At 48.0% G+C, this 69,944-nt stretch overlaps 1 protein-coding gene, 1 non-coding gene and 24 pseudogenes across 4 annotated transcripts; all 26 read left to right on the forward strand.

Moving 5' to 3' along the window:
• Positions 1-16,433: 16,433 nt before the first annotated feature.
• On the forward strand, positions 16,434-22,427 carry LOC143959326 (uncharacterized). Of its 3 annotated transcripts, XM_077468013.1 has the most exons (3): positions 16,434-17,450; positions 20,007-20,112; positions 21,188-22,417. In XM_077468013.1, exons 1-3 carry the CDS (start codon positions 16,670-16,672, stop codon positions 21,360-21,362), a joined length of 1,062 nt encoding a protein of 353 aa, XP_077324139.1. In that variant the 5' UTR covers positions 16,434-16,669; the 3' UTR covers positions 21,363-22,417. The 3 variants fall into 3 exon arrangements, with proteins under 3 accessions (XP_077324139.1, XP_077324137.1, XP_077324136.1); XM_077468011.1 differs by lacking the exon at positions 20,007-20,112 and having other exon boundaries at positions 16,437-17,450; positions 21,188-22,309; XM_077468010.1 differs by lacking the exon at positions 16,434-17,450 and having other exon boundaries at positions 17,471-20,112; positions 21,188-22,427.
• A 6,234-nt stretch (positions 22,428-28,661) lies between these two features.
• Positions 28,662-28,780, forward strand: LOC143959352 (5S ribosomal RNA; annotated as a pseudogene).
• A 109-nt stretch (positions 28,781-28,889) lies between these two features.
• Positions 28,890-29,008, forward strand: LOC143959342 (5S ribosomal RNA; annotated as a pseudogene).
• Positions 29,009-29,116: 108 nt separating this feature from the next.
• On the forward strand, positions 29,117-29,235 carry LOC143959350 (5S ribosomal RNA; annotated as a pseudogene).
• An 86-nt stretch (positions 29,236-29,321) lies between these two features.
• LOC143959337 (5S ribosomal RNA) lies at positions 29,322-29,439 on the forward strand (annotated as a pseudogene).
• Positions 29,440-29,548: 109 nt separating this feature from the next.
• Positions 29,549-29,667, forward strand: LOC143959340 (5S ribosomal RNA; annotated as a pseudogene).
• Positions 29,668-30,184: 517 nt separating this feature from the next.
• Positions 30,185-30,303, forward strand: LOC143959327 (5S ribosomal RNA). The gene has a single exon (XR_013270208.1). It is a non-coding gene; the product is annotated as a 5S ribosomal RNA (ribosomal RNA).
• A 108-nt stretch (positions 30,304-30,411) lies between these two features.
• Positions 30,412-30,530, forward strand: LOC143959347 (5S ribosomal RNA; annotated as a pseudogene).
• A 109-nt stretch (positions 30,531-30,639) lies between these two features.
• LOC143959328 (5S ribosomal RNA) lies at positions 30,640-30,758 on the forward strand (annotated as a pseudogene).
• Positions 30,759-30,866: 108 nt separating this feature from the next.
• Positions 30,867-30,984, forward strand: LOC143959334 (5S ribosomal RNA; annotated as a pseudogene).
• Positions 30,985-31,543: 559 nt separating this feature from the next.
• Positions 31,544-31,662, forward strand: LOC143959348 (5S ribosomal RNA; annotated as a pseudogene).
• Positions 31,663-31,770: 108 nt separating this feature from the next.
• On the forward strand, positions 31,771-31,889 carry LOC143959335 (5S ribosomal RNA; annotated as a pseudogene).
• Positions 31,890-32,176: 287 nt separating this feature from the next.
• Positions 32,177-32,295, forward strand: LOC143959329 (5S ribosomal RNA; annotated as a pseudogene).
• Positions 32,296-32,408: 113 nt separating this feature from the next.
• On the forward strand, positions 32,409-32,527 carry LOC143959331 (5S ribosomal RNA; annotated as a pseudogene).
• A 108-nt stretch (positions 32,528-32,635) lies between these two features.
• LOC143959344 (5S ribosomal RNA) lies at positions 32,636-32,754 on the forward strand (annotated as a pseudogene).
• Positions 32,755-32,862: 108 nt separating this feature from the next.
• On the forward strand, positions 32,863-32,981 carry LOC143959351 (5S ribosomal RNA; annotated as a pseudogene).
• A 107-nt stretch (positions 32,982-33,088) lies between these two features.
• On the forward strand, positions 33,089-33,207 carry LOC143959349 (5S ribosomal RNA; annotated as a pseudogene).
• Positions 33,208-40,328: 7,121 nt separating this feature from the next.
• Positions 40,329-40,447, forward strand: LOC143959336 (5S ribosomal RNA; annotated as a pseudogene).
• Positions 40,448-40,555: 108 nt separating this feature from the next.
• On the forward strand, positions 40,556-40,673 carry LOC143959341 (5S ribosomal RNA; annotated as a pseudogene).
• Positions 40,674-41,308: 635 nt separating this feature from the next.
• On the forward strand, positions 41,309-41,428 carry LOC143959332 (5S ribosomal RNA; annotated as a pseudogene).
• Positions 41,429-41,535: 107 nt separating this feature from the next.
• On the forward strand, positions 41,536-41,654 carry LOC143959345 (5S ribosomal RNA; annotated as a pseudogene).
• Positions 41,655-41,763: 109 nt separating this feature from the next.
• Positions 41,764-41,882, forward strand: LOC143959333 (5S ribosomal RNA; annotated as a pseudogene).
• A 108-nt stretch (positions 41,883-41,990) lies between these two features.
• On the forward strand, positions 41,991-42,109 carry LOC143959330 (5S ribosomal RNA; annotated as a pseudogene).
• Positions 42,110-42,217: 108 nt separating this feature from the next.
• On the forward strand, positions 42,218-42,326 carry LOC143959343 (5S ribosomal RNA; annotated as a pseudogene).
• Positions 42,327-42,433: 107 nt separating this feature from the next.
• LOC143959339 (5S ribosomal RNA) lies at positions 42,434-42,553 on the forward strand (annotated as a pseudogene).
• A 721-nt stretch (positions 42,554-43,274) lies between these two features.
• Positions 43,275-43,393, forward strand: LOC143959338 (5S ribosomal RNA; annotated as a pseudogene).
• Positions 43,394-69,944: the final 26,551 nt, after the last annotated feature.

The raw sequence follows: 69,944 nt of genomic DNA on the forward strand, positions 1-69,944 counted from the left end.
TCATCCCCACAACTTAAACAATTGCAAACACATAGTCATCCCTCCTCAGGAGGTAGTGACCACGGATGCCAGTCTAGAAGGTTGGGGAGCCCACTACCAGTCCCATGCAGCGCAGGGCCATTGGCCTTTCGAAGTACGGGACTCGGTATCGAACGTGCTGGCTCCAGGCTCTCCTGGCCTTCAGCTCCCTTTTAAGGAGGAAGCAGGTCCTCTTAAGGATGGACAACAAGGTTGCTGTCGCCTACATAAACAGATAGGGGGGGACCAGGAGTCCCTCCATGATGCGGGAAGTTCTCCCTGTGTTGGAATGGGCACAGTTGAACCTGTCAGACCTGAGGGCGACTTACATCCCGGGGGTTGAGAACATCTTAGCCGACACGCTCAGCAGGGAGTTTGCCTCCAACAACAAGTGGTTCCTGAGCCCTCAGGTCTTCTCCCAAATCTGCCAGACCTGGGGTCAACCAGACGTAGACCTTGCTGCGACTCCGGCAAACTCCAAGTGCTGAAGGTTCCTGTCGAGGTTTCCCTTTCACTCAGCGGAGGGGACAGATTGCCTCCAGCATCCCTGGAATTTTCATCTCGGGTATATGTTCCCTCCGACTCCCCTGATAGCGAAATTTCTCTGAAGGCTCAAGAGATCAACAGCATTGGTGATAGCAGTGATTCCTTTTTCGCCCAGGAGGCCATGGTTCACCACCCTCCTACAACTGAGCACGGCAGACCCTCTTGCTCTTCCCCTGTCAGCCGACTTGCTCTCCCAGGGCCAGCTACTACATCCAGATCCGGGGAGGCTGCACTTGATGGCTTGGAGGCTGAGAGGGCTAGGTATCTTGGTCAGGGCTGCTCCCAGAAGGTAGTTGATACCCTGCTCCAGGCCAGAAAACCTACCACCAACTGCACCTACCGTAGTGTCTGGGAGAAGTTTGTTACCTTCTCTCAGGACCTTGGCCGGGAACTGTCCTCCTTTTCGGCTCCTCTGATCCTAGAGTTCCTGCAATCAGGCTTAGACAAAGCTCTAGTACTCTGAAAGTTCAGGTGTCAGCTCTATCCGCCCTGACAGGGGTTAAATGGGCTCACGATCCCCTTGTTATGCAATTTAAGAAGGCCTGTCTTAAACTAAGACCACCTAGGAAGCCCTCCTTTCCAACATGAGACCTATCAGTCGTCTTAGAGGTACTATCCAAAGAACCATTTTTTCCGCTGGAAAACATCTCCCTCTGGCACCTGACATTAAAAGTCGCCTTCCTGGTCACAATCACATCAGCTAAGAGAGTTTCAGAGATGCAAGCATTACTGATTAAGGAGCCGTATCTGATCATCCATCCGGACAGGGTAGTTCTAAGACCCTCGGATCGCTTTATCCCAAAGGTGGCATCCTCTTTTCACTTCAACCAGTAAATCAACTTGCCAGCTCCTAACACAGACCAGGGCGACCCTCATCCTCTGGATGTAAGGGGCAACATCATAAAATATCTTTCCGTGTCTGAATCCTTTAGAAGATCGGAGAACCTCTTCATCATTCCCTACGGCCTTAGGAGAGGTCAAGCAGCATCGGCCCGAACCATTGCCTCCTGGTTGGTGAAGACCATTAAAAAGGCCTACTTGCTGAGTGAGCTGCAAATTCCTGAAGCCCTGAGGGCTCATTCCACCAGAGCAGTGGCCACCTCCTGGGCAGCGTATTGTAGGGTCTCAGCGGAAACCATCTGCAGAGCGGCCACTTGGTCCTCCAGGAACACCTTTATCTCTCACTTCAAGGTGGACTCGGCTCGGCTATCAACAGTAGAATTTGGAAAGTCCATTATTCAAGCAAACTCTTCTATTCCTTGCTAATAAACGTTTACCTTTGCATCTCCCACCCAGTCTGCGAGTTAATCCCCAGAGTGTATGCTGCCATGATGCGACAGGAAACTGGAAAATTGTATACTTACCTTTCTGTAATTTTCCTTTCCTGTCGCATCTTCATGGCAGCATACAATATCCCACCCACAAAGGTGATTCATATATACAGAGAATACTGGGGCGGGGGGCGTATCTTCATCTTATAGCTATGTGGTCCTATCAGGTTGTGGGGGCAGAGTCACAACCCAGAGTGTATGCTGCCATGAAGATGCGACAGGAAAGGAAAATGACGGAAAGGTAAGTATACAAAGGACTTTTGTGGACCTAATAGCTAGCGATTTGTGTCACTACAGTCTGTCCCTGCTCCACACAGCAACCTCTCCCTACACTGACAAAAGACAGAATGTAAAATGGCCGCCAGATCAGGTCTATTTATAAGGTAGGGGGAATGTCCAAATGTCCATGTGCTGAAATGTCTCAATTGGCTGTCCTGTACCCAATGATGGATGTGTCATGGGTCAAAGTTCTTCACAATGTAAACAAACATGGCCACCGTGAACAGCGGCAGAAGTCCACCAGTTTGGCGAATCGTGAACGAGCAAAATTCGCCACGAACCAACCGCCAGGCGAACCGCAAGGCCATCTCTAGTAATTACATGCCCCTGTTAAACAAGGGCTTAAAAATTGGGCCCTAGGCACTGCTTGCTGGTGCCACGACCTCTCCCAGATACTCTAGTTGGAGTGCAGGAATGAGCCCTGCTGCAAAGCATTGCATCAAAAATTGTATTACATGCCCCTGTTAAACAAGGGCAGAAAAATCGGGCCTTAGGCACTGGTGCTGGTGCCACGACACTGCAACCTCTCCCATATACTCTAGTTGTAGTGCAGGAATGAGCCCTGCTGCAAAGCATTGCATCAAAAATTGTAATTGCACGCCCCTGTTAAACAGGGGCTTAAAAATTGGGCCTTAGGCACTGGGGCTGGTGCCACGACACTGCAACCTCTCCCATATACTCTAGTTAGAGTCTAGGAATGAGCCTTGCTGCAAAGCATTGCATCAAAAATTGTATTACTTGCCCCTGTTAAACAGGGGCTGAAAAATTGGGCCTTAGGCACTGGTGCTGGTGCCATGACACTGCAACCTCTCCCATATACTCTAGTTGGAGTGCAGGAATGAGCCCTGCTGCAAAGCATTGCATCAAAAATTTTAATTGCATGCCCCTGTTGAACAAGGGCTGACAAATTGGGCCTTAGGCACTGGTACTGGTGCCACGACACTGCAACCTCTCCAATGTACACTATTTGGAGTGCAGGAATGAGCCCTGATGCAAAGCATTGCATCAAAAATTGTAATTACATGCCCCTGTTAAACAGGGGCTGAAAAATTGGGCTGGCGGCATCACCCAGAACCAAAAATGTTCTTACAAGTTCTCAAGTCTGACCTTGCCCCTAGGTATTCCTGCACCATGTAAATCAGACGCTGGCGATGGTTGCTGGAACCGATCATACCTTGGGGCTGCAGACTAAAAAATTGTCTGAACGCATCGGTCAGGCGGCCACATTCTCCATCACTCCTTCTGTGACTGACCGAAGCCTCAGTAACACGTTGTTCAGGACCAGGAGTTTGTCCCAGTCTCTGGGAACGCGTTGCACAGACCTTTCTGCAAGGCCTCCCGGAGATGTCTCATCCTCTGCTCCCTCTGCGACGGCAAGATAAGGTCCGCAACCTTACCCTTGTACCATGGATCAAGGAGAACTGGCCAGCCAGTAATGGTCCCTCTCCTTGATCCGAATAATACGAGGATCCTTCCGCAGGCTTTGCAGGATCAGGGAGGCCATGCAGCATAGGCTATCTGAGGCATTCGGTCCGGAGTCCTCTGGGTAACTAAGGACAACATGATCCGCAGGCACCTCCTCAGAGCCACGTACAAGTCCACGTGTTTCTTGGGACAGTAAATCATTCCTAAAAGACTGCTGATGCTGAGTGCCAGGCTCCACCTCCATGCTGACACAAGCATCCTCCTCCTCCTCTTCCTGTGTAATGGGTGGGAGAGCAGGAACACTGTCTGGATAAAGGGGGGCCTTGAGAGGTAAGGAAGTCCTCCTCTTCCTGGCTCTGTTCTGCCTCAAGTGCCCTCTCCATTATTCCACACAGCGTATGCTCCAAGAGGTGGACAAGAGGTACAGTGTCACTGATGCATGCACTGTCACTGCTCACCATTCTCGTGGCCTCCTCAAATGGTGACAGGACAGTGCATGCATCCCTGATCATGCCCCACTGGCGTGGTGAAAAAAACCCGAGCTCCTCTGATCCTGTGCTGGTGCCGTAGTCGCACAGGTACTCATTGCTGGCCCTCTGCTGCGTGTGCCACCTGGTGGGCATGCCACATACAAGGCGGTTCTTGGGCAGGTTCAACTCCTTTTGGAGCTCAGCCAGCCGAGCACTGGCATTAAAGGATTGGTGGAAATGCACACAGACTTTCCTGGCCTGCCTCAGGACATCCTGTAAGCCCGGGTACCTGTCCAAGAACTGCTGCACCACCAAGTTAAGGACATGAGCCACACAGGCCTTCTACAATCAGACGTGGGTGTACTGCTAGCAGAGTGCCCGCAAGTACTTGGCTGTGACACACCTAATTCTACACCTTCATTCCTCTCAGTGCAGGTTTCAGAGAGGACTGAAGGCCTAGTGGGGTTGGAGATCCCAGCTAAAGCGGAGCAAGGAGAGGTCTGCTTTGTTCTTTGGTGCGGGTCTTTCAGGTACGCTTGCCAAAAATCTGCATGGCAGGTCGACATATGTCTGGTCAAGCATGTGGTGCCCAAGCGGGTGATGTTTTGGCCACGCGATATACGTATGTATAGACATATGTTGCAAATAGCAGTGGTGCGATCCGATGTACTCATCTCAAAAAAGGTCCACACCAAAGAACTTTTGGAGACAGCATTGCCCTGCACATGCGGAGCTCTGCGGTGTGATGCAGTCGGTGTGCTGCCCTTAAGCTGGCCCCTGGAAGGCATCCTGCCTCATTGGAGATGTGCCTTCTCTTCCTCCTCCTCCTCCTCTCTCCTATCAGGCACCCATGTGGAGTCAGTGACCTCATCATCCCCTCCCTCCTCATCACTGGAGCAAATCTGGCAGTATGCTGCAGCTGGAGGAACATGACTGCCAGATTTCTGTCCTTCTTGGGCAACCCCTCTCTCTGGGCTCACGTTACTGCCTTCCTCTAGCTGGGTACCAACATCGGAGCCTTCAATACGCTGGGCCTCCTCCTGGAGCATGAACCCAACACTGTGGTCAAACCGTTTGGGGGACTCCTCAGGAGGACATGGTGGGGCTAGGGAAGGAGGGACTGATGCCATTGAGACGAGGGAAGAGGCCGTGTTGGCAGCTGCTTTGCCAGACAAAGTACCCTGAGCCTGGGTGAGAGAGGATGAGGAGAATGAGGATGGCTTGGTCATCCACTCTACCAAGTCTTCGACATGTTTCAACACGGCCAGCTGCCAACAAAAGGACAAGCTTGTCCCACGGCCACGTGCTGATGAGGATGCACCATGTCCACGACCAGCACTGTTGCCTCTAGACACAGAGCCTGCTTGCTCTCTTTTATTGGCCCGTGACTGTCTGCCTCTCCTTGTTAGCCTTCCAGACATACTAATGGCCTGCAGGGAGATGAGAACACCAGCAATTGGGGTAGCTTTAGGTGCACACTGAGCAGATGACACAGTACACCTACTGTAATTACTGCAGCTACCAGCAATTGGGGTAGCTTTAGGTGCACACTGTGCTGATGACACAGTACACTGACTGTAATTACTGCAGCTGCCTGCCTGTGGTATAGAATCTGAAGAACACCAGCAATTGGGGTAGCTTTAGGTGCACACTGTGCAGATGACACAGTACACCAACTGTAATTACTGCAGCTGCCTGCCTGTGGTATAGGATCAGCAGAACACCAGCAATTGGGGTAGCTTTAGGTGCACACTGTTCAGAGGACATAATACACCAACTGTAATTACTGAAGCTGCCTGCGGTATATGATCAGCAGAACACCTGCAATTGGGGTAGCTTTAGGTGCACACTGTGCAGCTGACACAGTACACCAACTGTAATTACTGGAACTGCCTGCGGTATAGGATCAGCAGAACACCAGCAATTGGGTTAGCTTTAGGTGCACACTGTGCAGATGGCACAATACACCAACTGTAATTACTGGAGCTGCCTGCGGTATAGGATCAGTAGAACACCAGCAATTGGGGTAGCTTTAGCTGCACACTGTGCAGATGACACAATACACCAACTGTAATTACTGGAGCTGCCTGCGGTATAGGATCAGCAGAACACCAGCAATTGGGGTAGCTTTAGGTGCACACTGTGCAGATGACACGATACACCAACTGTAATTACTGGCGCTGCTTGCCGTATAGAATCAGCAGAACACCAGCAATTGGGGTAGATTTAGTTTCACACTGTGCAGATGACACAATACACCAACTGCAATTACTGGAGCTGCCTGCCTGTGGTATAGGATCTGAAAAACACCAGCAATTGGGGTAGCTTTAGGTGCGCACTGTGCAGGTGACACAGTACACCAACTGTAATTACTGGAGCTGCCTGCAGTATTGGATCAGCAGAAGACCAGCAATTGGGGTAGCTTTAAGTGCACACTGTGCAGATGACATAGTACACTGTAATTACTGGGCTGCCTGCCTGTGGTATAGGATCTGAAGAACACCAGCAATTGGGGTAGCTTTAGGTGCACACTGTGCACATGACACAATACACCAACTGTAATTACTGGAGCTGCTTGTGGTATAGGATCAGCAGAACACCAGCATTTGGGGTAGCTTTAGGTGCACACTGTGGGGATGACACAGTACACCGACTGTAATTATTGCAGCTGCCTGCCTGTGGTATGGGATCTGAAGAACACCAGCAATTGGGTTAGCTTTAGGAGCACACTGTGCAGGTGGCACAATACACCAACTGTAACTGCTGCAGCTGCCTGTGGTATAGGACCAGAACAACACCAGCAATTTGGGCAGCTTCAGGTGTACACTGTGCAGGTGGCACAATACACCGACTGTAACTGCTGCAGCACCCAAGGATATCTACACATGGAAGTATGTGCAGCATCTAGCCAATGTGTTTTGGCATCGCTGGAGGAAGGATTATCTTCATCACCTTCAAGATCGTAACAAATGGCAAACATCTAAGCCTAATCTTAAGGTTGGAGATCTCGTCCTTCTAAAAGACAAGTAAGTTTGTCAGAATGAGTGGCCTTATTACTAAAGTTATGCCCAGTGACGATAACAGGGTCCGGAAGGTAGAAGTCAAGGTAACCAAGGGAGGATCGACACAAACCTTTACTTGACCAATTACAGAGTTAGTACTCCTTTTGCTAGGTGAGTGACTTACACAAGGACTAGCCATGCTGTTGGCACGGCGGGGAATACATTGCTGCTATCTACAGGTTCTACTCTGAACTTTGGAATTCTTGAAGATGTCATACGTTGGACTATATGTTCTTCAATCCTGTTGGACTTACGTTTATTCTTGCTTGTTGCATATTTTTCATTACAGGTTACAGGACATTTACAGTATTGGACTTATAGAATATATATAATTGTTTATGGTTATGAAATCTAAAGATTTCAGGTGGGGAGTGTTGTGAATTAATGTGTAATGTGAATTATTATGCTCTGTGTCTTTAAGATTTGTTCCTTCTGTCTATCTGAACTCTCTCTCCCACCGTAGTTCTGTATATTCTACTCCCCTTCCTCTCTCTGAGTCATTGTGCACCATATAACCCATGCTGTAACATCTTTACATGTGGCTTACAATGTTTTTTCTACCTATAAATATCCATCATTAAACGGAACATTCAAGAGGATTGATCGTCTGCCTTTCCATACAGTGAGTTTATTCATTGAGTTAAGCTGTCTGAATTGATGCCACGGCTAGTAAAAGAGCTGGAAGAAGGAGCGGAGGCTCGGCAAGAAGAACCAAAGAGGGGGACAAGACCCCCGAAGTCAGAAGAAGTGGCGGCGGCGACAGAAGACCGGGCCACCGCTAGTAAAAGAGCTAAAGGAAGAAAGCAGAGGCCCGGCAAGAAGAACCGAAGAGCGGGACAAGACCCCCGACGAGGGGGACAAGACCCCCGAAGTCGTAAAAAGACCCCCAAGGCGGTGATGAAGAAGATAGCGGAGGAGTCCAGCGGGAAGACCCCCCAAGACGGAAGAAGACCCCTGGAGCCCGTGCAATACATTTTTTGAAACCCTGTGTTGTGTTTTATTTACATTTTTTTCACCAGGTGAATGGGTAGGGGTAGGCCCTTGTCCTCATCAACATGGGGACAAGGTGCTTTGGGGTGGGGGGGCGCACGGCCAAAGCACCCCCCCATGTTGAGGGCACGCGGCCTGGTACGGCTCAGGAGGGGGGCACTCGCTCATTCCCACCCCCTTTCCCGACCAGCCGGGCTGCATGCTCGGATAAGGGTCTGATATGGATATCGGGGGGACCCCCACACCGTTTTTTCAGCGTAGGGCTTCCCCTTTAAGTCCATACCAGGTCGTGTCAATCTCGCCCATGGAGGCAGCGACATTGACCTCCTGCGCTAGTCCTGTCTACCTGGAGCCTCGTTCAAAATGAAAGAACTCTCCGTCCATTCATTTCAAAAGTCCAGCGGACTCCCGCCATAGTCCGGCGGACCTAGTCCACCAGAAAAGTCTGGTTGTGTGTGGACAGGTACGCTCGTTCGGAAAGTCCAGCAGACTAAGTCCGCTGGATAATCTGATTGTGTGTACACGGCATAAGAGGGAATCCTGCAGACTCTGATGTAAGGGGTTACTCTGCGCTGGCGGGGTTATAGTAACCTGACCTTCTGTAAATTGAGAAATATGTTTTTGACTTTTGTTTAACTTAAACACATAGCTGATAACATTAGCTATGTGTTTATAGCTCAAATATTGATATTTGCTCTGTTTAGCACTAAAAACAGTTATTTTAGGTACTTTTTTGTAGTGCCGGCAAAGAATGTGGATCTGCCAGTAAATTTCATGATTTTTTGCCAGTAAAAAATTGGTGCCGTTTGTAAATTTTGTCCTTCTGCCATTAAATTTCACTTCTAGGGATTAGCAACACTAGTCAAGTCCCAGCACTGAGCTCCGGTAACTAGGCTGACAGGGGTTTGCTAGTGTCATGCAGTGAGTCAGGATATCTTCTGTACCTGGGCTCCCTCCCGCAGTGATTCCCCTCTGACTGTAGCAGCTGAGCCGACATCTCTCCCTCCTGAGCCTGAACACAGCCCACTGAGGATCCTCCTCCTCAGCTCCACAGTACACAGACAGGAGGCGGAGGAGCCGGGGAGAAGAGATCTTACACTGCAGGAGCTGTGCTGATTCTGAGGTCTGTGTATAGTTTGTGGATAGGGGAGGGGGTTGGGGCAGGTAATGCATGGAGAAGGGGAATATAGGAAAAAATGTGCTGGGGGGGGTCTTTGAGGGAAGAGGACACGTGCTAGTAGAGGGGATTTCAAAACAAACCCCCCCTTTCCCAAAGCAATGAGTTGCTACTTTCCCCTCTCTGCCCCCACCCCAGGGGGCCCCTCTGTGCCCCCATCCTAGGGGTCCAGGGGTGTACACATTTTTTAGCCTCAGCAGAAATTATACACCCTGTCACGCTTGGCATGGGGCTTGCTCTGCAAAGGTTGTGCAACCTTATGCAGTACAGCGACCAAGTGGCTAAAGCAGGCTATAAGGAGGCGTTGTATTGCCTCATCACTTCACCTGCTTTAACCCCTTGGATCCCACACTAGCATGCTGCTACTGCGTGCATTACACATGGTTGCTAGGTGTTTGCAGAGTGGCCCTATTCATAGTCACTTTATTGGGTCACAATCACCCAACAAAAGCATCAGGGAGTATAATTCCTGCCGCAGCATGTGTACATCCTCAGCTGCTGCCTCTGCAGCTAAAGGGGGATAGAGACCAATGTATGTAATGTGGGCAGTGTAGCAGGGACATGGGGGGGCCATGATCTCCTATTGCCCGGGGGCCCCATGAGTTATCAGTCTGCCCCTGCCACTGACCATTATTTTGCTTCAAAGTGGTTTATTTTAAAAAAAAATCCTAAACTTCCCTCTTAAATTGGGGTGCATGTTATACACCAACGTCTGTTATACTCTGATAAATACGGTAATTACCCCCTTTGATGCTGATCTCATTCCTATCACTTCTTATATATCTTTGACATTTTTTTTTTTTTACCCAAATCTTTCAATGCATTACAAAGAACAGAGAAGAGTTTCTAAACCCAATAAATTAACCAGTTCCTGACCAGCGCACACCGATGTATGTCGGCAGAATGGCACAGGCAGGCATATTGGCGTACAGGTACATCCAATCTTTAATGCCGCTCTGCCATTGCAAGTGCGGCGCCGGCTTGTCGGGACCCCATGAGTCCGGTCGCGGGTCCCGCGGACTCGATCGCCTCACGGGGTGGCTGAATGGAGAGATGCCATTGTAAATAGCATCTCCCCGTTCTGCCTAGCATCAAGTGACGTTGATCTCTGCTCCATGTGATTACAGCAGAGATCAGTGTTCACTAAATGAAACCCCAGCCCCCAACAGTTAGTAACACACCCCTGGGACCACTTAACCCCTACACTGCCACCCACTGGTTAACCTCTTCACTGCCAGTGTCATTTACACAGGAATCACTGCAACGGTCCCAAAAATGTGTCAAAAATGTCCGATGTGTCCACCATAATGTCGCAGTCACAATAAAAATCGCTGATCGCCGCCATTACTAATAAAAAAATAAATTATTAATAAAAAATGCCATAAAACTATCCCCTATTTTGTAAACGCTATAACTTTTGTGCAAACCAATCAATAATCACTTATTGTGTTTTTTTTACCAAAAATATGTAGAAGAATACGTATCAGCCTAAACTGAGGGAAAAAAAATGTTTTTTTATATATTTTTGGGGGATATTTATTATAAGAAAAAGTAAAAAATAATGCGTTTTTTTCTAAATTGTCGCTCTATTTTTGTTTATAGCGCAAAAAATAAAAACCGCAGAGGTGATCAAATACCACCAAAAGAAAGCTCTATTTGTGGGAAAAAAAGAACGTCAATTTTGTTTGGGAACCACGCCGCATGACTGCGCAATTGTCAGTTAAAGCGACGCAGTGCCGAATCGCAAAAAGTGGTCTGGTCTTTGGCCAGCAAAATGGTCCGGGGCTGAAGTGGTTAATATTTTCAAATATTGATCTTTAAAGGTGACCATACACTGCAATCAGTTAGATCTTAAATAAAGTTGATTTAGTGAAACAGCCTGTTTGATTTCCTATAATTTGAATTAATTGTTCAAGTGCATCTTCCCATTACCTATTTTGCCTAAATATCAAGTTGTACAGAGATTTGCTAATCAGATTGCATAGTGCATGACCATCTTAAGTGCCAAATTTGGAATGTAGATGTGCCATGACCTACTTGTATTTTCCAAACAGTATTTTGTACACACGGTCGGACATTCGGATGGACAATGTCCTATATTTTGTGGTGGTTTGCCCTTTTCCACAGACTCCTTATTTCTTTTTCCTTTTCTTCCCAATTTGGTCACATTTCTTTGGTAATGTTTTGCTTGCTTAGGACACCTTAGGATGCACAATTAAGCACTTCCTTTTTATAGGCTCTTTTTACAGCCCCTATACACAGTCTATTTTCCATCCCTCTTCACCTATATATCGCTCTTTAGGTGTGTATAGGTTAATGTCTCATCTCACTTTAACTCTCATATCATATATATCTGTTTAAATTTGAAGAGTCCTTTACAACCCCCCGCATCTGCCGTGGGAGGAAACCGATGGGTCCTGTGATCTACTGCTTCCTCCTTTGTGGGTGAGCTGATCCCCTCGCTATTTAAATTATTGTAACTCTTCTGTTATGTCATTATATGATTAGCTGCTATTTGATTATTTGCAAATATTTTTATTTACTCTGTAGACTATCCTCCTGAAGAAGCGGTTCGCCGCGAAACCGGTAGAGGAAACGTTTCTGTACCCCTCTTCAATAGAAACCTTACGGGGTTACCCGTCGGTAGTTTATTAAATTGTGGTGTATATGATTTTAGCAATATGAAAGTTTTGATGGATTTCATTTTTTTGTCCTTATTAAATTACTTGTAATTTTTTTATAACAAAGTCTTTTATGATTTATTTAGTACCGCAATAGTCCCCTCAACAAACATTTTTGGGTGTGGATATCAAGGGAGCAGCCTCAGCAACTGCCCCAATATCCTTAGAATTCCCAATTCTTGACAATTATCAATTGGGATGATGGTACTGTTATATGTATTACGTATATTTTGTATTTGAGGCTATACTCAGTCTATGGCTATATTCATGGGGTGGATAATACACCCAGGGTGGATAACACACCCGTTTTTAAGAGGCACCAACCTCTGAACAGCAACAGTGGTGGGTGTCTCTTTTGAGTGCCTCTATTTTTTGTATCTAGATATACATTACTTTACTTATTTTTTCACCACGATAGCTAGTGGGATTGTCATTCCTTATGCCGTCGGTGACACTGAAGTATGGTTGTTCCCATGCTTTGTTTATTACATTATTACCTTGATTATACGATGTTTGTAGTATTATTGTTTATATATTATTTTTGTATTTTGTGAATAGTGTTGCTGTAAAGGAGATCCGCTCCCCCCAGGGGGAAGCTTGGGTCTTTTCTTGGATCCTTTGTTGTGTTCTCCTGTCTGGCAGATGTGCGCTCGCCCTGGTGGGTCCCTTATTTTGGGTCCTTCTTGTGCTGGATGCGCCCGGACCTTTGGTCCATGGGCCCCTCCGGCACGCACATGCGCTGTGCGCACATCCATGCACAGTGCGTCCGCATCAGCGTGCGCGATGGTTGCATGGCCGTGCGAGTGCGCGGTGTGGGTGGGCGGACCCCCGTGACATCAGACGCCGCCGTTTAGCGGCGTGCGCTGATGCCGGAAGGGTTGGGGGCTTAAATAGTGGTCTGTGTTAGACCACTGTTGAGCAGTTTTCAGGACTCCACATGCCGGGTTGCGCTGTTGGACATGTCTATACAGGTTAGAGTATTGCTGTTTTTGTACCCGATGACTAGGACCTCTAGTACCCTAGGTCTCCTGGTCTTATCTTACTTTATGCCTTTTTTCATATGTGCTTAAAGTGATTGCTCTGTGTGTACCCCCACAGATGGCGATCAATACCCAGGTTCATGTTTGTTTCCTGGCTAATGAATTACCATATTAATTATCATGATTACCTGGTGTGCTAACCTGCAATACACCTGTGGTGTCCATCTACAACAGCAACCTGTGCATACATGCTTACCAGTTCCTCCCTTTGGGGAGTGTATTATATATATAGTAGGTGATACCTGCCCTGCACACTATACATTTGCATTCCTTGGCTACTATGGTGTTGCCCTGTTCGATCTCCCTCTATGAACATGGGTGGTGTGCACTGGATAATATAGCACAAACGGTATGTTTGGCTTTTACTTTCACACTTGTTTCACTTATATCCTTTTTACCCTATATTTTGTGGTGGTTTGCCCTTTTCCACAGACTCCTTATTTATTTTTCCTTTTCTTCCCAATTTGGTCACATTTCTTTGGTAATGTTTTGCTTGCTTAGGACACCTTAGGATGCACAATTAAGCACTTCCTTTTTATAGGCTCTTTTTACAGCCCCTATACACAGTCTATTTTCCATCCCTCTTCACCTATATATCGCTCTTTAGGTGTGTATAGGTTAATGTCTCATCTCACTTTAACTCTCATATCATATATATCTGTTTAAATTTGAAGAGTCCTTTACAACCCCCCGCATCTGCCGTGGGAGGAAACCGATGGGTCCTGTGATCTACTGCTTCCTCCTTTGTGGGTGAGCTGATCCCCTCGCTATTTAAATTATTGTAACTCTTCTGTTATGTCATTATATGATTCGCTGCTATTTGATTATTTGCAAATATTTTTATTTACTCTGTAGACTATCCTCCTGAAGAAGCGGTTCGCCGCGAAACCGGTAGAGGAAACGTTTCTGTACCCCTCTTCAATAGAAACCTTACGGGGTTACCCGTCGGTAGTTTATTAAATTGTGGTGTATATGATTTTAGCAATATGAAAGTTTTGATGGATTTCATTTTTTTGTCCTTATTAAATTACTTGTAATTTTTTTATAACAAAGTCTTTTATGATTTATTTAGTACCGCAATAGTCCCCTCAACAAACATTTTTGGGTGTGGATATCAAGGGAGCAGCCTCAGCAACTGCCCCAATATCCTTAGAATTCCCAATTCTTGACAATTATCAATTGGGATGATGGTACTGTTATATGTATTACGTATATTTTGTATTTGAGGCTATACTCAGTCTATGGCTAGGACCGTGTTGTCGGATAATCCGACTGTGTGTGGTCTCCATCGGACTGTTTCCGTCGGAGTATCCAACGGACCAAGTTTTCCAACTTGTCTATAAAATTTTCTGACAACATGCTCCGATCGGACATAGTCCGATCATGTGTAGCCTACTCCGACAGACAAGGTGCCACGCATGCTCACAATCAAATTCGGAAGCGCTCGCTCAGGTAAAACTACTGCTCGTAATCGATTATAGCACATTCGTCACACTGCAATGTTAAAAATTCTTTCATGCAGCGCATTATCTTGTTCTTAACAATGCTGCAAGAATGAACTTGTTTTGATGCTCATATTCACACACACACTTCTCCCGAACGTATTTCTTTAGGCTTTTTACTAATTTCAGCAATACAATATTTTAAATCATCACATCTACACAATCTTTTTTTTTGTTGTATTTTTTTATTTTTTATTTTGTGGATGTTTTTTTTTACTCAACATCTCCTTTTTTGACAGTTTACTCATCTTTGCATTTTTTTGGGTGTGTTTTGTGTGTCAACTTACCACAACACCATTATTATCTTTTTTGTATTTTGTTTTTCTTTTTTAATCTACAGGAGTTTGTTTGGTGTTGGTGCCCCTTGTTATTAATTTCACTTTGTATTTTTGAAATGTACCTGCCTACTCACAAATAAACTGTCCTTTTTGAAGTAAAACACATACGCAAGTATTTCTTCAAACAAAAAAACCTTTATTTAGGTGTGAGTAACAAATAAAGAGGGAGGCAGCGCTGGAGAAACTTGGGAGATTAGCGAAACCTTTGGCCCCCAGGGCACACATCAACTATTTAAACGCAAAAATTGGTGGCCTGAGGAGTACATGTCTGAGGGAGGGAAGTCTGGTCCTGAAGTCCAAAAAACCCAGAACAGCAGCAGATGACATCTATGTTCCCAGGCTGTGGTACTAGAAGAGGCTGCATCTTCTGTCAGACCAGACTGACCCCAGGTTATCACACTCTGGTCTTCCTTCCATGCTTCCTTCCAGGCTTTGGCTGTGGTGCTGGAGGTGTGGCAGAAGGAGGAGGAGGAGGAGGAGGGGCATGGGCCAAATCACACAAGTGTGTTGCTTGTGTGATTTGGCCCAACAGACCCTTGTTGAGGGTGTGGAGAATTAGCTCCTCACACAAGATCTTTTGCCCCTCCTCCATTTGCTGAAGTTTACATGCAGCTAAGGCGGCAAAGGCCTCTTGATAGTAGGGGGTGGCTTGGAGACCCAAAGGTTTTGGCTACTACTGTCTATTGATATGTGAAACACTTTCTAAAATCAGCAATTAGAGAGCAAAAAACAATTTAATATCATTCATTTTTACTCCCAAAATATGTACAACAATACTATACCTGGCTCAAGCTGGGCTCCTCCAGTTCTTCCTGAGTGGAAGGCCCAGGTTGGGTGTCGGAAGACTCAGCGGGTGTGGAATGTAGCATAGAAGGATGCGTGGAAGGAAGGGTAGAGAGTGATTCCCTGTCATCAGCCTGGTCTGACAGAAACTGCATCCTGTCATAATACCACAGCCTGGGGACATAAACTTCATCTGCTGCAGCTCCAGATTGCATGGACTTCAGCACCTTGTTCCGCTCCCTCAGATATGTACTCCTCAGGCCACCAATTTTCACTTTTAAATATTGGATGTTTGCCCTGGGGACCACCGACTTCACAAACTCAACCAGTTTCTTCATCGTTGCCTGCCTCTTTAGTTTGTTACTGTAATGTGGGTGCGTCGATTGCCACAGGCAGGGCAGCTCCCTGTATTTATCGATGAACAGAGGGAGGAAACTGTGGTCATTGAAACCGTCCATAATCTATGCAAGACCCAACACAAGACAAACCCTAATGTCAGGCTAAACTCCACTAATGCAGGCCTCAATCTAGAAGCAGTATAGGCTAGTGATGTACCAAGTTAAAAATTGTACCTTAGTTTGCACTATCGTCGCGTCAGCTTCTCCCTCTGTTCACAGATCATACGTGCGATTTATATACAGTGCGCATGCGTGAAACTCCGCCTGCCCCTGATGTTCTTTCTAGACTATTCCCTGCCCCTTCTCTTTCGGCGCAGTGGGGAGAGCACATGGCGGACAGAACGCAGGTGCGCAATCAGAGTTCCACTGACGAGGAGGGCGAGGAAAGCCCCGAGCCTGAAACGTCACGATCCAGGGAGCCCCGGAATGACACGTACTGAAGGGGAGGGGTAATGGAGGGGCGGGCATGACCGGGTGCCTAGAGACACCAAGACAGAGGATAGGTGGAGGAAGAGAAACACGCAAGGGGGAGGAGCCATATAAAAGGGGGGCGGAGCCGGAACGGGACCAGTCTCGAGGGGAAGACATCAGAGGAGGCAGCTTTCCAGCGCTGCTCCTCTCTGGGCAAAATGGCGGCGATCGAGCACGTGTTGGAGCGGCTGCGGGCTCAAGCGGAGGTGCGGGGTTCGGAGTGGCTAACCGAGCAGGTGGAGCGCTGGATGGGTGAGACGGAGGCAGGCACGAGTAGCGGGGAGCCGGTGCTGCGGGCCCGGAGGTCTCGGCCTCCGGCGCGCTTTTCGCCGGGACCCGCCCCTCGGCCACCTCGTGATCGGCGGAGCCCGGGGGCGGACAGGTCGGTCCCCCCCGCAAAACGGAGACAGCAGGATGATCGGGGCCTGGGGCGGTCTGCACGCCGCCGGCCTACCCCGGGGGGCGGGGCCACGGGCCACGATGGCGCCGGCTCCCCGCCGTCCAGCCCGGCGACCGTTCGCGTGGGGGACCCCTGTGGGGGGCCCTGCACGAGCAGGGGGACAGCCAGCGGTGCGGAGGGTTCTGCAAGACGGACGGAGTCGGCCTACAGGGGGGCACGGGCGGTGGGTGGGGGGCGCCGGGCGGATGCGGGCTTACTTGATGGACAGACTGGAGGACTGACGCCCAGGGGTGGTGCGGGGGGGCGCCCTAGGTCTGGTTCTCTACGCCAGTCTGGGAGCAAGGCCCCTGTGGTGAAGGATCTTCCCAGCCACCTGCTTGCTGCGGCCTCTGGGAGCGGATCGCCCAGGGGGCTTCTGGCGCCTGCGGAGAGGGAAGAGGAGGACCGGTCGGAGGGAGAACTGTCCGCTGAAGACGACGTGGTTCCCCCGGCGGTGGAGAGCGGCAACGCGGCTGCGGGACGTGTTCCTGGTCGGCCCGGTAAGTCAGTACCTACTGTTTTCTCTGATGTTTTGCAGGGGTTGCTGGGGGTGGTGCAAGGGGCGGCTGGTTCAGCGGCGCCTCCGGCGCCGCTGGGTGGGGTGTCGGTGGCGGGGTCGGGTCAGGTGGACCCGGGGCCCGCGCCGCCCATGCAGGGTTTGTTGGAGGGATTGCGGGCTTTGGTGGACAGGTTTGGGGGGGATGGGGGATCTCCTGCCCTGACGGCGCCTTGGGGGGCTGGTAAGGTAGCGGGGGCGGCGGGGGTCCCGCCGGCTGCGGGTGGGGAACCCGCGGCGTCCGCAACGGCGGTGCCGGTGGTGGGCGGGGGGTCCGGTGGGGAGGAGGCGGCCGCGACACCCAGCCGTACTGATGTGGTTCGGATTGGGGATGCGGCGCGTTGTGAGGTGTACGTCTGCTTCGAGGGACCGCTCGGGGCGCACCTGAAGCCGGAGGTGCGGGAGAAAATTGCAAAAGGTGAGTATGTGGAGATATTCTCGCTGCTCCCACTGGAAAAATTCAATTTGGATCGGGTCAAGCCCAATGACACGAAAAAAGACGATGAGGAAAAGAGGCGTTATAGGCTGATACCGCGTACGTTTGCGAATTGGTTGCAGGCGTTCGCGATTTTGGCGAGCGTCATCGGCGAAAAGAACCCCGAGCACTGCTCGGCGTTGTTTTGCTATATGGACGCCATTGGGGAGGCACACCGGGTGTACGGGGGGGTGGCATGGCTCCGGTACGACGAACAGTTCCGGCAGCGGAAGGCGGTGCGTCAGGAGTTGCGGTGGGATCACAAGGACATCAGCCTCTGGATGAGGCTGATGTCCTCCGCCCGGGCCCCGCCTCAGTTTTTTCAGGGGGGGGCCGGGGGTACACCCTCCTCAGGACTGTCGGCCGGAAAGAAGTGGGGGGTGTGCTGGTCTTTTAACGAGGGTGCCTGCAAGTTTGGAAGTGCGTGCCGGTTCAAGCACGAGTGTTCCGGCTGCGGGGGGGCTCACGCCCTGTCTCGCTGCTTTAAAAGGGGAAAGCGTCCCGGCGACGCTGCTAACAAGAGGGAAGACGCCGGTGAGGGTGGAAAGGATGCTTCCTTTCCTAAGTAGGTACCCGGACAGGGTGGCTGCGCGGCTGCTGGCCGAGGGGTTCCGGGAGGGTTTCCGGATTCCCTGTGACTTGAAGGTGGTGCCGCCGGTGGCGCGAAACCTCAGGTCGGCCTTGCAGCACCCTACGGTGGTGGACGAAAAGTTGGGGAAGGAAGTGGCGCTGGGTCGGATGGGGGGGCCGTTTACGGTTAAGCCGTGGGACTCGCTGGTGGTGTCCCCCTTGGGGGTTGTCCCCAAGAAGGAGCCGGGCAAGTTTCGGCTCATACACCACTTGTCGTTTCCAAAGGGGGGTTCGGTCAATGATTTCATTGACCCGGACGTCTGTGCGGTGTCGTATACGTCATTTGACGCGGCTGTTCGGTGGGTGCGGCGCTACGGCCGGGGAGCGCTCATGGCCAAGGCGGACATTGAGTCGGCTTTCCGGTTGCTGCCGGTGCACCCGGACAGTTTTCGGTGGTTGGGTTGTCACTGGCGGGAGCAGTTCTACGTGGACAAGTGTTTGCCTATGGGCTGCTCCGTTTCTTGCTCCGTGTTCGAGCAGTTTAGTTCGTTCCTGGAGTGGGTGGTGCGGGATGTTTCCGGCATTGAGTCAATCATTCACTACTTGGACGATTTTCTCTGCATCGGCCCCCATGCCTCCGCTGTGTGTGCGATTCTCTTGTCCACGTTGCAGCACATCGCAGGCGTTTTTGGGGTGCCATTGGCGGCCGAAAAGACGGAGGGCCCAGTGGGGGTGTTGAGTTTCTTGGGTATAGTGATAGATTCGGCGGCTATGGAGTGCAGGTTGCCGGATGACAAGTTGGCGGATTTGCAGCGGGCGATTCGGGAGATCCAGGGCCGTCGGAAGGTTCAGCTGACGACCTTGCAGTCCTTGCTGGGCAAACTGAACTTTGCGTGCCGCATCATCCCGATGGGCCGGGTGTTCTGCCGGCGGCTGTCGGCGGCGACGGCGGGGGTGCGGGCGCCCACGCACTTCATTCGGTTGACGGAGGAGCACCGGGACGACTTGGGGGTGTGGCATGATTTCTTGTCCTCCTATAACGGCAGGGCGGTGTGGATGTCGGGGCCGGTGAGCAACTTCGATGTCGCATTGGTCACCGACGCAGCAGGGTCTACGGGCTATGGTGCGTTTTTCCAGGGCAGGTGGAGTGCGGAACCTTGGCCGCGCTCGTGGAAGGAAGCGGGTTTCCTGGGTAACCTGGTGTTGCTGGAACTCTTTCCGATTGTGTTGGCTCTGGAGCTGTGGGGGGAGAGTTGCAGGGATTTGAAGCTGCGCATCAACTGTGACAACATGGGTGTGGTGCAGGTGGTGAATCGCATGTCTGCCTCCTCCCCTCCTGTTATCAGACTGTTGCGCCAATTGGTCCTTAGGTGCCTGCGTTTGAATGTGTTTTTGTATGCTGTGCATATACCTGGGGTGGAGAATGCCTTAGCTGACTCCCTGTCTCGTTTCCAGTGGGACAAGTTCCGGGAACTGGCACCTGGCGCGGAGGCAGTCGGGATTCCGTGCCCGGGGTGGATTTGGGCGCTGCCCTTGGAGTCGCCGCGGGCTGGATACGCAGGTCTGTAAGTGGGGCTACCTGGACGGCATACGTGAAGGTATGGCGGGAATGGCAGGAGTTGGTGCGAGAGGTGGACGGAACTGGGGGAGCCGGGGATGGGCGCTTGCTGGCACTTTATTTTGTGGTCCGGAACGTGGAGAGTGGGCGCTCGGCGGCAGTGATCGATCGGAAACTGGCGGGCTTGTCATTCCTTTTTAAGTTGTTGGGGTCGGAGGATTGGTCGAAGGGTTTTTGGATACGTCAGATGCTGAAGGGTTTTCGGAAGCAGTCGAAGAGGGGGGACACGAGACGTCCGGTGACGTTTGGGGTCTTGGTGGCCATTTGTGGTACATTGGTTTCGGTTTGCACGTCTCCGTTCGAGGTGCGGTTGTTCACGGCGGCCTTTTCATTGGCTTTTTACGGGGCTTTTCGGATTGGGGAGTTGGTCAGCCCGTCCCGGAAAGTTCCTGGGGGGCTGGGGGATCATGATGTTCGGGTGGCAGGATCAGTGGTGGAGATAACTCTTAGGCGTTCGAAGACGGACCAACGGGGTAGGGGTGTGAACATTTGCTTATTCAGTTTGGCAGGGTCACAGGTTTGCCCTGTAGAAGCGGTTCGGAGTTACCGAGCGGTTAGGCCGGGGAGTCCGGGTCCATTCCTTGTCCACGCGGACGGGTCTTTCCTGTCCAGATTCCAGTTCGTGGCGGTTTTCCGGCGAAGTTTGGCGCTTAATGGTTGGGAGGAGTCGGAATATGCTTCACACTCCTTCCGCATCGGGGCGGCCACAGAGGCGGCCCGGTGCGGGTTGGATGAGGCGGCGGTACGAAGGATTGGTCGTTGGGAGTCGCGTAGGTTTAGGTCATACGTTCGACCTCAGTTAGCGGTTGGGCGGTCCAGGGAGTGGGATGGCCCTTAGTTGTATTCCTGGTTGGTTGGTAATACGGAATGCGATACAGGAACCGTTCCTGGGACTGATGGAGTTTTTTCCACGGGGGTAGGGTTGGGATCTCCGTGGGGTGGTAAGGGCAGTGGTTAGTGGTTTTGCTGTGGGGTTATTGTTTTTCGGGGATCAGCAGGTTTTGGTTTCTCGTTTCAGATGGAGGTTCACCGCGCCTCGTTTGGATCGTGGGCCACTCCTACGTGTGTTGGGGGGCCAGGAGAGGAGACATGAGACCTGCGGGGAGGCAACTGGGGATTTCCAGGGCAGAAGCGGAATTGCGATGGTTGGGGATACCAGGAATGCGGTGGGAGAGGGTGGTGAGTGTGGTTGAAAGGTTCGTGTGGCTGCATGGGCCCCCGGATGTGTTGGTTCTGCATGCTGGGGGGAATGACCTGGGAGCCCGGAAAGTCCGGGATTTACTGAATGACATTAAGGCGGATTTTCTGAAGCTGCGTGCTAGGTTTCCCAGTACGATCCTGCTGTGGTCGGATATTGTCGCCCGGACGCAGTGGAGATGGGCAAGGTCAGTGGCCAGCATTCAGAAGACGAGGATCCGGGTGAATAAGGTGGTGGGGAGATTCGTGATTCAGAATGGAGGGCTGGTGATCAGGCACAGGGAACTGGAGTCCAATGTGGGTCTGTACCTAAGGGGGGATGGGGTTCATCTCACGGATGTCGGGATTGACCTGTGGTCTTTGGGTTTACAGGGGGGGATCCAACAAGCTTTGAGGGTGTGGGGTTGCCCTCAAGGGTAAGGTGGTCACCCTTTTCAGGCTGTGGCGTGAGATTTCTGGTGGTCTTTGACGGTGGCGGTAAAACAGAGGTGATATAAAAGGGTGGGGGGGGCTCATTGGTATTATGGGCCCCTCAGTTGTATTCCCGAACGGTGGACGGAATACTGGGAGGTTTTTCACTGCAGGAATTGTTTGTCTCTGAGCGGTCACAGCGTGAGGCCTGGTATGGTAAAAAGGTAAAGCAGTGAGGTTGGTGTTTTTGGAATTAAAGTGGGTCACCGTCAGAGATCACCAGACTGGAGTTGATAAAAGTTGTTCAAGGTTTTGGTTTACAGTTGTAGATATATATTTATATATTTATATATTTATATACATATTTTGGAGGGAGTAAAATATTTTGGTTATGTTTAATAAAAGGCTGTTGTGGCCATTTTACTCCAAAGAAAAGGTGTGGTCTCATTATTATAGATATATAAGGGCTGGTATGGGACATTATTGAGAGGGGGACTGTTGGGCTACGCAGGTCATGGAGGAGAAGCTTTAAAGGCCTCAAACTTACCTTCATATAGTCCTTCTGCAGGACCTGAAGGATGGCAGAACAGGTCTCTGGAATAATGATCCCCAGAGCCTGGGGGGAGATGCCTGTGGAGAACTTGAGGTCCTGAAGGCTTCTCCCTGTCGCCAAGTAGCGCAACGTGGCGATGAGCATCTGCTCCAGAGTGATAGCCTGCCGCATGCAGGTATCCTGCCTGGTGATATAAGGGGACAGCAAAGCCAGCAGACGGTGAAAAACGGGGTCCGTCATCCAGAGATAATTCCTGAAATCATCAGGATTATTCTCCCGGATTTCACGGAGCAAAGGCATGTGCGAGAACTGGTCACGCTGACGCAACCAATTCTTGGTCCACAAACGCCTCCTCTCCCTGTTCATGGACCGGGCTTGTGTGAAAGCTAAAAGCCCAACACCAAGCCCCTGCACAACACAAACTCTACGACGAGTTCGTACATGAAACATGGTTTGAAATTTTTTTTCCCCCTTTTTGTTCATCCCTTTCCCCTTCCCTTCCTTCCCTCCCACCCCCTCCCCAAGTCATTGGTTTTTCTTTTTCTTTTTGTCTTTTTGTTTTCAATAAAATATTTTATTTTATTTTATTTTCTTCTTATGTGTATGTTATATCAAAAAAATACCTTTGTACATCAATTAATGTCATTATCAATTATTATCAACGTTGTACCGGTAATATATACCGTCTAATGTCTCGCTTTGCTTGGCCCAAGGTGGGTTTCATGGTTTGCACATTTGGGATCTCTGTTGCTCTCTATGAGTCCCACCCACATTGAGGAGCTTTGCTTTCTCCCTCCTTCCCTGCACCGCAATCCAGAGCCATATATTCTTTGATTTGGACTTGATACTCTGCTTCTTATCTTCCCTTGCTCCAAGTATGCAAGGGCATATGGACACCCAAGGGCGCAGCTGGGTATCATCCCCAGGCTGCGCCCGATTTTGAGGTGGCATGGAGCATGTAATCCCCTCTAGGGTTAAAAGCCATGATAACCGTCGTTTCTTCTGCCCTCTATGCTGACTTGTGTCTTCCCGCCCCCTGCAAGGGCGGAGAGTCAGCTTAGCCCCATTTCCATCAGCATTTGTCCAAATTAACCTCGTGTTAGCACTGAGGCATTATGGGGTTGGTAGTTCATACGCCGTTTTGAAAGGCTCTGCACATGCTCACTGCTTCCACCTATGGCTGTCCGCATCGAGCCGGTGACGTCAGACGCCGGCTCGATGGATGGGGGATATAAATAGGCAGCGCTGTCACTTCATCTGTAGCGCAGGTTCAGCACAGATACTACCGCCACGCTAACTTTTCCTCTTGGTAAATATATTTCTTTAGCTGAATTTTATACTGTTATAATACCGCCTCTCATCTTTCCATATCTATATCTAGTCATCCTTCTTTTTATTTACTTGTAGGTTCAGCCTGGCAGTGGCAGCATATCGCTGCACTCTGCAACTTATAAATCATCATAATGAATCAATTGATTCCTTTTTTGTAACTTGTTGCATTTGTATTGCACCAATACCATCATATGGAATTAACTCTTTCATCTCTGATTCTATCTACAGGTAAAAATAATTCTTATTCCTTCTACTCTCTTTAACAGTATTTTTGTAGTATATCCCCAGCAGCCACTTCTTTCAACCCTTCTACTAATTAGGCTTAATTAAAATTAATTGTTCCATCCCTCTGATAATAAGCATCTCATATCCTACTATGGAGGCATGTTTCTCAGCCCCATTTCCCTTTTATAATTTAGGGATTGATATTTACTTACCCATTTTGTTACAAACTAACATTTTTTAATACCTGTGCTGGACTTGTCATACTTGGTATTTATCTCTGGATTTTGTTTTTTGATCTTTGTAGCGCTTGTCTACCTCCATCTATGCCCTGCATGAGGCTGGGTTGTTTTTAGCATTTGATCCTGTCACCTAATTCTTGTCATCTATTTCACCTTCTGTTGGCCTGTGGGTTGCGATGCAGGAAATGAGTATATCTGGGTAAGCATTTGGACTGAGCAAATTGAGACCAACTTTATACCTAATGTTCTGAAATTTATGTGTATCTAAGTGTATGGCATAATTGTATTTTTTGTATTCTTAAACCTCTCTTTATGTTTATGTTCATGTTAGTTGCATACTCCCCTGAAGAAGCAAAAACGCGAAACATGTCGGGAGGATATATGATCATTCTCAGCAACTAACAATTTCAGGATCCCCTATATCTTGTGTCATGTAACTTTTTGTATAAAATGTGTATTTGATATTATATTTTTGCTATTTTGGTTTCTCCAAAATAATTTTAACATATTTCCAACATTAAAGCTATGAATTCTTTTTTAAGAAATCTCTGTCTCTTTAATTAATGTACCGTTAAAAAATCCCCTGCCCCCCCCCTCCCTTTTTCCTATTTGTGGATATAATATTTATAGAATTATTGGGGGATGAGGTACCTTTAACAGTAATGTGTCTCTGGGATAGTGTGGACCAACTTATTTCTATGGTTTGAAAATGGTCGGCTGGTCAGAACGGACAACAGAAAGCACCGATAAACAGCAATGCCTGAAAGAACGACCTGAAAAGCAGAAGCAAGCAGACACTAAGCAATGCAAATCGACGCGTACTATACCAAGATATAGTCCACAATGAGAAAAAATGCTTACTGACTACACGCACTGATAATCAGATACGCAAAGACAAGCACAAACTGAAGAGCAGCACCGAACTGAAGCACAAATCTGAAAAGCGCGAATTGTCTCTCACCAAACTTCTACTAACACGCGATAGACACAAGATCAGCAGAAGGAGCCCAAAGGGTGCCGGACGTGGTGCTGAACTTCCTTTTTCTAGTGCCGCCGTATGCGGCTTACGTCACCGCGTTCTTGGCAACCAGAAATTCCAACAACTGAGTCTGACTGTGTGTATGCAACATCACTTCCGGACCTCTTCCGGAATTAATCCGTTGGAATAACTCCGCCGGATTTGGTTGCCGGAATGTACGACCGTGTGTACGGGGGCTTAGGCATTATGCAAGGCACATGAAAAAACACCTTTTTTCAAGACATGCTAGAGTTGTCAGGAATCTTCAAACTACGGCTCTCCAGCTGTTGTGGAACTACACACAGAACTGAGAGTGTGGCATCTATCCAACTACTCTCTGCTGGTGGACACAAGAACCTACATCTATAGATATAGCTATATACAGTATATAGCGATATCTATATATACACATACACACACACACTGAAGCAGGAATCAATATACATTGGCCAGGAAGTGAATTTGTTCACAGGAAGTAAGTGTGTGTTTTGAGGTCAAATCGTTTAGACATACACACATGACCCACACAAACACCACCCCATGTAAAAATACATTTAAAATTATCTTAAATTGCAAATAAGGATCATCTCTTCCTCAGAAAACAGTGAGCGGGGCATAGTGGTGGGAAGAAATTAGCAGCAGTACAAGCAACTTCCTGGAGGGGCATGATGTCATTCCTGCGTTCTGCCCACTGCTTCTGGGTACCAGATATATGCCACGGGTTCATATCTCCACTCAAACAGCATACTGTTAGGACCTGGGCTTGAACCTGGGACCTGGTGTGTCTGGCAGTGACTCTGCTTGCTGAGCCACATGGAATGCCAGACAGCTCCTTAGACAGCTCCTTAGACAGCTCCTTAGACAGCTCCTTAGACAGCTCCTTAGACAGCTCCTTAGACAGCTCCTTAGACAGCTCCTTAGACAGCTCCTTAGACAGCTCCTTAGACAGCTCCTTAGACAGCTCTTTAGACAGCTCCTTAGACAATTCCTTAGACAATTCCTTAGACAATTCCTTGAATGATCTTGTCTTGAATCTTGTTTGCCTTGAACCTTGAACCCTTTGCTCCTCCCATGAACTTCCTGATTTAAGCCATGTCTCTGCACTTCCTGGTTGCCAGAATATTGTGCCTTCACCAGCCAATATCTTGCTCCTGTCTCTCCTGCTGCGGACTGTATCCCCACTACCATTCGTTACTGACATTTGGCTTGTTCCTGGACTAGTTTCTGCTGAATCCCAACCTGCAACTATTTGTTACCGACTTTTGGCTTGTTTCTCAACTACGCTTCTGCTTGATCCCTATCTGGTATATCTGCTATCAGACCCCGGCTTGCTAACCTCCTGGTGGGGCTATCCTGAGGACTGTGACCTGGCACTAACACGCAGCAAAGCTCATCTCCACCTTCAGGAGCTCTGGTGAATACCGGTTAGTGCTTAGACCCCGCACCTCAGGTGAACCCGTGTCATCAGCCAGGGTGACCTGTGTGAATACCTGCTCAGGCCTCTGAGCCTGACTCCAGACCGAGCCTGACTGCCGACCGTGACAGAATATTCTGGCCAAAAACATGGAGGTCATTGTAGCAGCTGCCGTGGCTCCTCTCAGGGTTCAAATCGCTGAGTTGCAGACATTTGGTGTTAACTACCAGGAAAAATGTTCTGAGTTACAAATTGAAGTGAAAGGTCTACAAGAGGAAATCCTTGATCTACATAAACAATTGCAGGATTTTCATGCCCGAGATACTGCTGCCATAGATACTAATGCACGAATGCCCCTACTACTCAAGTTTAGCGGAGACCGCTGCCATTATAGAGGGTTCCTTAATCAATGTCGTATATACTTTCAGATGCAACCTGCTGCATTCACTTCTGACAGGAAAAAGGTGCTGTTTATTATCAACCTCCTGACTGAGGAAGCATTAGCCTGGGCCTCCCCTTATGTGGAGAAAGATGTCATCCTGGATAATTTTGATTCTTTTGTGACTGCGATGAACCAAGTTTTCGATGATCCTAACCGCTGTGCTACTGCTGAGGCAAAATTGCACAATTTACGGCAGGGAAGATGCTCTGTTGCAGAGTACACAACTCAATTCTGACCTTGGATCTCAGATATCACTTGGAATCCAGCAGCACAAAAGAGTCAAGGACTCTCGGAACAAGTAAAAGATGAGCTTGCCAGAGTAGAAAGTCCTGATGACCTCGAAGCTTTTATTAAATTATGTATTCAAATTGATCAGAGACTTACTGAAACGAGAAAGGAGTAGACACATGCATTCGTTTTCATCCGAATTTCAGGTATTTTCGTTTTCATTTTGTCAAACGATAACGAAAGCACAGAATCCGAAAAACTACAGATCCGACATAAATAAATGCTTTATTTTCGTTTTCGTTGTTACAACAGTTCGATATAGAATAGGACATTCAACGTGACTCTGACAATAACAATCTGTGTCTATAGAACCTGTGGTCGAATGTGCCTAACCTTACCTCTATTAGTCCAAGATTATATAGAGAAAATATTCGACAGAGAAAAAAGATTTGACAGATGTAGTGGGTTTTGTGTGTATGTATGTATATCTATATATATATATATATATATATATATATATATATATATATATATATATATATATATATATATATAATGTATATGTGTGTGTGTGTCCATGTATTTTTTATATATAGTGTTATATGGACACATACAGTACAAGATTGACCAGGCCAGATTTCAGTTGACTGACTTGTTGAGTGACTTGTCGGAGCCAACTCAATTACACATATCAAAGGGGACTTGTTGACCAAAAGGTTGTTAAGGTGGTATCTGTTAATCTAATTGCGCATATTGAAGGAAACTTGCTGGTGTTAATATGCAAGAATTTAGATTGGGGATAGGCCTTATTCTATACACCAAAAGGTTGTTAAGGTGGTATCTGTTAATCGAATTGCGCATATTGAAGGAAACTTGTTGGTGTTAATATGCAAGAATGCAAACTAGGGCAGTTTATGACTACAGCTGTTCACGGCTAGGGGTAATCTTTTGTCACTCTGGAAAAAAGACACAAGGAGATCAAAGCATTTAATGGAAAGGGCCAATCAAATTGCTCAGCCATTCAATGCGTAGTATATATAACATGGCATTCAGTCTTGTTTGGGTGTGTAGTTATGAAGGCACCAAGGATTAAGGAACATGGAGCTCTGAATATGTTCTAGATTTGTAAGATCTACTCTGTTGGATTGTGTGATCTGTTGCAAGACTTTGTTCTGTGCTGGAAGTCAATAAAGTGCATCTCTCTGGAAGAATTGGGTTGCTGCGGAAGAGTACTTATAATAACGAATTAATCATTTACCAACTACATAAAATATATCACTACACTTAGGAGGCCTGGGTGGCGGAGCTCTCAGACTATGCTGCCATCTTCCTCCGGTGCAGGCCACGCCCCCGACCTGTTTTATTTTTCTGCTTGTTTGCCGAGGTGACCATCTTGGCATTTGTCAAGAGGGTTGAGTGTGGCCAGCAGGATCGCTTATGGCCACATCACCCTGAATCCACCCGATCTCATCTGATCTCGGATGCTAAGCAGGGTTGGGCCTGGTTAGTACCTGGATGGGAGACTGCCTGGGAATACCAAGGGACGTAGGCTATTTTTTAAATATGTTGTTGGCGTCGACGACCTGTTTTGTTTATCTGCTTGTTTGCAGAGGTGACCATATTGGCGTTTGTCAATAGGGTTGAGAATGGCCAGGAAGATCCACTACGGTCACATCACCCTGAATGCACCCGATCTCGTCTAATCTGGGATGGTAAGCAGGCTGGGGCCTGGTTAGTACCTGGATAGGAGACCGCCTGGGAATACCAGGTGCCGTAGCATTTTTGTTAATATGTTGTTGACGTCGACAACCTGTTTTATTTTTCTGCTTGTTTGCCGAGGTGACCATCTTGACGTTTGTCAAGAAGGTTGAGAGTTGGCAGCAAGATCGCCTACGGCCACATCACTCTGAGTGTGCCCGATCTCATCTGATCTCGGATGCTAAGCAGGGTTGGACCTGGTTAGTACCTGGATGGGAGACTGCCTGGGAATACCAGTTGCCGTAGGCTTTTTTTTTTAATATGTTGGTGGCGTCGACAACCTGTTTTATTTTCTAGCTTGCTTGTCAATAGTGTTGAGAATGGCCAGCAAGAACGTCTATGGCCACATCACCCTGAATGCACCGATCTCGTCTGATCTTGGATGCTAAGAAGGGTCAGGCCTGGTTAGTACCTGGATGGTAGACCGCCTGGGAATACCAGGTGACGTAGGCTTTTTTTTAATATGTTGTTGGCGTCGACGACCTGTTTTGTTTATCTGCTTGTTTGCAGAGGTGACTATATTGGTGTTTGTCAAGAGGGTTGAGATTTTTTCAGCAAGATCGCCTATGGCCACATCACACTGAATGCTCCTGATCTTGTCTGATCTCAGATGCTAAGCAGGGTCGGGCATGGTTAATACCTGGATGGGAGACCGCCTGGGAATACAAGGTGCCATAGCCTTTTGGTTAATATGTTGTTGCCGTCGACAACCTGTTTTATTTTTCTGCTTGTTTGCCGAGGTGACCATCTTGGCGTTTGTCAAGAGTGTTGAAAGTGGCCAGCAAAATCCTCTTTGGCTACATCACACTGAATGCTCCTGATCTTGTCTAATCTCAGATGCTAAGCAAGTTCGGGCCTGGTTAATATCTGGATGGGACACCGCCTGGGATTTCCGGTGACGTGTTTTTTTTTTAATATGTTGTTGGCGTCGACGACCTGTTTTATTTTTCTGCTTGTTTGCCGAGGTGACCATCTTGGCGTTTGTCAAGAGGGTTGAGAGTGGCCAGAAAGATTGCCTATAGCCACATCACCCTGAATGCACCCGATCTCTTCTGATCTAGAATGCTAAGCAGGGTTGGGCCTGCTTAGTACCTGGATGGATGTTGTTGGCATCGACGACCTGTTTTAATTTTCTGCTTCTTTGCCGAGGTGACCACCTTGGCATTTGTCAAGAGGGATGAGAGTGGCCAGCAAGATCCCCTACGGCCACATCACCCTGAATGTTTCCGATCTCATCTGATCTCGGATGCTAAGCAGGGTCGGGCCTGGTAAGTACCTGGATGGGAGACCACCTGGGAATACCAGGTGCCGTAGGCTTTTTTTTTTATATGTTGTTGACGTAGACGACCTGTTTTATTTTCTGCTTGGTTGCCGAGTTGACCATCTTGGCGTGTGTCAAGAGGGTTGAGAGTGGCCAGCAAGATCCCCTATGGCTACATCACCCTGAATGCGCCCGATCTTGCCTGATCTCGGATTTTACGCAGGTTTGGGCCTGGTTAGTACCTGGATGGGAGACCTCCTGGGAATACCAGGTGCTGTATTCATTTTTTGAATATGTTGTTGGCATCAACGATCTGTTTTTTTTTTAATGCTTGTTTGCTGAGGTGACCATCTTAGCGTTTGTCAAGAGGGTTGAGAGTGGCCAGCAAGATCATCAATGGCCACATCACCCTGAATGTTCCCAATCTCGTCTGATCTTGGATGCTAAGCAGGGTCGGTCCTGGTTAGTACCTGGATGGGAGGCCGCTTGGGAATACCAGGTGCCGTAGGCTTTTTTTTAATATGTTGTTGACGTCGACGACCTGTTTTATTTTTCTGCTTGTTTGCCGAGGTGACCATCTTGACGTTTGTCAAGGGGGTTGAGAGTGGCCAGCAAGACCGCCTATGGCCACATCACCTTGAATGCGCCCGATCTCATCAGATCTCGGAGGCTAAGAAGGTCAGGCCTGGTTAGTATCTGGATGGGAGACCGCCTTGGAATACTAGGTGCCGTAAGCTTTTTTTTAATATGTTGTTGGCGTCAACGACCTGTTTTATTTTTCTGCGTGTTTTCCGAGGTGACCATCTTGGCGTTTGTCAAGATGGTTGGGAGTGGCCAGCAAAATTGCCTAAGGCCACATCACCCTGAATGCGACCGATCTCGTCTCATCTAAGATGCTAAGCAGGGTCTTGCCTGGTTAGCACCTGGATGGGAGACCACCTGGGAATACCAGGTGCCAAAGGCATTTTTTTAATATGTCGTTGGCGTCAACGACCTGTTTTATTTTTCTGCTTGTTTGCCGAGGTGACCATCTTAGCATTTGTCAAGAGGGTTGAGAGTAGCCAGCAAGATCCCCTACAGCCACATCACCATGAATGTTCACGATTTCATCTGATCTCAGATGCTAAGCAGTATTGGGCCTGGTTAGTATCTGGATGGAAGACCGCCTGGGAATACCAGCTGCTGTTGGCTTTTTCTTAATATGTTGTTGGCATCTACCTGTTTTGTTTATCTGCTTGTTTGCAAAGGTGACCATCTTAGCATTTGTCAAGAGGGTTGAGAGTGGCAAGCAAGATAGCATACAGCCACATCTCCCTGAATGCACTCGATTTTGTCTGATCTTGAATGCTAAGCAGGGTCAGGCCTGGTTAGTACATGGATGGGAGACCACCTGGGAATACCAAGTGCCGCAGGCTTTTTTTTAATATGTTATTGGCGTCGACGACCTGTTTTATTTTTCTGCTTGTTTGCCGGGGTGACTATCTTGGCGTTTGTTATGAGGGTTGAGAGTGGACAGCAAGATCATGAACAGCCAGATCACTCTGACGGCACCCGATCTCATCTGATCTCAGATGCTAAGCAGGGTTGGGCCTGGTTAGTACCTGGATGGGAAACCACCTGGGAATACCAGGTGCCGCAGGCTTTTGTTTAATATGTTGGTGGCGTCGATGACCTGTTTTATTTTTTTGATTGTTTGTCAAGAGGGTTGAGAGTGGCCAGCAAGATCGCATATTGCCACATCACCCTGAATGCACCCGATCTCGTCTAATGTGGGATGGTAAGCAGGCTGGGGCCTGGTTAGTACCTGGATAGGAGACCGCCTGGGAATACCAGGTGGCGTAGACTTTTTGTTAATATGTTGGTGGCATCGACAACCTGTTTTATTTTCTAGCTTGCTTGTCAATAGGGTTGGGAATGGCCAGCAAGAACATTTATGGCCACATCACCCTGAATGCACCCGATCTCATCTGATCTTGGATGCTAAGAAGGGTCAGGCCTGGTTAGTACTTGGATGGGAGACCGCCTGGGAATACCAGGTGATGTAGGCTTATTTTTTTTTAATATGTTGTTGGCGTCGACGACCTGTTTTGTTTATCTGCTTGTTTGCAGAGGTGACCATATTGGTGTTTGTCAAGAGGGTTGAGATTTTTTCAGCAAGACCACCTATGGCCACATCACACTGAATGCTCCTGATCTTGTCTGATCTCAGATGCTAAGCAGGGTCGGGCCTGGTTAATACCTGAATGGGAGACCGCCTGGGAATATCAGGTGCCGTAGCCTTTTGGTTAATATGTTGTTGGCGTCGACAACCTGTTTTATTTTTCTGCTTGTTTGCCGAGGTGACCATTTTGGCGTTTGTCAAGAGTGTTGAAAGTGGCCAGCAAATTCCTCTTCGGCCACATCACACTGAATGCTCCTGATCTCATCTGATCTGAGATGCTAAGCAGGGTCGGGCCTGGTTAATATCTGGATGGGAGACCGCCTGGGAATGCCAGGTGCCGTATTCATTTTTTTTAATATGTTGTTGGCATCAACGATCTGTTTTTTTTTCTGCTTGTTTGCTGAGGTGACCATCTTGGCGTTTGTCAAGAGGGTTGAGAGTGGCCAGCAAGATCGCCAATGGCTACATCACCCTGAATGTTCCCAATCTCTTCTGATCTTGGATGCTAAGCAGGGTCGTGTCTGGTTAGTACCTGGATGGGAGACCTCCTGGGAATACCAGGTGCCATAGGCTTTTTTTTAAATGTTGTTGGCGTCAACGACCTGTTTTATTTTTCTGTGTGTTTTCCGAGGTGATCATCTTGGCGTTTGTCAAGAGGGTTGAGAGTGACCAGCAAGATTGCCTACGGCCACCATGCCTTCAATGCGCCCGATCTCGTCTGATCTCAGATGCTAAGCAGGGTCGGGCCTGGTTAATACCTGGAAGGGAGACATCCTGGGAATAACAGGTGCCGTAGGCATTTTTTTAATATGTTGTTGGCGTTGACGACCTGTTTTATTTTTCTGCTTGTTTGCCGAGGTGACCATCTTGGCGTTTGTCAAGAGGGTTGAGAGTGACCAGCAAGATCACCTACGACCACATCACCCTGAATGCGCCCGTTCTTGTTTGTTCTCGGATGCTTAGCAGGGTCAGGCCTGGTCAGTACCTGGATGGGAGACTGCCTGGGAATAGGGATGAGCTTCATGTTCGAGTCGAACATACGTTCGACTCGAACATTGGCTGTTCGTCCGTTCGGCGAAGTCCGAACATTTTGGTCCGTTCGCGCCAAATTCGTGTGGCGCTCACGGCCCACAATGCACTGCGATGGCGCAGTGCAATGCTGGCTCATGATTGGCCAAGCATGCACTGTGACCCCGCATGCTTGGCCAATCGCAGCGCCAGCAGCGAGGAGAGCCATGATTGGCCACAGGCAGGATGCCTGTGGCCAATCATAGCTCAGGCTGTGTAGTGCACGCCCCACACTATATAAGGCCGCCAGCGTGGCGGCCTTGTGTAGTGTGTTGGCGTCTGAAGCAGTGGGTGTTCAGTGTACCTTCAACACAGTACACACCGATCGTTTTCGGATGATTTTCGATCTTGCTGTTGTGTAGTGGTTGTTGTCTGCGTGCCCTGACCGCAGTATACACCGCTATATTCACCTCACCTATATAGTGATCTATCTTTTATAATAGAGCTTGCAGTCAGTAGTGTTAGGAGATAGTGTGTGCTGTCTGCGTGCTCTGTACCCAGTACATACCGCTATATCCACCTACATAGCTGTTCTCTATTTGAGCCCACTTGCCATCTGCAGGAGTTATTGGAAGTTGTGTGTGCCTCCAGCACAGCACAGTATACATCTGTATATACCCCTTTATCTCTGGTGTTCTATAATAAAGGCATCTGCAGGAGTTAGTGGGTGTTCTGTGTACCTTCAACACAGTACATACCGATCGTTTTCGGACGATTTTCGATCTTGCTGTTGTGTAGTGGTTGTTGTCTGCGTGCCCTGACCGCAGTATACACCGCTATATTCACCTCACCTATATAGTGACCTATCTTTTATAATAGAGCTTGCAGTCAGTAGTGTTAGGAGATAGTGCGTGCTGTCTGCGTGCTCTGTACCCAGTACATACCGCTATATCCACCTACATAGCTGTTCTCTATTTGAGCCCACTTGCCATATGCAGGAGTTATTGGAAGTTGTGTGTGCCTCCAGCACAACACAGTATACATCTGTATATACCCCTTTATCTCTGGTGTTCTATAATAAAGACATCTGCAGGAGTTAGTGGGTGTTGTGTGCCTCTAGCACAATATACACTACCCAACTGCTTTTTTACCCAACTCCTTTCAGGCCATTACCATGTCTGAAAGGCCAGCAAGGAGAGGCAGACAGGCGCGAGCCGATAAAAGAGGGCAAGCAGGCTCTGTGTCTAGAGACAACAGTGCTGGTCGTGGACGCGGTGCATTGTCATCAGCACGTGGCCATGGGACACGCTTGTCCTTCTTTTCGGCAGCTGGACATGTTGAACCGCAACATGCCAACGACTTGGTAGAGTGGATGACCAAGCCCTCTTCATCCTCCTCATCCTCTCTCACCCAGTCTCAGGGTACTAGCAAAGCAGCTGCCAACGCATCGTCTTCCCTCCTCTCAATGTCATCATCAGTGACTCCTTCCTTAGACCCACCACGTCCTCCTGAGGAGTCTCCTGAACTCTTTGAGCACAGTGTTGGGTACATGCTCCAGGAGGATGCCCAGTGTTTTGTGGGCTCTGATGATGACACTCAGCTAGAGGAAGGCAGTAGCGTGAGCGCAGAGAGAGGGGATGCTCAAGAAGGACAGCAATCTGGCAGTCATGTTCCACAAGCTGCAGCATACTGCCAGGTTTGCTACAGCGATGAAGAGGGAGGGGATGATGAGGGCACTGACTCCACGTGGGTGCCTGGAAGGAGAAAGGAGGAGGAGGAGGAGGAGGAGGCACATGTCAAATGAGGCAGGATGCCCTCCGGGGGCCAGCTTAGGTGCAGCACACCGACTGAATCACACCGCAGAGCTCCACCTGTGCAGAGCGCTGCCTCTGCGCGTTATTCTAAAAGTTCTTTGGTGTGGGCCTTTTTTGAGACGAGTGCATCAGATCGCACCGCTGCTATTTGCAACATATGTCTCAAGCGTATCTCACGTGGCCAAAACATCAGCCGCTTGGGCACCACATGCTTGACCAGACATATGTTGACCTGCCATGCAGCTCGTTGGCAAGCGTACCTCAAAGACCCACACCAAAGAACAAAGGGGACCTCTCCTTGTTCCTCATCAGCTGACATCTCCAACCCCACTAGACCTTCAGTCCTCTCTGAAACCTGCTCTGAGAGGAATGAAGGTGTAGAATTAGATGTGTCACAGCCAAGTGCTTCCGGGAACTCTGCTAGCGGTACACCCACGTCCGATTATAGCAGGCAAATGTCCCTGCCCCAGCTGCTGGACCGGCGAAAGAAGTTCACTCCCAGCCATCCACATGCCCAGTGGTTGAATGCTAGCTTGGCTAAATTGCTAGCACTTCAACTGCTGCCTTTTCAGTTGGTAGACTCGGCCCCCTTCCGTGAGTTTGTACAATGTGCGGTTCCTCAGTGGCAGGTCCCCAAACGCCACTTTTTCTCACGGAAGGCGATTCCGGCTCTCTACCGGCATGTGGAAGGCAATGTCCTTGCCTCGCTGGACAGAGCGGTCAGCGGTAAGGTGCATATTACCGCTGACTCATGGTCCAGCAGGCATGGACAGGGACGTTACCTGTCTTTCACGGCCCATTGGGTCACTCTTCTGGCAGCTGGGAAGGATGCAGGACAAGGTGCAGTAGTGTTGGAGGTTGTTCCGCCACCACGCCTCCAAAATGCTACTATTGGTTGTGACACACCTCTCTCCTCCACCCCCTCCTCTTCTTCTTCCTCCATGGCCTCTTCCAGTGCTCTGTCCTCAGAACCAGCGGTGCTCCGTAGGCGTTCCAGGGGCTACGCAAGTACGCAGGGAAAACGATGCCATGCCATGCTTGCGCTGGTTTGTTTGGGGGACAGGAGCCACACTGGGGCGGATATTTTGTCAGCTCTGCAGGGGCAGGCCGAGAGGTGGTTGACGCCACGCCAGCTTAAGCCAGGAATGGTGGTTTGCGACAATGGCACCAACCTCCTCTCCGCCCTCCGACAGGGACAACTGACCCATGTGCCCTGTGTAGCTCACGTCCTTAACCTGGTGGTGCAGCGGTTCTTTGGCAGGTACCCCGGCTTACAGGATGTCCTGAAGCAGGCCAGGAAAGTCTGTGTGCATTTCTGCCGATCATTTAATGCCTGTGCTCAGCTGGCTGAGCTCCAAAAGGAGTTGAACCTGCCCAAGATCCGCCTTATATGTGACATGCCCACCAGATGGAACTCAACATTGGCCACGCTGCAGCGGCTGCACACGCAGCAGAGGGCCATCAATGAGTAGCTGTGTGACTACGGCACCAGGACAGGGTCAGGGGAGCTTGGTTTTTTCTCACCACGCCAGTGGGGCATGATCAGGGATGCATGCACTGTCCTGTCACCGTTTGAGGAGGCCACAAGGATGGTGAGCAGTGACAGTGCATGCATCAGTGACACTGTACCTCTTGTCCACCTCTTGGAGCATACGCTGCGTGGAATAATGGACAGGGCACTTGAGGCAGAACAGAGGCAGGAAGAGGAGGACTTCCTTGCCTCTCAAGGCCCCCTTTATCCAGACAGTGTTCCTGCTGTGCCACCCATCACACAGGAAGAGGATGATGAGGAGGAGGAAGAGGAGGAGGAGGATGATTGTGTCAGCATGGAGGTGGAGGCTGGCACTCAGCATCAGCAGCAGCAGTCTTATAGGGATGATTTACAGTCCCAAGAAACACGTGGACTTGTACGTGGCTGGGAGGAGGTAGCTGCGGATCATGTTGTCCTTAGTGACCCAGAGGACTCCGGACCGAATGCCTCAGCTAACCTACGCTGCATGGCCTCCCTGATCCTGCAAAGCCTGCGGAATTATCCTTGTATTCTTCGGATCAAGGAGAGGGACCATTACTGGCTGGCCACTCTCCTTGATCCACGGTACAAGGGTAAGGTTGCTGACCTTATCTTGCCATCGCAGAGGGAGCAGAGGATGAGACATCTCCGGGAGGCCTTGCAGAAAGGTCTGTGCAACGCGTTCCCAGAGACTGGGAGGTTACAAACTCCTGGTCCTGGACAACGTGTTGCTGAGGCATCGGTCAGAAGGAGCAGTGGAGAAGGTGGCCGTCTGACTGATTCTTTCAGACCTTTTTTTAGTCCGCAGCCCCAAGGTATGATCGGTTCCAGCACCCATCTCCAGCGTCTGATTTACATGGTGCAGGAATACCTAGGGGCAAGGTCAGACTTGGACACCTTTCCCACCGAAAATCCTCTGGCTTACTGGGTCTTGAGGATGGATCACTGGCCAGAGCTTGCACAGTATGCAATTGAGCTACTGGCCTGTCCTGCATCCAGCGTTCTTTCAGAACGCACCTTCAGTGCTGCTGGTGGCTTTGTTACCGATCACAGGGTGCGTCTGTCCACCGAATCAGTTGATCGACTGACCTTCATCAAGATGAATCAGTCTTGGATCACCCACAGCTACCAAGCACCTGAAGCTGATGTAACAGAATAATTTTTTTTTAAATATCACATCCCTTCAAGACTGCCTATGCTGATGCTGAGTGACTGTCCTGTTATGTTGATTGTCTATCCTCTTCCTCCTCCGCTGATATGTTGGAAGAACATTTCTGGTTCTGGTTGATGCCATCAGCCCAATTTTTCTGCCCCTGTTTTTTTTGTTTTTTAGGGGCGTTTAAGTACAATTTTTGATGCAATGCTTTGCAGCAGGGCTAATTCCTGCAATCAAACAAGAGTATATGGGAGAGGTTGCAGTGTGGTGGCACCAGCACCAGTGCCTAAGGCCCAATTTTTCTGCCCCTGTTTAACAGGGGCGTTTAATTACAATTTTTGATGCAATGCTTTGCAGCAGGGCTAATTCCTGCAATAAAACTAGAGTATATGGCAGAGGTTGCAGTGTGGTGGCACCAGCACCAGTGCCTAAGGCCCAATTTTTCTGCCCCTGTTTAACAGGGGCGTTTAATTACAATTTTTGATGCAATGCTTTGCAGCAGGGCTAATTCCTGCAATAAAACTAGAGTATATGGCAGAGGTTGCAGTGTGGTGGCACCAGCACCAGTGCCTAAGGCCCAATTTTTCTGCCCCTGTTTAACAGGGGCGTTTAAGTACAATTTTTGATGCAATGCTTTGCAGCAGGGCTAATTCCTGCAATAAAACTAGAGTATATGGGAGAGGTTGCAGTGTGGTGGCACCAGCAGCAGTGCCTAAGGCCCAATTTTTCTGCCCCTGTTTAACAGGGACATGTAATTACAATTCTTGATATAATATTTCACAGGAGGGCCCCTTCCTGTGCCCACCCAGAGTAACGGTGAGGACTTATAGTGTTGTGGCACCAGCACCACAACCACCAAAGGTCAATTTTTCTACCACTGTTCAACAATGGCATGTAATTACAATTCTTGATATAATCGTTCACAGCAGGGCGCTCCAGCGCCCACCAAGAGTCACTTTGAGGGCTTACAATGTTGTGGCAAAACCAACACCTTGTTCGGCCATTTCTGCAGAGCATATAGGGCAGGCCCCTACTTTCAAACATCCAATTTACAAACATCTCCTACTTGCAAACGGAAGGAGACAACAGCAAGTGAGATGAAAAAAGATGGACGACAAAACAAATTATACAGGGGTGATAACCCTTCCCTATGTTTTCCAAAAAGCTTAAAAATAGTTTTTTTGACTGGAGCTACACTTTAAAAATGTACCAGTTGAAAATTACAAACAGATTCAACTTAACACAACAAACCTACACAGTCCCTGTCTTGTTTGCACCGCCTGTATACTGCTGTTCTGAGTATATAGGGCCTGGGGGCCACACGCATTTCCTTTTTTTAATATGGGTACGGGGTTCCCCTTAATATGCGTACAAGACCTAAAGGGGCTGGTAATGGGCAGGGAGGGCTACCCATGCCATTTTTCTCAATGATTTTCAACCATATTGCAGGAACCAGATATAACATTAAAACCGCAAGCAGTTTTAAATGGTGTTATTTCCGTTTAATGTCATTTTGTGCAGGGACTGTTCTAAACACGGGAAACACGTGGCACTGAACAGGCATACTACAGACACCCCCCAGGCACCATATTTAAAGGAATATTTCACTTTTTTTTTCACTTTAATCGTCATTAAAATCAGTGCTCCCGCCAAAACGTCCATTTTTAAAAACATTTTAGGCATTGACCCATGTCCCCTTGGTCAGGAGCCAGGTCCCCAAACCCTTTTTAGGACAGTATCTTGCATATTAGCCGTTAAAATTAGCACTTTTCATTTCGAACGTTCGAGTCCTATAGACTTCAATGGGGTTCTAAAGTTCTTTCGAATTTGGGGTCCGTTCGAAAGTTCTGGTGCGAACCGAACCGGGGGGTGTTCGGCTCATCCCTACCTGGGAATACCAGGTGCCGTAGGCTTTTTTTAATATGTTGTTGGCGTCGACGACCTGTTTTATTTTTCTGCTTGTTTACCGAGGTGACCATCTTGGCGTTTTTCCAGAGGGTTGAGAGTGGCAAGCAAGATCACCTATGGCCACCTCACCCTGAATGCGCCGATCTCGTCTGAGCTCAGATGCTAGGCAGGGTCGGGCCTGGTTGGGAGACCGCCTGGGAATATCAGGTGCCGTAGAAATTTTTTTAATATGTTGTTGGCGTCGATGACCTGTTTTATTTTTCTGCTTGTTTGCCGAGGTGACCATCTTGGCGTTTGTCAAGAGGGTTGATGGTCGCCAGCAAGATCGCCTATGGCCACATCACCCTGAATGAGCCCCAATCTCGTATGCTAAGCAGGGTCGGATCTGGTTAGTACCTGAATGGGAGACTGTCTGGAATACCAGGTTCCGTAGGCTTTTTTCAATATCTTTTTATTTTTCTGCTTGTTTGCCGAGGTGACCATCTTGGCATTTGTCAAGAGGGTTGAGAGTGGCCAGAAAGATCGCCTACGACGACATCAGCCTGAATTTGCCCGATCTCGTCTGATCTCGGATGCTAATCAGGGTCGGGCCTGTTTAGTACCTGGATGGGATTTCACCTGGGAATACCAGGTGCCGTAGGCTTTTTTAAAATATGTTGTTGGCGTCGACGACCTGTTTTATTTTTCTGCTTGTTTGCCGAGGTGAATATGTTGGCATTTGTCAAGAGGGTTGAGAGTGGCCAGAAAGATCGCTTACTGTCCATCACCCTAAATGCGCCCGATCTCATCTGATCTCGGATGCTAAGCAGGGTCGGGCTTGTTTAGTACCTGGATGGGAGACCGCATGGGAATACCAGGAGCTTTAGGCTTTTTTTTAATATGTTGTTGACGTCAAAAACCTCTTAAATTTTTCTGCTTTTTTGCCGAGGTGACCATCTTGGTGTTTGTCAAGAGGGCTGAGAGTGGCCAGCAAGATTGCCTACGGCCACATCACCCTGAATGTGCCTGATCTCGTCTGAACTCGGATGCTAAGCAGGGTTGGGTCTGTATGTTGTAGGCGTCGACGACCTGATTTATTTTTCTGCTTGTTTGCCGAGGGGACCATCTTGGCGTTTGTTAAGCGGGTTGAGAGTGGCCATCAAGATCGCCTACGGCCATGTCACCCTAAATGTCTCCGATCTCGTCTGATCTCCGATGCTAAGCAGGGTCAGGCCTGGTAAGCACCTGGATGGGACACTGCCAACTGTTCCCAATCTCATCTGATCTTGGCATTTGTCAAGAGGGTTGAGAGTGGCCAGCAAGATTGCCTACGGCCACATCACCCTGAATGCATCTTGGATGCTAAGCAGGGTTGTGCCTGGTTAGTACCTGGATGGGAGACCGCCCGGGAATACAAGGTGCCGTAGTCTTTTTTTAATATGTTGGCATCGACGACCTGTTTTATTTTTCTGCTTGTTTGCCGAGGTGACCATCTTGGCGTTTGTTGAGAGTGGCCAGCAAGATCCCCTACGGCCACATCACCCTGAATGTTCCCAATCTCATCTGATCTGGGATACTAAGCAGGGTCGGGCCTGGTTAGTTACCTGGATGGGAGATCGCCTGGGAATAGCAGGTGCTGTAGGCTTTTTTTAATATGTTTTTGGCTGCGATGACCTGTTTAATTTTTTTACTTGTTTGCCTAGGTGACCATCTTGGCATTTGTCAAGAGGGTTGAGAGTGGCCATCAAGATCACCTACGACCACATCACCCTGATTGCGCCTGATATCGTCTGATCTCGGATGCCAAGCAGGGTCAGACCTGGTTAATACCTGGATGGGAGACCACCTCGGAAAACCAGGTGCTGTAGGCTTTTTTTTTAATATGTTATTGGCGTCGACGACCTGTTTTATTTTTCTGCTTGTTTGCCGAGGTAACCATCTTGGCGTTTGTCAAGAGGGTTGAGAGTGGCCAGCAAGATTGCCTACTGCCACATCACCCTAAATGCGCCCGATCTCGTCTGATCTCGGATGCTAAGCAGGGTCAGGCCTGGTAAGCACCTGGATGGGACACTGCCTGGGAATACCAGGTGCCGTAGGCTTTTTTTTAATATGTTGGTGGCGTCGACGACCTGTTTTTTTTTTCTGCTTGTTTGCCGAGGTGAACATCTTGGCGTTTGTCAAGAGGGTTTAGAGTGGCCAGCAAGATCGCCTACAGCCCCATTACCTGGAATATGCCCGATCTCGTCTGATCTCGGATGCTAAGCAGGGTCGGGCCTGCTTAGTACCTGGATGGGACACCGCCTGGGAATTCCAGGTGCTGTAGGCTTTTTTTTAATATGTTGGTGGCGTAGATGACCTGTTTTATTTTTCTGCTTGTTTGCCGAGGTGACCATCTTGGCCTTTGTCAAGAGGGTTGAGAGTGGCTAACAAGATTGCCTATGGCCACATCACCCTGAATGCGCCTGATCTTGGATGCTAAGCAGGGTCAGGCCTGGTTAGTACCTGGATGGTTGACCGACTGGGAATACCAGGTGCCGTAGGCTTTTTTAAATATGTTGTTGGCATCGACGACCTGTTTAATTTTTCTGCTTGTTTGCCGAGGTGATCATCTTGGCGTTTGTCAAGAGGGTTGAGAGAGGCCAGCAAGATTGCCTACAGCCACATCAACCTGAATGCACCCGATCTCATCTGATTTCGGATTGCTAAGCAGGGTCAGGCTTGGTTAGTAGCTGGATAGGAGACCGCCTGGGAATACCAGGTGCCGTAGGCAATTTTTTAATATGTTGTTGGCGTCGACAACCTGTTTTATTTTTCCGCTTGTTTGCTGGGGTGACCATCTTGGCATTTGTCAAGAGGGTTGAGAATGGCCAACAAAATCGTCTATGGCCACATCACCCTGAATGCGCACCATTTCGTCTGATCTCGGATGCTAAGCAGGGTTGGGCCTGGTTAGTACCTGAATAGGATATGTTGTTGGCATCGACAACCTTTTTTTTCTGCTTGTTTGCTGAGGTGACCATCTTGGCGTTTGTCAAGTGGGTTGAGAGTGGCCAGCAAGATCATCTACGGCCTCATCACCCATAATGCGCCCGATCTCATCTGGTCTCCGATGCTAAGCAGGGTCGTGCCTGGTTTTGTAGCTGGATGGGAGACCGCCTGGGAATACCAGGATCCGTAGGCACATTTCTAATATGTTGTTGGCATCGACGACCCGTTTTAATTTCTGCTTGTTTGCTTGGCATTGGTAAAGAGGGTTGAGAGTGGCCAGCAAGATCACCAATGGCCACATCACACTGATTGCACCCTATCTCGTTTGATCTCGGATGCTAAGCAGGGTCGGGCCTGGATGGGAGACCGCTTTGGAATGCCAGGTGCCGTAGGCTTTTTTCTAATATGCTGTTGGCGTCGGCGACCTGTTTTATTTTTCTGCTTGTTTGCTGAGGTGACCATCTTGGCGTTTGTCAAGAGGGTTGAGAGTTGGCAGCAAGATTGCCTACTGCCATATCACCCTGAATGCGCCTGATCTCATCTGATCTTGGATGCTAAGCAGGGTCGGGCCTGCTTAGTACCTGGATGGGACACCGCCTGGGAATTCCAGGTGCTGTAGGCTTTTTTTTAATATGTTGTTGCGTCGACGACCTTGGGTGGTCTCTTCGGTATCTCTGGGTTACAAGCTGGAGTTTCACCTTCTCGCTTTCTAAGGTCAAGGATCCCCAGGGACCCAGTAAAGCAAAGACCGCTATTTCTGGCCTTAGATCACTTACTATCCCAGGGGGTGATAGTAGAAGTGGACCCAAAAGAACAGGGTTCAGGGTTTTACTCAAATCTCTTCACCGTTCCAAAGCCAAATGGAAGTGTCAGACCTATCCTGGATCTGAAGGATCTGAACCGGTTTTTACGCATTCGGTCCTTCCGAATGCAGTCAATTCACACTGTGGTCTCCTCCCTGCAAGGGGGAGCGTTTATGGCATCAATAGACATCAAGGATGCATATCTCCATGTGCCAATTTTTCCCGCACACCAAAAGTATCTAAGGTTGGCGGTAGAGCAGCGCCATTTTCAATTTGTGGCCTTGCCGTTCGGGCTCGCTACGGCCCCTCGAGTCTTCACAAAGTTTCTGGACCCTCTCTTGGTAAACCTAAGAGCTCAGGGTATAGCCGTCATGGCTTATCTAGGCGATTTGCTTCTCATAGAGAAAACAGTAGCGCTCCTGAACTACAGTGTTACCAGAATGCTAGAACACCTGGAACGCCTAGGTTGGATTATAAACCTAGAAAAGTCATCCCTACAGCCTGCTACCAGGTTGGAATACCTGGGTATGGTTATCAACACCGCTCAGGGCAAGGTGTTTCTACCAAGGCCAAAAGCCTTGGCCATTGGGGATCTGGTGCGCCTAATTCTGGGCAGAAGATCTTTCCCCATTCGGTTGTGCATGAGACTGTTAGGAAAAATGGTCGCCTCCTTCGAGGCCGTTCCATTTACACAGTTCCACTCAAGGCCTCTGCAAAGATGCATCCTTGCGGCTTGGAACAGGAAGCCCCAGTCCTTGGATCTTCCTATGCGTCTATCCCCAGGGACACGCAAGAGTCTCGTCTGGTGGTTACAAACCGAGAATTTGCTGAAAGGCAAAACTTTTCTTTCTCTTCCATGGAAGATAATTACGACAGATGCCAGCCTGACAGGCTGGGGAGCAGTGTTGGAGGAGAGGTGCTCGCAGGGGAAATGGTCTGCAATCGAGAAGCTATTGCCCATAAATGTCTTGGAGATCCGGGCAGTTTATATGGCTCTCATAAACTGGTCTTTCAGACTACGGGGTCTCCCTGTTCGGGTTCAGTCCGACAATGCCACAGCAGTGGCCTATATCAATCACCAGGGCGGTACCAGGAGTCTGGTTGCGCAAAAAGAGGTGAATCGCATACTTATCTGGGCAGAAAGGCATGTTCCATGCGCCAGTCTTATGTATACACTCGCCGACTGTATACACTAGACTCTCTGAATACACTAAACCCTCTGTATAGGGGGGCGTGGCCTGAGGTGCAATGGAGTAGGACGTCTGCAGTAGGAGCTCCGCTCGTCCACACTCCTGCAACCTCCATCCTGCAACATCCTGCCTTGGTGCTGTGCCTGGACGTCCCTGCCTTCTCCCCCGCAATACTCCTGGAGCCATCCGCCCGCTCGGGCGCTGTGCGGGGCCGTTCTGGTGGGATTTCCCCATTCGGGGACGGCCTGTAGGAAAGTCTGCGGCTTCGGCCTAGGCTACATCTTGCTACACCCGGCGGCGGCTCTTGGGCCTCCCCAGCCCTCTAGACTACTCCGGAGCTGCCCCGCAGCACCCCCGGCTGCCGGATCGCCCTCGGCCGCGGGTGTGGGACCTATTTTTCGGACGAAGACTGGTGGGACAGTCCGCGGCTTCGGCCTGGTCCCTCTGCCGGCGGCCATCTTGCTACACCCGAGGCGGCCTCCACAGACCTTTATGACTGCCTGCAAACTTACATCTCTCTGCTGTGGCCACCGATTGCTTTCTACCACCTGTGAAGTGCCCCTTTATCCCCCTGCGACCGGTGGGACAGCCTGTGGGACCGGCCTGGGCCTAGGAGCAGTGGCCATCTTGCTATACCCGCTGAGGTACTGTGCCCGGTGATCTGTAACCCCCTGACTGTCCTGTCCCCGGTTAATTCCCGCTGCAGCCGCTGATCCTCTTGAACACGGTCCATAACCTTAATTGCGGCACTGTACAGCTGTTGTGAGCGGGGAATTTAAGAGGTTGGCCTAATACACAGCAGCCATCTTGGCACACCTCGGACCACTTCCGGACCATGTCCCCACCTAAAAAGTCAGCCGAGGCCGCTGACAAGCTTGCCAGGTACCGCTGCCATGAGGAGGAGCACCGGGTCAGGGATGGCGCCGGAGCTCCCTCTGACGCAGACCACTCTGCGTCAGCCACTAACCAAGTCCTCGATGCCATCGCCCTGTGCCAGAGCACGCTCACCTCCAAAATTGAGGAGGTTAAAATTGATGTGTCCCTCATCCGGCAAGACCTCTCCACCCTCCGGGACCGCGTGGCGGAGACAGAGACCAGCATCAGTAGAGCTGAGGACATCATACACCCCCTGCAACACACCACTGATGAGGTACACCGCCAGCTGCAACAGCTTAGCGCAAAACAGGACGACATGGAGAACCACCTTCGGAGGTGCAATCTCCGCTTTATTGGCCTCCCTGAGTCGGCTGAGGGCAGCGACCCGGCGGGTTTCCTTGAAAATCTCCTGACCTCCACCTTCGGCAGAGAGGCATTTTCGGTGATGTTCGCGGTGGAGAGGGCCCATCGCATTCCTGCTCGTCCTCCTCCCCAGGGAGCCCCACCGCGCACCTTGATAGCGAAATTTCTTAATTTCCGGGATCGCGACAAAATCCTCCGCCTGACCAGAGAAAGGGGTAATATCCCTCATACCAATACGCATGTGGCAGTATTTCCAGACTTCTCCAGCGAGGTACAGCGGCAGCGCTCCAGGTTTCAGGATGTTAAACGACGCCTTCGGGTTCTACACCTTAAATACGCAATGTTGTATCCTGCGAAACTTCGCGTGGAATACGAAGGCCGAACCATCTTTTTTGAAGATCCTGCACTGGCGTCCACCTGGATTGACCAGAGGGAACATCGAGACTGAACATGCTACCCTACCTGGGCGCCCACGACTTTTTGATTAAGCCGTTGATGGGCCCATTACAACTGACGGCCCTTTGCGGAAGCTGGGGGCTAACCCGGAAATTCCTTTAACACTAGTTCCGGCTCTTACAGCATGCTTATCGACTCCAGGCGACCTTGCCGACATGCGCTCCCTGCCTCCTTTATACCTGCGGAGCGCCTGGGGAGGACCGTGGGCTACACGACGTCCACACCTTTTCTACTATACTTTAAGCAATCATCCCTATGGCGGGCGGAGCTACCCCCTGCTCAGCCATGATGGTGTTACACCTTTTTGGCTCCTACTCCCCAAGCACCCTTCAGAGAAGAAGTCGCCCCCCTAGGATTTTTGGGATTTTTGTGTACTTCTTCCTCCCCCGTTTGACTCTTTTTTTCCCCCCTTTGTTTTTTTCTTTGTTGCCATGGGTATCTATGCCCCCCTGCAATCAAGTTCCATGCCTCCAATGGGTCCTACGCATTGGATGTCCCCTGTTGGTACCCGGTTATGGGGTTTGATGTCCAAGCCGTGTTGGGGTGGCGCTGGACTGGGTGGGGGAGGGAATGTTGTGGTTTCTATTTTTCTTACACCATTATGTTTACAAACGTTTGTTTATGCTGAAGGTACTATGTTAAAATTTTACATGCACTATGGGTATTGGCTGCTATTGTGTTTTATGCTAACTGATATAGCCGTGACTGCTCTGCTGACTCTAGTACACCTCTGGTTTATTGTATGCGCCCTGCATCCGCCATGAGCTCTCTAAAGTTCTTTACGTGGAATGTCAGAGGTATGCGGAATAAGATAAAATGAACCGCCGCCCTGGCATTCCTTAAGTCCCAGCGTGCTGACATAATTGCGCTCGTTGAGACCCATGTTACTGGCCATCTTCAATCCTCTCTCAAAAAGCCATGGATAGGTTGGGCATACCATGCCACCCACACCTCATACTCCAGGGGGGTTTCGGTCCTAATTGCTAAAAGGGTGCCGTTTGACCTAGTGCTGCTCCAGACGGATCGGCAGGGCAGATATGTGTTTCTACACGCCACCATTAACGGATCCCCTATTTTGATACTAGCCTGCTATGTCCCCCCTCCCTATAATACGGTTGTAATTAAGGAGGGCCTCGCATTTATGGCACAATACCCCTTGGTGCCGGCAGTGTGGATGGGGGACTTTAATATGACCCTCACTCCCGCTCTGGACCGAATGGGCACACCGGACTCCCCTACTGACCCGCCAGCCCATACTAGACTACATCGTATATGGACCGACTTTGCCCTTGTGGATACTTGGCGACACAGGTATCCGCATGCTAAAGCATATTCGTGCTTCTCTGCTAGCCATAACACGATGTCCCGGATCGACTTCATCCTTATTTCACAGACCTTGACACCCAGACTGGGAGATTTGGGCTTCGCTCCAAGAATCCTCTCGGACCATGCCCCCTACTGGATCACGATGCGGCTCCTGAAGGCCTCTCCCCCTCCTGCTTGGCGGCTTAACCCATTTTGGTTGACCACCCTGCGGGAGCAGGAAGACATCCCGACGGAGTTGCAACACTATTTTACCGTTAACAGGGACTCCGCTACGCACGACATAGTGTGGGAGATGTTTAAGCTTTACGCCCGCTCCCTGCTCACCACGCGCATTAACAGACTTAAGCGGTCGTCCACCCTTCTTGTCCAACAGGCTACGGATCACCTACAAAGACTAGAGGAGGCGTTTCATCGAGACCCCTCACATGACACAGCCAATAATCTTAAGATTCAGTTACGGCAGGTCTCCCAACTGCATACGGAGAAGGCCAAGCAGCGCATTTTTTTCTGTAGGCAAAGGATATTTGAGTACGGAGAAAGATCGGGCAAACTACTCGCTTACCTCGCCCACTTAGATTCCCGTCCCCCAGTTGTGGTATCACTGAAAGACATCCAGGGGAATGATGTTACTGATCCACAACAAGTGGCGGAGGAGTTTGCGAGATTTTATCGCGCACTCTACGCCACCCGGGTCACTCATACCCCCCAAGACACCATAGACTACTTAGCGAGAATTACATTTCCCAAACTGACAGATGCCCAACGCGAGCTCTTAGAGGCCCCCATTACTGAGGAGGATATTTCCGGGGCTATCTCCTCTCTGGCCACCTCTAAAGCACCTGGACTGGATGGTCTACCGCTTGAATTTTATGCCACCTACTCTGAAATTTTGACCCCTAAACTTCGCAATCTATATGAATCGATATTTGACACGGGATTCCTACCCCCCTCTATGAGAGAAGCTCAAATAGTAGTAATTCCCAAGCCCGGGAAGGACCCACACTATCCGGAATCATATAGACCCATCTCCCTACTACAGGTCGACATTAAAATATTGGCTAAGATTCTTGCCTCCCGCCTTAACCAGGTCATCCTTTCACTGATCCACCCAGACCAGACTGGCTTTATGCCAGGAAAAAACACCACCATGAATATCCGCCGTTTACTCATGAATATTCAGGGATCCCATGATGAAGTCGGCTCGCGGGTCGTGGTGGCTCTAGATGCTGCCAAGGCCTTCGACTCCGTGGAGTGGAACTACCTGTGGGAGTGCCTTTCGGGATTTGGACTTGGCCCCAATTTTATTCGATGGGTCCAACTCCTGTATCAATCCCCTAAGGCCAAGGTGATAGTAAATGGCTGGCTCTCTGACCAGTTCCCGCTGGAGAGAGGGACCAGACAAGGCTGCCCCCTCTCTCCCATGCTATATGCTTTGGCTGTGGAACCACTTGCTATTATGGTTCGCGCAGACACCAGAATCCGTGGCCTTAAGATAGGGAGTCTGGAGAAGAAAGATCGGGATGTATGCTGACGATACACTCCTCTACTTAGCCAATTCGGGTCCCTCCCTTCTTGCAGCCCCTCACACCATTGACAGTATTGGTAGTCACTCGGGTCTGAGTATCAACTGGTCCAAATCGCAGATCCTCCCACTCGATCATTTCCCCCCTGTACCCACTTCCCCTCCTCTGAATCTCCCTAGAGTCTCTGTGATCAAGTATCTAGGAGTGCAGGTCACTAGATCACTGACAGACTACGTGCCTCTAAACATTGAACCCCTGTATACCCTGATCAAGAACAAGACACAAACCTGGGCCAGACTACCTCTAGGTGTTATGGGACGCATCAGTCTGGTCAAAATGATACTTCTACCTAAGATACTTTATTTGGTGTGGCATGCACCCCTATACATACCACAAAAGTTTTTCAAAACAATCGAGTCAATTCTTAATTCATTCGTATGGGGTCACAGCAGACACAAATTGTCTTGGAACATTCTGAAGAATCCAACGACATTGGGAGGGGCTGCTCTTCCAGATTTCCAGGATTACTATCTTGCCTCCCAATTGTCCCACTTTTATCATTTTGACAAGAACGAGCTACCAAGATACCAGACACTACTTTGCCAACGTCCGGGCGACCCAGCCCATACCCCACTTCAGTCGGTCCTTCGGGCCCCATTGTCAGGACATTCCCCCCATCACAAAGTAGACATGCTCACACATCACCGGAGGATCTGGCGGAAGGCCCTGAAAAAAATCGGGACCCCGCAGGTCCATTCCTATACACCTCTCTGGTTTAACACTCATTTGCCCGAACTGTTGTCCGTTCCAGATCCCGCAGTCTGGATACGTTATGGGATCCTATACGTGCACCAAACTATGACTAACGCTGGGCTCAAATCATTTCAAACGTTAAAGGAAGAATTCTCACTCCCTAACCATGTCCTTTTCAGGTACTTACAGCTCCGACATGCTTTACAGACTCAATTCGCCGGCTCCAACCCAACCCTGACAGTCCCTCCTATAGTTGATATAATTAAAGGTGATGAGCCAACCAGGTTGATTTCCGCCCTCTACTCCACCATCCGTCTCCCAGGCACCTTGAAATTGGCATATGCTGCTAAGACCCGATGGGAGGTGGATGTTGGAATAATTGAGGATGAGGAGTGGGATGAAGTCTTGGGGGATGTGAAGAGAGTTTCCCCCAAGCTGTCGGACCGCCTTACGCAGTTGTACATCATTCATAGGACATACTTGACTCCCCAGAGAATAGCACGGTTTAAAACAATGTATAATCCGGGATGCCGCTTATGCGACCACACCCCAGGCACCTTCTATCACCTCATATGGTCCTGTCTGGTTATCCAAACATACTGGATACAGGTGATTCGCTTTCTCCATGATCAGATGGGCTCTCCTGCTAGCCTTGACCCGAAGATGTGCCTGCTTGGTCTGTTGCCGGAGTTAGACGCTGACAAACCTCTTCGCACCTTTTTACATGAAACGCTGTTCCTGGCGAGAAAAGGGATTGCTTGTGGCTGGATGCAGGCCCTCCCCCCCACTGTCCAGTGCTGGAAGAAGGAGATTAACGATACCCTTCCATATAAGAAATTGATTTATGCACATAGAGGATGTCCACTTAAATATGAGCAGATCTGGGGTAGATGGTTGGAAGATTGGGAGACATGTACCTGATTTGCTGCTATATTGATCCCTTACCCCCCTCCCCCCTCTGCCTCTCCCTTTCTGTGTATCTTCCACCCATTGGGCCTCCTCTTATTATTTTCCCCTCCTCCTCCCCCCCCCCCCCCTTTTCAGTTACTTTTGTATTAATTTTCTCTTTTTTTTTTTTTTCTCTCTGCTTACTCCCCCTACCCCAGCTGATACACAATGGCTCTATAATGATTTTGCCAATGATGAGTGTTTATTTTTCTACAGCACAGCTAATCTAATGTACTCATATAGGCAATACTGCCTTGGCCATGTTGGCCTATGTTACCCTCTGTACCGATGGCATGTTTGCTATGTCTGCTTTTTACCCTGTTTTCTGCTCCTTTCAATAAAGTTTGTTTTTCAATTAAAAAAAAAACCCTCTGTATAGCACAGCCTGTCTTCTGTATGCACTAGACTGTAAAAACTAGCTAGAATACACCAGCCTGTCTTCTGTATCCACTAGACTCTCTGTATACACAACGGATTTGGTTGTCGGAATCTCTGACCATGTGTACAAGGGCTAAGGGCCATGAGGGGGCATGTTTATGTTTCCCTTCCACAGAGGCAAGTTCACGAAACAGATTAACAAGCTGTTCCTTCCATGTTCGTTTGATGTGTGCCCCATGCCTGATAAGTACCCTGCGGAGTACTGACTTGTGAGCCTCCCAAATTATCCCCGGGTTGCAGTCCTGCGTTTAGTTTTCTTGGAAATAAAGATCCAATTCCCTGGTCACATCTACTAAAACTTCCGGTATTTGGAGGAGGCTCTCATTAAGGTGCCAGAATAGAGACCTAGAGAGGGTGCAGGTAGGGGCTACAGGAGCGTGGTCGGACCAAGTAATAGGCCGATGGAGGAAGAGCTCACCAAGTGCAGTTAGTCATGTGGAATCAAGAAGAAGTCTATCCTCAAGTATGGTTTGTGAGGGGAAGAGCAAAAAGAGTAGTCCCTTTCCCCGGAGTGTTGCAGACGCCAGACATCAACTAATTGGTCATTCAGTAAACACTTAGTAATCTGCTTTCTAGAGGAAATGGGGAGCGAGGAGCAAGAGGCAGAAGTGTCAACTGATGGCGAAAGGGGACATTAAAGTCCCCACCTAATATCAACTGGCCCTCCCGAAAGTCACATAATCTGTGCAGGGTAGTTCTGAGAAACGTGTCTTGGTGATCATTGAGAGCGTACACAGTGGCAAATGTAAAAAGGAGCTCTCCAATGTGGCCCCTAAGAAAAAGATATTGGCCCCCAGGGTCCACCAGAGAATCCTGGAGAACCCAGCGGAGCCTGCTAGAAATCAGAATGGAGACTCTCTTGGTCTTAGAGGAGGGGTTAGTAGAGGGGTAGACCTTAGGGAAGGATCTCGACCATAGAAAGGGCAGGCTAGTAGTTTTAAAATGTGTTTCTTGTATAAAGGCCACATCAGTACAGGAAGTCTTCAGTTCTCACAGGAGGATCCTCCGTTTTTCAGGGGAGTTCAGTCCCTTAACGTTTAGAGAGGTGACCTTGACTGAGTCTGCCATCGCTCCTTGGGGAGGGGGAGGGGGACGTCAGAGAAAAGAAAAGAAAGTTGAACCAAGGTAGGTATTGGGTAGGTAATGGATGGCGGGAACTAAGGGGGAGAAAGGAAGGGCAAATGGTAAGGGGAAAAAGAGGCCGGGCACCTCAACCCCAGGGGGAGAGGGAAATTAAGGGTTGTCCGCACTCAACAGTAAATGGCTGGCTCTCTGACCAGTTCCCGCTGGAGAGAGGGACCAGACAAGGCTGCCCCCTCTCTCCCATGCTATATGCTTTGGCTGTGGAACCACTTGCTATTATGGTTCACGCAGACACCAGAATCCGTGGCCTTAAGATAGGGAGTCTGGAGGAAAAGATCGGGATGTATGCTGACGATACACTCCTCTACTTAGCCGATTCGGGTCCCTCCCTTCTTGCAGCCCCTCACACCATTGACAGTATTGGTAGTCACTCGGGTCTGAGTATCAACTGGTCCAAATCGCAGATCCTCCCACTCGATCATTTCCCCCCTGTACCCACTTCCCCTCCTCTGAATCTCCCTAGAGTCTCTGTGATCAAGTATCTAGGAGTGCAGGTCACTAGATCACTGACAGACTACGTGCCTCTAAACATTGAACCCCTGTATACCCTGATCAAGAACAAGACACAAACCTGGGCCAGACTACCTCTAGGTGTTATGGGACGCATCAGTCTGGTCAAAATGATACTTCTACCTAAGATACTTTATTTGGTGTGGCATGCACCCCTATACATACCACAAAAGTTTTTCAAAACAATCGAGTCAATTCTTAATTCATTCGTATGGGGTCACAGCAGACACAAATTGTCTTGGAACATTCTGAAGAATCCAACGACATTGGGAGGGGCTGCTCTTCCAGATTTCCAGGATTACTATCTTGCCTCCCAATTGTCCCACTTTTATCATTTTGACAAGAGCGAGCTACCAAGATACCAGACACTACTTTGCCAACGTCCGGGCGACCCAGCCCATACCCCACTTCAGTCGGTCCTTCGGGCCCCATTGTCAGGACATTCCCCCCATCACAAAGTAGACATGCTCACACATCACCGGAGGATCTGGCGGAAGGCCCTGAAAAAAATCGGGACCCCGCAGGTCCATTCCTATACACCTCTCTGGTTTAACACTCATTTGCCCGAACTGTTGTCCGTTCCAGATCCCGCAGTCTGGATACGTTATGGGATCCTATACGTGCACCAAACTATGACTAACGCTGGGCTCAAATCATTTCAAACGTTAAAGGAAGAATTCTCACTCCCTAACCATGTCCTTTTCAGGTACTTACAGCTCCGACATGCTTTACAGACTCAATTCGCCGGCTCCAACCCAACCCTGACAGTCCCTCCTATAGTTGATATAATTAAAGGTGATGAGCCAACCAGGTTGATTTCCGCCCTCTACTCCACCATCCGTCTCCCAGGCACCTTGAAATTGGCATATGCTGCTAAGACCCGATGGGAGGTGGATGTTGGAATAATTGAGGATGAGGAGTGGGATGAAGTCTTGGGGGATGTGAAGAGAGTTTCCCCCAAGCTGTCGGACCGCCTTACGCAGTTGTACATCATTCATAGGACATACTTGACTCCCCAGAGGATAGCACGGTTTAAAACAATGTATAATCCGGGATGCCGCTTATGCGACCACACCCCAGGCACCTTCTATCACCTCATATGGTCCTGTCCGGTTATCCAAACATACTGGATACAGGTGATTCGCTTTCTCCATGATCAGATGGGCTCTCCTGCTAGCCTTGACCCGAAGATGTGCCTGCTTGGTCTGTTGCCGGAGTTAGACGCTGACAAACCTCTTCGCACCTTTTTACATGAAACGCTGTTCCTGGCGAGAAAAGGGATTGCTCGTGGCTGGATGCAGGCCCTCCCCCCCACTGTCCAGTGCTGGAAGAAGGAGATTAACGATACCCTTCCATATAAGAAATTGATTTATGCACATAGAGGATGTCCACTTAAATATGAGCAGATCTGGGGTAGATGGTTGGAAGATTGGGAGACATGTACCTGATTTGCTGCTATATTGATCCCTTACCCCCCTCCCCCCTCTGCCTCTCCCTTTCTGTGTATCTTCCACCCATTGGGCCTCCTCTTATTATTTTCCCCTCCTCCTCCTTCCCCCCCCCCCCTTTTCAGTTACTTTTGTATTAATTTTCTCTTTTTTTTTTTTTTTTCTCTGCTTACTCCCCCTTCCCCAGCTGATACACAATGGCTCTATAATGATTTTGCCAATGATGAGTGTTTATTTTTCTACAGCACAGCTAATCTAATGTACTCATATAGGCAATACTGCCTTGGCCATGTTGGCCTATGTTACCCTCTGTACCGATGGCATGTTTGCTATGTCTGCTTTTTACCCTGTTTTCTGCTCCTTTCAATAAAGTTTGTTTTTCAATTAAAAAAAAAACCCTCTGTATAGCACAGCCTGTCTTCTGTATGCACTAGACTGTAAAAACTAGCTAGAATACACCAGCCTGTCTTCTGTATCCACTAGACTCTCTGTATACACAACGGATTTGGTTGTCGGAATCTCTGACCATGTGTACAAGGGCTAAGGGCCATGAGGGGGCATGTTTATGTTTCCCTTCCACAGAGGCAAGTTCACGAAACAGATTAACAAGCTGTTCCTTCCATGTTCGTTTGATGTGCGCCCCATGCCTGATAAGTACCCTGCGGAGTACTGACTTGTGAGCCTCCCAAATTATCCCCGGGTTGCAGTCCTGCGTTTAGTTTTCTTGGAAATAAAGATCCAATTCCCTGGTCACATCTGCTAAAACTTCCGGTATTTGGAGGAGGCTCTCATTAAGGTGCCAGAATAGAGACCTAGAGAGGGTGCAGGTAGGGGCTACAGGAGCGTGGTCGGACCAAGTAATAGGCCGATGGAGGAAGAGCTCACCAAGTGCAGTTAGTCATGTGGAATCAAGAAGAAGTCTATCCTCAAGTATGGTTTGTGAGGGGAAGAGCAAAAAGAGTAGTCCCTTTCCCCGGAGTGTTGCAGACGCCAGACATCAACTAATTGGTCATTCAGTAAACACTTAGTAATCTGCTTTCTAGAGGAAATGGGGAGCGAGGAGCAAGAGGCAGAAGTGTCAACTGATGGCGAAAGGGGACATTAAAGTCCCCACCTAATATCAACTGGCCCTCCCGAAAGTCACATAATCTGTGCAGGGTAGTTCTGAGAAACGTGTCTTGGTGATCATTGAGAGCGTACACAGTGGCAAATGTAAAAAGGAGCTCTCCAATGTGGCCCCTAAGAAAAAGATATTGACCCCCAGGGTCCACCAGAGAATCCTGGAGAACCCAGCGGAGCCTGCTAGAAATCAGAATGGAGACTCTCTTGGTCTTAGAGGAGGGGTTAGTAGAGGGGTAGACCTTAGGGAAGGATCTCGACCATAGAAAGGGCAGGCTAGTAGTTTTAAAATGTGTTTCTTGTATAAAGGCCACATCAGTACAGGAAGTCTTCAGTTCTCACAGGAGGATCCTCCGTTTTTCAGGGGAGTTCAGTCCCTTAACGTTTAGAGAGGTGACCTTGACTGAGTCTGCCATCGCTCCTTGGGGAGGGGGAGGGGGACGTCAGAGAAAAGCAAAGAAAGTTGAACCAAGGTAGGTATTGGGTAGGTAATGGATGGCGGGAACTAAGGGGGAGAAAGGAAGGGCAAATGGTAAGGGGAAAAAGAGGCCGGGCACCTCAACCCCAGGGGGAGAGGGAAATTAAGGGTTGTCCGCACTCAACAGTACAGAAAGGGTATACCAAAACAGCACAATTATGCTATAGCACTTACCAGATGTACACTGGGTTTAAAGCGCCGTCCTACTTGGGTTGGTGGGTAGACAGGTCGGAGAGAGAGCCCCCGGATCCCAGTCCCCCCAGTCCCGGCAGTGGTAAATGTCACGTCTGATACCGGTATGCAAATAAAAGACAATCAGTAACATCATAGAACCAAAAAACAATAGTATAATCAAAACAGAGGTAGAGCATATAACTATCAGCACTGAGGGGTCTCCTCGGCTCGCCCTAAACGTAGGCATGCATGAGGGAGCCCGTCACAACAGAAAAGGCATCACAGAATGGGATCCACCACCCCCCGCCCCATACCCCAAAAGTACATGCAGTCCCCGAACAAATGCATTTCTCCCTTTGGCAGATTGTCCTCTCCTTACCCCCTCTCCCCCATCCACGCCCCGGGGGGAAAAGGGGGAGGGAAGGGGGAAAAGGGGGAAAGGGGGGGAGGGGGAAAGGGGGGAAAAGGGGGGAAAAGGGGAGGGGGGGAAAGTGGGGGAAAAGGGGAGAGGGGGGAAAGGGGAGGGAAAGGGGAGGGAAAGGTGGGAGGGAAGGGAAGGAGGGTATACAGAAGACCGGCTAGTTTATACAGAGAGGCTAATTTGTACAAAAGACAGGCTAGTGTATACAGATAGACTAGATTATACAGAAGAACGTCCTGGGTATGCAGAGATGGAGGCTAGGGTATACAGAGAGAGAGGCTGGGTTACACAGAGAGGCAGGAGTATGCAGACTTGCTAGTGTATACAGATGGACTAGTGTATACAGTAGACCGGCTAGTTTATACAGAGAGGCTATTGTGTACAAAAGACAGGCTAGTGTATACAGATAGGCTATATTATACAGAAGAACATCCTGGGTATGCAGAGATGGAGGCTAGGGTATACAGAGAGAGAGAGGCTAGAGTATGCATACTTGCTAGTGTATACAGACGGACTTGTGTATACAGAAGACCTTTCTAGTTTATACAGAGAGGCTAATGTGTACAAAAGACAGGCTAGTGTATACAAATAGGCTAGATTATAGAGAAGAACGTCCTGGGTATAAAGAGATGGAGGCTAGGGTATACAGAGAGAGGCTGGGTTACACAGAGAGGCTAGTGTATGCAGACTTGCTAGTGTATAAAGACGGACTAGTGTATACAGTAGACCGGCTAGTTTATACAGGGAGGCTAATGTCTACAGAAGACCGGCTAGTGTATACAGATAGGCTAGATTATAGAGAAGAACGTCCTGGGTATGCAGAGATGGAGGCTAGGGTATACAGAGAGAGAGGCTGGGTTACAAAGAGAGGCTAGTGTATGCAGACTTGCTAGTGTATACAGGCGGACTAGTGTATACAGAGAGGCTTGGGTATACAGAGAGATAATGTATAAAGAGATGCTAGTGTATACAAAAGACAACCAAGGGTATACAGTGAGGCTCGTGTATACAGAAGACCGGCTACAGAGAGGCTAATTTGTACAAAAGACAGGCTAGTGTATACAGATAGGCTAGATCATAGAGAGGAAGGTCCTGGGTATGCAAAGATGGAGGCTAGGGTACACAGAGAGAGACTGTTACACAGAGAGGCTAGAGTTTGCAGACTTGCTAGTGTATGCAGACGGACTAGTGTATACAGAGATGCTTGGGTATACAGAGAGCTAATGTATAAAGAGAAGCTAGTGTATACAAAAGACAACCAAGGGTATACAGAGAGGCTCGTGTACACAGAAGACCGGCTACTTTATACAGAGAGGCTAATGAGTAGAAAAGACAGGCTAGTGTATACAGATAAGCTAGATTATACAGAAAAACTTCCTGGTTATGCAGAGATGGAGGCTATGATATACAGAGAGAGAGGCTGGGTTACACAGACTTGCTAGTGTATACAGACGGAATAGTGTATACAGAAGACTGGCTAGTTTATACAGAGAGGCTAATGTGTACAAAAGACAGGCTAGATTATACAGAAGAACGTCCTGGGTATGCAGTGATGGAGGCCGTTTTACACAGAGAGGCTAGTGTATGCAGAGAGACTAGGGAAAACAGAGAGGCTAGTGTACAGAGACAAGCTGACAGTGAGGCTGGGGTATAAAGAGAAGCTAGGTTATACAGTAGACAGGCTAGTTTATATAAAAGACAAAATTAGGTAAACAGAATACAGGCTGGGGTATAATGAGAGGCAAGATTATACAGAGAGGCTAGGGTACACAGAGAGGCTAGTGTATAAAGATGTATACAGAAAGGCTGGGGTATACCGAGAGACTAGTTGTATAAAAGACAAGCTAGGGTATACATAAGACCGCCTGGGGTATACAGTGAGGCTATTATAATTGGAATGAGACTGGGGTAATAAGATTGGATCGGGTATACGGCGAGGTACACCCTAGAAAAGAAACAGAAAACAGAAAAGTCAAACAAGGTAATACAGATACGCTAATGTTATTCCCCTGAGCCTAGTGTATACAGAAGAATGGCTAGTGTATACAGAGAGGCTAGTGTGTACAGATAGGCTTGTGTATACAGAAGACAGTCTGGGGAATTCAGTGAGGCTAGTGTATGCAGAGAGGCTGGGACACCGAGACTATTGTAAAAAGAAGGCAGGCTAGTGTATATAGATTATGGGCACGTGTATACAGAAGACAGAGAGGCTAGTCTATATAGAGAGGCTGGTGTACACAGAGAGATTAATGTATACAGAAAGGCTAGCGTGTACAGAAGACAGGACTTTATTTTTTGATAATGCAACTACTTCTGAATCATGTAAAGAGTTACAGTGCTTTTTTCATTCTTTGGTGCTGTTAAAAGGTCAGTGGTGTGTTGTCAGTGGTGATATCAATGTGACAGTTAATGTGGAGAGCTACAAATATACAAAATAGAACAAAAGAGTGCTAAGTTTATTTTGTTAAGTCATTGACTGATAGACGTTAAGTAATTGGCCGTTATTGGTTTGGCAGTACATGGTTTATTTTGTTCTGGTAGCACTGAGAAGACTGATATTAGATGAGTGATCTACACATTTTGTTTACTATTGCAGAGAGATACCGGCTAAATTTTAATATCTTAATATGTGCTGCGTGTAAGGTAGAAATAAGATGGTTTTGTGTGAGTTGGTTAACCAGGATTTAGAGATAGTAATTTGTTTATTCTAATAATAAATATAGCAAAATAACTCAGATTAATATTGAGACAGTATATACAGGTCGGGTTTAAGTGAAAATACACAAAATAACAGCAACGACGCGTGTAGGTTTTTATCAATCAGGTTCATTACGTGTGTCTTTAATCATGTAGTGAATATACCCCAAATATAGCATAAGGATGAGAAAGAATAATAACTGGCAGAGGATGACATGGCAAAAAGACAAACTGCATTAGAAATGTGAATGTGAATTAGAGATGAAATGTCAATCCCCATTGGTTACTTACAGGTAACCATTAATACAGTTAACACGGCTACGTACAGCAAAGTGTGAGCTAAGCAGCTAAATATTACTTAATATTGCAGAGATTAAGAATTGCAGTTGAAAAGAGATTGGAACGTTAGTTGCAGTAGCTTCAAAATGACTGAGAAATCATTTCATTACTCTAAATGTAAAAGTTATCCCGGTAGCACTGAGTGGACTGATATTAGATGAGTGATCATTGTAGTACAAATTCAGTTTCCTGTAGCAGAGAGATACCAGCTAAATGTGAGAAGAGCAATTAAACTGTTCACATCGGTAGCATTGTATTACTCTTAATATGTGCAGCGTGTAAAGAAGCAATAAGATGGTTTTGTATTATCCTAAAATTAGCAGTATACGTAATAAAAGGTGAGTAGGTAACCTGGATTTAGACACAGCAAACTCTATAATCTAATTTAGCAAAATTAGAAAGGATAATATTGAGACAGTATATACAGGTCGAGTTTAAGTGGAAATACACAAAATATCTAGATTACCTTTACATTGTTCAATAGAGTGTTGCAAAGTAATACCAAGGCAGAATGTCGGAATAGCAATTAGATGAGATGATTGCTGTAATCATGAAATATCAGCAACGACGTGACTAGGTTTCTGTCGTTTTTCAGGATCCTTACGTGTCTTTAAGGATGAGAAAATATAATAACTGGCAAAGTATGACATGGCAAAGAGACAAATTGCATTAGAGATGTGAGATAGACATGAAATGTCAATCCCCATTGGTTACTTACATGTAACCATTAATACAGTTAACGTGGCTACATACAGCAAAGTGGGAGCTAAGCAGCTAAAGGGTATACATTATTTAAGAGTAAATTGACGTAGCTTGAAAATTCCAACGTGTAAATCGTTCCATTAATTTTGTTACGCACGAAGACAGCTTACACTGACTGTTTTCCGTTTCCACTGGTTATCGGCATAATGTATCAGTAACCCTGAACATTAATAGTGATAGACAGTTTACATTAGGATGTATGCTTGATGTGAATGTAAAATAGTTGCATTATGTGTTATTAATGTAATAAAACTTTATTGCTATCCTTTGCTACTGCAACCACTTCTCAATCAAGTAAACCGTCCCACTGCTTTTCTCACATTTTGCTGCTGTTAAAAAATGTGTTGCCAGTGTTATGTGTTACAAATGGTTATCAGTGTGACAGTTAATGTGGAGAAGAAGTAATACACAAAATAGAGTCAGAAAGAGAATCCTATTGCATAGAGGTAGCAAGAGATGGTTGCATTATTCTTAATGTGCAGTGTGTAAAAGGTTTTAAAAAGATGGTTTTGTGTGAATTTTGCTTTAACGTAAAATTAGCTGTAGACATTATAACTATGGTTAGGTTTACAATGATTTAGAGATAGTAATCTCTATAATATAATAATAATAAGTATAGCAAAACAAATTAAGAAAATATTGAGGCAGTATATATAGGTCGAGATAAAGTGAATACACAAAAGGGATCAAGGGATAGTTGCAAAGTAATATCCTCATTAAGGCAGAATGTCGGAATAGCAATGAGATTAGATGGTTGCAACATAACACAAAATATGAGCACGGCTAAAATACAGAAAAACAGTACATAATTTAAGAGTACAGTAGAATATAGTATAAATTATTTAAGATTAAATTGACTTAGCTTGAAAAAAATCTAAGTTTAAATCGTTGAGTAAATCGTTGAGTAAATCGTAAATTTATCAGATAAGTTAACTCTGAGATTATAATTAATTTGACAGTTCCATTACGCAGTCCTTTTCCACTGGTATAATCATAATGTAATATCAGTAATTGCTATCAGTAAATGTTAAAATTGTAAGATGGTTGACATTAGGATGTGGAATTGATATGGATTTAAAAGCGGTACATTAATTTCTGAAGCATATGGCAGAAAGACGGCTTACACTGCTTTTCTCACATTTTGCTGCGGTAAAAAATGGGATTTTTACATTCAGTTTACCTGTAAAATCCTTTTCTTGAGAGTACATCACGGGACACAGGAGCTTCATTACATAGTGGGTTATATAGGCACCTCTGGTGATTGGACACTGGTTGACCCCAATTAAGGAGAATTCCTCCCCTATATAACCCCTCCCATATGGGAGGCACCTCAGTTTTGTAGCAAAGCAATAAGAAACCACGTAAAGCCCAAGAGGGGTGGGAGCCCTGTGTCCCGTGATGTACTCTCAAGAAAAGGATTTTACAGGTAAGCTGTATATAAAAATCCAATTATCTTGATCATACATCACGGGACAAAGGAGCTTCATTACATAGTGGGATGTCCCATAGCAATGCTCAGATTGAGGGGAGGGAGACACAGATCATAATTATAGACCGCCATGGACCGGAGGACCTAAACTGCAGCCTGCAGTACGCTGCGCCGAAGGCGATATCCTCTTGCCCTCTGACATCCACCTGATAGAATCTGGTGAATGTGTGGACTGATGACCAAGTTGCAGCCTTACAGATCTGAGCCAGGGAGGCCTGGTGATGCACTGCCCAAGAAGCACTTACAGCCCTAGTAGAGTGCGCTTTCACTTGAAAAGGAGGAATCTTCCCCTTTACACTATAGGCCTGAGAAATAACCTGTCTAATCCACCTTGAGAGAGTGGATTTTGACGCTGCCTGGCCCTTCCTAGGGCCTTCCGGCAAAATAAATAAGCAATCAGTTTTCCTTATCTGAGCAGTTGCTTGAAGATAAATACTGATTGCTCTAACCACATCCAAAGTGTGCAAAGATTCTTCTTCTGTGGACTGTGGGTCTGGAAAAAAGGATGGTAGGATTACGTCTTGATTCTAATGGAATCCCGAAACCACCTTATGTAGAAAGGACCTGTTGGGACGCATGACCACCCGATCCTTATGAATAATTAGATACGGCTCCTTGCTGGAAAGAGCTGCTAGCTCTGATACTCTTCTAGCCATGGATATGGCTACCAAGAAGACCAATTTTTTAGTCAGGAGAACTAAGGAAGCCAGATGCAAAGGTTCAAATGGTTGCCCCTGCAAAGCCGAGAGAACCAAATTCAGATCCCAAGGGCATACCGGAGGTTTGACTGGCGGTCTTATCAGCATGGCCCCCTGGATAAAAGCCCGCACCAGGGAATGCGATGCAAGTGGCTTTTGAAAAAACACTGACAGGGCCGAAATCTGCACCTTGATAGTGCTTATGGCCAAATTCATTTCTAGGCCTGACTGGAGAAAGGCCAAGATCCTGCTAATGACATACTTTCTAGGATGCCATTTCCTGAGTTCACACTAGGAAACATATGCCCTCCAGATTTTGTAATAAATAAGCCTGGAGGCCGGCTTTCTGGCATTGACCAGAATAGAAAGGACTGGCCCTGAAAGGCCACGGTCTCTCAGAATGTGGGTCTCAGCAGCCAAACCGTCAAATTCAGACTGCGTAAAGCAGGATGGTAGATTGGACCCTGTGAGAGCAGGTCTGGCCAGAGAGGAAGGATCCATGGCCTGCCTACTGCCAACTTCATGATCTCCGCGTACCATGGTCGCCTGGGCCAAGCCGGGGCCACCAAAAGGACCGACTTTGTCTCCCTCTTGACTCTTCCCAGGAACCGTGACAGAAGCGGTCTCGGGGGGAAGGCATAGATCAGATTGTACTGATCCCAGGGAACTGTCAGAACATCTGACCCCTGAGCAAGTGTATCTCTTGTCCTTGACACAAAATTGTCCAGTTTCCAGTTGAACCTGGATGCAAACAGATCTACGTCTGGAGTACTCCACCTATGACATATGTTCCGAAACACGTCGGGGTGCAGAGCCCATTCTCCTGGGCACAACTGCTGGCAGCTCAGAAAATCTGCCTGCCAATTTTCCACTCCTGGAATGAAGACTGCAGAAAGACACGGAACATGCTTTTCTGCCCAGACAAGTATGCGATTCACCTCTTTTTGGGCCACCAGACTCCTGGTACCGCCCTGGTGATTGATATAAGCCACTGCTGTGGCATTGTGGGACTGAACCCGAACCGGGAGACCTCGTAGTCTGTAAGACCACTTTATGAGAGCCATATAATCTGCCCGGATCTCCAAGATATTTATGGGCAATAGCTTCTCGATCGCAGACCATTTCCCCTGCAAGCACGTCTCCTCCAATACTGCTCCCCAGCCTGTCAGGCTGGCATCTGTTGAGATAATCTTCCATGGAAGAGGGAGAAAAGTTTTGCCCTTCAGCAAATTCTTGGTTTGTAACCACCAGACGAGACTCTTGTGTGTCCCTGGGGATAGACGCATAGGAAGATCCAAGGCTTGGGGCTTCCTGTTCCAAGCCGCAAGGATGCATCTTTGCAGAGGCCTTGAGTGGAACTGGGCGAATGGGATGGCCTCGAAGGAGGCAACCATTTTCCCTAACAGTCTCATGCACAACCGAATGGGGGAAGATCTTCTGCCCAGAATTAGGCGCACCAGATCCCCAATGGCCAAGGCCTTTGGCCTTGGAAGAAACACCTTGCCCTGAGCGGTGTCAATGATCATGCCCAGGTATTCCAACCTGGTGGAAGGCTATAGGGACGACTATTCTAGGTTTATGATCCAACCTAAGCGTTCCAGGTGTTCTAGCGTTCTGGTAACGCTGTGGTTCAGGAACACTGCTGATTTCTCCATGAGAAGCAAGTCGTCTAGATAAGCCATGACGGCTATACCCTGAGCTCTTAGGTTTGCTAAGAGAGGGTCCAGAATCTTTGTGAAGACTCAAGGGGCCGTAGCAAGCCCGAACGGCAAGGCCACAAATTGAAAATGGCGCCGCTCTACCGCGAACCTTAGAAATTTTTGGTGTGCGGGAAAAATTGGCACATGGAGATATGCATCTTTGATATCTATTGATGCCATAAATTCTCCCCCTTGCAGGGAGGAGACCACAGTGCAGATTGACTGCATTCGGAAGGACCAGATGCGTAAAAAACGGTTCAGATCCTTCAGATCTAGGATAGGTCTGACACTTCCATTTGGCTTTGGAACGGTGAAGAGATTTGAGTAAAACCCTGAACCCTGTTCTTTTGGGTCCACTTCTACTATCACCCCCTGGGATAGTAAGTGATCTAAGGCCAGAAATAGCGGTTTTTGCTTTACTGGATCCCTGGGGATCCTTGACCTTAGAAAGCGAGAACGTGGAATCTCCTGAAACTCTAACCTGTAGCCCAGAGATACTGAAGAGATCACTCACTTGTCCCGGATCTCTTCCCACCAGGCTCCTGTAAACTGTAGGAGCCTTCCCCCCACTCGGCCGAGCGGGGGCGCCCCTTCACAGGGAAGCTTTTGGGCTCTGCTTGGCAGGCTTTCGCCCCCAAGTCTTTTTCTGCCCCTGGGCTCGGCCTTGAGCCTTTTCTGTAGAGGAGGGTTGAGAAGGCCGTCGCCACTGCTTAGAGCTTGATGCTCCGGGAGAGAGAGCACGCCTGAATGAAGGACGCTTGCTCCTTTTGACTGGAAGGAGAGTAGATTTACCCTGTCTAATTCTTCTCCAAACAAACGTTCCCCTTTAAATGGGAACCCAATCAAATGCTTCTTGCATGACAGCTCAGCTGCCCAATTCTTTAGCCATAGGGCCCTTCGCATGTGTACCAACATGAGGGACAAACGTGATGCTTGTTGGACAGAATCCAAAATCGCATCAATCATGAAACACAGAATATGAGGCAGTTCTGCATAATTTTCCACTTCCTCACCGGGGAGGAGCCCAAGCATCCGCTTAACCTGTTCCTTGAGGAACTGACACAACCCCATGGCTGCGACTGTAGGTTGCACCACAGCGCCAGTCATGGAAAAGGAGGCTTTTAATAAAGTTTCCAGCTTCTTATCAGTTGGATCCTTAAATACCTGCGCATTATCCAAGGGACAAGTCAGGCTTTTATTCACGCAAGAAACAGCCACATCAACAGATGGGACCCCCCACTTCTTGGTGAAACTTTCCTCCAGAGGATAATGCATAGAAAACCTTTTAGGAGGAGCAAACAGTTTATCGGGATGTCCCCAATCCTCATACAACAATTCATCCATTAAGGGATGGATTGGAAAGGAATAGGCAGTCTGTGGGGCTTTCCTGACTCCCAGGGAAGAAACAGAGGATGTAGCCACTTCAGCAGCAGGCATTCTGAATGTGGTACGCACCAATTCAGTATAATACTGCAGCTGCTTTCTGAGCACCTGGGAGGAGGGGACTCTCTCCTCTTCCTCTGATTCATCCGACTGCTCATGATCCCTGTCCCCAGACAGGGATCTCTCCTCATTTTCAGAAGAATCATCTGAGAGAGGAATTTCAGCAGAGGGAGGGGATCTACCCCTTTTCCTGCTATCTTTTAGGGAAGTAGAAATAAAATTCATTATTCTCCCTTCAAAACCCTCCAATGTAGCCCTAAGGGAGTCCTCAGTGACATAAACCGGGCCTGTGACATTAGGAGAGACTGCAAAACCTGACAGGGGCACTGACTCGTCTTGAAAGGCTGGCTCCAGTCTTGCAGGGGGGGAGGGTAACTTACCGGCACTTTTAGAACCCCTGGACTTAGGCGGTTATTTACCAGTGCCCTTGCTACCTCCCCCTGAGACCCTCTTACGAGGAGACATAGTCCTAAGCTACAAAGCAGAGGTACTAGTACAAGTGCAATCACTGTTGTGCTTAAAGTCTCACAATAAATATATATGCTTAAACTGCACAACCTGATGCTGAGTAGGTATCTAAGGTTTGCCTGAAACCAATCCCCACGGATGCTTACTGCCCACAGCTCCTGTGTCTCCACTTACAGCCCCCTGACGCTCTGGGCTTTTTAAAACTGCCGCCTGGCACCTGCGCAGTACAGCGCCGTGCACACCAATGTGCACGGCTCACAACCACACTTCCCCTCCTCCATTAGGCTGGGAACGCGCCTGCGCGCATGCACAAGGACCGTGGGATCCAGGGGGGAAAGGAGAACTCCACCGGAGCTGCGTGGGACCCCCAGACTACGTGGGACCCGTGTTACCTTGTTGTGGCAGGGATTGCAGTAGAGACTTGAGACAGCTGGAGAACCAGGCTTCACTGAGCGTGTGTACTGAAAGGCATGTAAGTATGCATCAGGCTGCTCTTACTCCCTCTAGTGGTGGAAACCAGGTAAGACATACAACTACTCACAATGAAGAAATCCATCATATAATAACATATATAGGATTAACTTACCTTACCTGTCCCCGCCGTAGGAATTGCTGAACCAGACAAATTCCAGCCTTCACCCATCATGGCGGGCAGTGTTAGCCAACCTTCAGGTTTATCTGGGGCTCTTTCTCGGAAGAGCCTCCTACCTGGACCATGTAAAGACTCTGCCAGAAACTTTCGTGCGCTCTGTGTAAACAGTACACCAAGTCTGGTTTTCCCAGAGCCCAGTCTTCCAATGGAGAGGACTTACAGGCCAAACCTTGTTTCTTCAGCTGATGAGGCCCGGGTACCATACCATCTTGGGAGTCAAATATCGGCCCGAGGTATGGATCCGGTTTGTTGTAGCCCTTAGGCCCCTGCAGGGACCTGCACAGAGCTAAAGTTTTACGTGACCAACCACCATAGACACTGGTGAAAAACTGAGGTGCCTCCCATATGGGAGGGGTTATATAGGGGAGGAATTCTCCTTAATTGGGGTCAACCAGTGTCCAATCACCAGAGGTGCCTATATAACCCACTATGTAATGAAGCTCCTGTGTCCCGTGATGTATGATCAAGAAAGAAATGTTTTGTCACTGTGTTTTAACTGTGACAGTTAAGGTGGAGAAAAAGAAGTAATACAGAAAATAGAGTCAAACAGTGGAAACGTTTATTTGCTTATGTCATGACAGCTATTACTGGTTGAGCAATAAAACTGTTTTATTAAGATGTAAAACCAGTTTTATTCTCTACATATATGCTTTTCAGAGAGTTGTATAATATAGGCGATCAATAGGACATTTAAATGGCTTAATATTGCAGGGAGGAAGTATCGCTGTTCAACGGTAAGAGATTGAAAGCTTAGCTTGAAAATGGCAGAGAAATAGTTGCGTTAGTCTAAATTTAAATGATATGCCGGTACCACTGAGAAAGCTTATATTAGACTAGTTGATCTTTGCATTACACAATCCTATTATTATTACAATCCTAATGCAGAGAGATACTCAGTTAATGTCAGAGATACTCGGTTAATGTCAGAAAAGCAATAAAGCTGTTTACATTGTTAGCGAGCGATAGTTACATTACTCTTAGTATGCGCAGCATGTCTGGTAGCAAATGGATGGTTTCGTGAAAATTTTGCATTACCGTACAATTAGCGGTAGACCTCATCGAAGTGAATAGATTTAACCGGATTTTGAGATAGTACTCTCTATTTCTAATAATAAATAAAGCAAAATAAGTCAGGATGGTGTGTCGTCAGTGGTGATATCAATGTGAGAGTTGATGTGGAGAATTACAAATATGCAAAATAGAGCAAAAGAGTACATGGTTTATTTTGATGTATGATAGTTTTATTGCATGCTTGATGTGGATGATTAAAATCGTGTAGTGAGTATAAATCTATAGCATAAGAATGAAAAGGCATAACATGGCAATGAGACAAACTCCATTAGAGATGTGAGCTAGATGAAATGATGAAATGTCTCTGTATAGCCCAGATTGTCTTCTGTTATCACTTAGCCTACCCTCTAAATTCACTAGCCTCTCTATATACACCAGCATGTTTTCTGTATACATTACTCTGTCTTCTTTATACCCTGGCCTGTCTTCTATATACACTGCCCTCTCTGTTATACACTAGTTTCTCTGTATACACTAGCCGGTCTTCTGCATACAATAGCCTATCTTCGATATACACTAGCCTGTGTTCTGAATACACTAGCCCGTCTTCTGTCTTCTGTATGCCCTAGCCTGTCATCTGTATACATTAGTCTCTCTGTATAAACTAGCATCTCTTTATACCCCCAAATGTCTTCTGTAAACACTTATCTCTCTTTATAGCCTGTCTAGCCTTTCTTCTGTACACACTAGCTTCTCCGTATACACTAACCAGGCTTCTATATACAATAGCTTTACTGTATGCACTAGCCTCTCTGTATACTCTAGCCTCTCCGTAGAAGCCAGCCTTTATTCTGTATTCACTAGTTTCTCTATATGCCACTGTCCTTTCTGTATACACTAACCTCTGTATATACACTAACATCTTTGTATATACTAGCCTCTCTTTAAACTAGCCTCTCTGTGTACCCCAGCCTCACTGTTTACTCTAGCATCTCTGTATACTCAAGCCTATCTGCATACACGAGTCTGTATTCTGTATTCACTAGCCTTTCTTCTGTATGCTTTAGTCTTCTATATATACCAGCTTCTCTGTACACTCTTGCATCTCTGTAAACACTGTGTAAACTAGCCAAACTTATGTATACACTCGCCGACTGTATACACTAGACTCTCTGAATACACTAAACCCTCTGTATACCACAGCCTGTCTTCTGTACCCACTAGACTCTCTGTATACACTACCCAGTCTTCTGTATACACTGTCAGCTTTGATGTAGTCCCAAGCCTGTCTTCTGTATACACTAGTCTCTCTATATGCACTGTCCTATCTGTATACACTCGACTCTCTCTATACACTAACTTCTCTATATACACTAACATCTTTGTATATATTAGCCTCTCTTTAAACTAGCCTCTCTGTGTACTCCAGCCTCACTGTTTACTCTAGCATCTCTGTATACTCAAGCCGATCTGCATACACGAGTCTGTATTCTGTGTACACTAGCCTCTCTTTAAACTAGCCTCTCTGTATACCCCAGAATAACTGTATACTCTAGCCTCTCTGTATACACTAGCATTTCTCTATACATCACCCTATCTGTATTCACTAGCCTCTCTGTATACCCCAGCCTGCCTCTCTATATACAGTAGCTTTTCTTCTGAATATAATACTCTCAGTCTTGCTCTATAACCAAGCCTGTTTTCTGTATACATTAGCATGTGTCCTGTATACACTAGCCTGTCTTCTTTATTCTCTAGCCTCTCTGTATACAATAGCCTGCCATCTAAATAAAATACATACTTTGTATTCCCAACCTATTTTCTGTATAATCTAGCCTACCTTCTGTATACCTTAGCCTCTCTGTATAAACTAGCCTTCCTTCTATATACACTGCCATTTACGAGGTAAACAAAGAGTCTAGTGTACATAAACGACAGGCTAGAG

Source organism: Lithobates pipiens, unplaced genomic scaffold (genome assembly GCF_037356315.1).
Source record: "Lithobates pipiens isolate NorthernLeopardFrog02 unplaced genomic scaffold, aLitPip1_a1.2 Scaffold_70, whole genome shotgun sequence".
Taxonomy (NCBI): Eukaryota; Metazoa; Chordata; class Amphibia; order Anura; family Ranidae; genus Lithobates; species Lithobates pipiens.

Excerpts from the sequence above, each read along its gene's own strand:
- LOC143959326 (XM_077468010.1), top strand. The coding sequence starts at position 18,531 with ATGCTTCCTTTCCTAAGTAGGTACCCGGACAGGGTGGCTGCGCGGCTG. Across the intron at positions 20,113-21,187 it reads GCCGCGGGCTGGATACGCAG|ATGGAGGTTCACCGCGCCTC; the intron begins GTCTGTAAGTGG and ends TTCTCGTTTCAG.